The following is a 71,782-nucleotide window of genomic DNA, read 5'->3' on the forward strand; positions in this document are numbered from 1 at the left end:
GGCGTCGGTGGCCCGTAGGCACTACGTAGTACATAATTCTAGATTTGAAGCTTTCATGACTGCAAAGATTCATACTCTCAGGTTTTTTCGGTAAAGTCACGTGGGTGAAAAATACAATTAAAAGTTAATAAAAGTAATAATGGAAATAAAATAAAATAATAAATCACGACGTTTCGGAGGCAACACAAGTCTCCGTCATCAGGTGGGACCGTCACAGCTAAAATTACTGCATCACTTGATGCAGTGGGACCGTTACAGCTAAAATGACTGCATCACTTGATGCAGTAATTTTAGCTGTGACGGTCCCACCTGATGACGGAGACTTGTGTTGCCTCCGAAACGTCGTGATTTATTATTTTATTTTATTTCCATTATTACTTTTATTAACTTTTTCTTTTATTCTTTACCTACGTGACTTTACCGAAAAAACCTGAGAGTACTATGTAGTACAATTCGCGAATAGCCGAGTCCGGCGGGTGCCGTGCACAGGGAATCGGGATGCATTTTGCAACTTGCAGCATCTTCAGAAAATGCCACTTTGCTTGGTTGTTAACCAGAACACGTTCTTCACTTCACATTCTGCCCGTTGTTGGCCTCCCTGCACTGGTATCCAGTTTCACGTAGGACACAGTTTAAAAGCCTATTGTTAACTTACAAAGTGGTGAACCATCTTAACCCCTGCCTACACCATTGACCCGTGTGTCCCCCTCGAGGTCCCGAAGATCTGGGAGGGTGCAGATCTTCTCTCTGCCTTCTCAGGTGGAGGCTTCTTCGGTCTGTGGGTGACCGAGATGTTTTCCCGTGAAGCCCCCATGCTATGACCCTTGGGCTACACCCATTTAAAACCTTTTAAAACAGTCTGCCTCAGCAGCAGACCATGCTTTCCCACCTGATGACGGACGCTTGTGTTGTGCCCGAAACGTCGTGATTTATTTTATTTTATACCTAAATGAACATTTAATATTTCAAATTGTAAAAAAATAAAACAAACTACTGTTAATTTTTTTTTTTTAAGTTCAATATAGCTCTCAATATATGGTACATGTGTTGTGACATAGAATAGTAATGTAGTAGCATAGCGCTGGCTGAGGAGGGGAAGGGGATCTGCCGCTGACAGCAGCCCTGACGTCAGCAGACCACGTGATAGATACACCAGAGGGGATATCTGGGGAAAAGGTCACAGAAGGGGCACGTGGTGGAATCCCGGGAACCCGTTAGTAGGTTCTAGAGAGAAGGGGGAGTGGTCAGGGTGGAGTGAGGCCACGCTCGGAGCATAAAAGGGTGCCTTGAGCGAGAGCTCGTCGCCTTCATCGCTGTCGTCTTCACCCGATGTTGAGCTGCTAGAAAGCAGAGGTCGCAATCGGGTACCCGATACCCGTACCTTACCCGATACCTGGCTACCCGTACCCGGCTGGGGACGGGTACCCGTTTGCGACCCTGGTGCGGCCGGGTACGGGTACGGGTAGGCCGTGAGTCACTGGTGAGCAACCGTTTGTCACTCATTTCCCAACGTCTTGTCTCTTCTCACAATTCAAGTTCCTAGAATCAACCCACCCGCGCCTGCAACATGGCTTCATCCCAGAGGTCGCAATCGGGTACCCGATACTCGTACCCTACCCGATACCCGGCTACCCGATACCCGTTTGCGACCCTGGTGTGGCCGGGTACGGGTAAGGAATCAAAACCCGTTTGCGACCTCTGCTAGAAAGTAGTTGGCTGTCTCGGTTTAGCACCGTCAGTGTTAGACGACTAGTGCTGTGTATCGGCTAGCAACCCATGTAGAGTCGTGTATAAGCGAGCGACAGAAGAGCGTGTACCAGCGTAGGGTGTGTATTGTGCAAAGGGTGCTTGGTTAAATAAAAGAAGTGCCTCCAAGTCTTAGCGTCTACGAGTAAGTCACTACACATGTGTAACGACACCAACACACATTGTACTCAATAATCGACACAGCACCAACACTAGGCCCGGCTTCTTGGTTGTGGCTCGGAGCTCCCCGTGCCCTTTCCCGAACGTCCCCTCCCCTTGTGCTCTGCCCTTTTATCCTTCTCGAGTCCCTTCTCTCGAAACTTCTCTCACTGTCTTGCTTCCAGCCAATCCCCGTCCTTCTCCCTCGATGGTCGCCAACCGTCGCCTCAACTCCCAACCTCTGCTTCCCGTATTTTTCCGTTTCAACCTCTCCTCCAATCCTTTCAAACCACCCTTGCCTCCAGACCAATCACCCTGGAAGCCTCTCTGCACCAATAGTTTGCCGTGGCCTACTTCCTGATGGTGTGTTTACCTGTCCGTTTGCTTGGGGCGAGTGTTGCAGAATTACGGTAAATACACATGTGTGGTGTAATCACGCCGGCTGGTGGACATTGGCGGTAACTGTGGTGGACAGAGAGTACACACGCCGTTGAGGGTGTGTTGGCAGAGTGGAGAAACTAGGGCAAGGGTCACAGAGTACCTCATCTGGAGGCCCCTGGAACCCGATAGTGGGTTCAAGAAGGGAGGCGCGGTCAGGGCGGAGACAGGCCGCGCCGGGAGCATAAAAGGTTCTGGGAATGGACTCATCTAGTCGTTGCTGTCGTCTCTTCGCGGTCGTTGCTAAACGTTTCCGCTAGATATTGCGCTACAAGGTAGTATCTTCTTGGTTCTTTCGGTAAAGTCACGTAGAAGGGAATTAATAAAATGATAAAAAATAAAAATAAAACATAATAAAATAATTCTCACGACGTTTCGGCCACAACGCAAGCAGCCATCCTCAGGTAGAGACCAGGTATGTCGGGGAGACAGCATCTGACCTGGTCTTCACCTGAGGACGGCTGCTTGCGTTGTGGCCGAAACGTCGTGAGAATTATTTTATTATGTTTTATTTTTATGTTTTATTCTTTTATTACTTCCCTTCTACGTGACTTTACCGAAAGAACCAAGAAGATGAATCCCTGCAGTCACAAAAGCTTGAAATCGAAATACAAGGTAGTAGTTGGCTATCTCAGTCAGCGCCGTCAGTGTTAGACGGCTAGTGTTGTGTACAGGCTGGGCTGAGCAACTGTGGAGAGTGTGTGGACGATACCGTGGAAGTTGTTTAATAAAGAAGGTGCCTCCTACAAACTCTGTCTCCGAATCAGTGACACTGCGAATGCATACAATGCAATATAGACAGTACTCAGTGTCAGATTTATTTAGTGGAATGTTACGTAAACACTAAAAAAATTTATTTCAACATTTTTATACGAATCGTTATTGACTGAATTTTTTGCGATAACTAACTAAACTTAAAAAAATATATTTTTGAAACCGTTTGCCTGGCGAAGACAGGCTTTGTGGTACTAGTATACAATAATATGGAAGACTATAACTATATACAGCGCCGAGAAAAAGTTTGCAAACCCCAATGATAAACACATTCCTGCGGAGGGAGCTGGTAGGAACGTTGGGTTGCTCGGTCAATGGCCAGGGTCAACGGCGGCGTGGTATATTCCGCAAATATGCCCGACTGTGAGGGCGGGCACAAGCCGGCGTGAGTAGGTTAAACGTTGAGTTTTATAAGGGCACCACGGGGTGACCAGCCCCTCCCCACCCAGCCCCACCCCTCCCACCCCCCACCCAGCCCCACCCAGCCCCTCCCCACCCTCCCCACCCAACCCCACCCTCCCCACCCAGCCCCTCCCTCCCCACCCAGCCCCTCCCTGCACGACGGACGGACACAATAATCCCCTGTGGACTGATGGAACCAGTGTGTTCCTACCAGTATAATGGAAATGCCATAGTTTTACCAAGATAGCCTTCTTAAATCTACACCGGTCTTAAATATCCAATAGGATTTATATTAACTAATTCCATGTATTTTTGAAACTAAATGATGTATGAAGTAAATAATGAGTAACAAAGGTTCAGGGTATGTGGAAAATTAAGTCAATCCCTGATTTCATTAGCTCAATTAAGGGAGTAATTAAAATCGGGTGATTAAATAATTAGGTAGATCTTCTGGCGTGAGTTTTGGGGGCCCCTACTCTATATAAAGATCATAAAATTCGTGAGTTTAGTCTTCACCATACAGGTGTAGTGAGTTCTAAGGGAGACAGACGACGTAGTTGAGGCACACTCTTTTATTTAACCAAAAGGCGGTAACAATACTTGAAGGGGTAACGGCCCCTTCACCCGTACTCAATGGGAAACACCCCTGGCACTATTCCCTGACTGTCCTATTCCCAGTCCTCCGCTATGAGTGCTAGGGGAGGCTATCTGATCCGGCCCTGGTCAAGCACGGATCCCGGCACCCAGCTAACCAGGCCGTGCTCTTACAAGAGCAGCGCTCCTGGAGCTCTTGGGGCCGCGCCACTGGCTTGCCCTGCTCGGCCCTGACAAGGACAGCGAGCCAGGGGAGTCCCAGGGCCTATTCTGCCGGTCTTCAGTCTTCACTGGTAAGCTTCTAACACACTGGCCCCGAGCCCTCTGGCTCCCCGCCTTTTATAGGAATCCTCTCCGAGGGGTGGGGCTATGGGGGATCACAGCGCCCCCATGGCCCCCCAGGGTTAACCGATGCGGACGTGGATGTAGACACCCGTGTGTGGGTGCAGACACCCTTGTGTTTCTGTCCGCCTTTCTCCCCGTAACAAGCCCTACACAGGTGTGGGGAAGCAAGTCATGCCACAATCAAAATAAATCTCTGAGGACCTCAGAAAAATAGTTGTTGATGCTTATTAGTCCAGAAATGGTTACAAAACCACTCCTAACGATTTGGGGCTCAAACAATCCACTGTCAGAGAAATCGTCTACAAATGGAGAAAGTTCATGACCACTGTCACTCGAGTCAGGAGCAGTCATCCTACCAAAATCTCTCCGAGAACAAATCGGACAATTATCAAGGAAGTCACAAATAGCCCCATGCAGAGAAACATCCAAGGATCCGTAGGCCACTCTCGCCAATGTGAGTGTTCATGACTCAACTATCAAAAAAAGTTTAACACGTAGCAGGCTTTCGCGACCAATATTATTCATAATAAACGTTTTTGGGTTTAGATCGCGTTATTTATAAATGTGTTGTAACCCTCCACCACCCGACACACGGCCAATCAGCAAAAAAGTGTCAATTCGCCCGATGATTCTGGATGCAATTACCAGCGAAACGTCGTACTCAAAAATTGTAAATGTTGTGGATTCACGCTTCAACACAACGGTGGGCTAAAGTAGTGAACTATTTGTCTTTTGTCAACGTGACACCATATGGACCTAAACACTACATTTCCCTCTACAAGAATACGGGTAAACAGTATGGGTTGACAGCTATGTATTCCCCCCCCCCCCCCCCACCGGAACGAGATCTCTGAGTTCGCGAATTCTGCTGTTCGCAGAGCGCTTTCAAGAGAAGGGGTTAGTGTGTATACACACGACGAGATTACAGAAGGTGAACAAGATAATCGGAGTCACGCGGGCGTGGAATGCACGTGAGAGACCAGCCATTTGGTGGGGTGTCGAGTGAGTGAGTAGGTGAATGGGTGAGTGAGTAGGTGAATGGATGAGTGAGTAGGTGAATGGGTGAATGGGTGAGTAGGTGAATGGGTGAGTAGGTGAATGGGTGAGTAGATGAATTGCTGAGTGAGTAGATGAATGGGTGAGTGGGTGAATGGGTGAGTGTGAGTAGGTGAATGGATGAGTGAGTAGGTGAATGGGTGAATGGGTGTGTAGGTGAATGGGTGAGTAGGTGAATGGGTGAGTAGGTGAATTGCTGAGTGAGTAGATGAATGGGTGAGTGGGTGAATGGGTGAGTGTGAGTAGGTGAATGGATGAGTGAGTAGGTGAATGGGTGAATGGGTGTGTAGGTGAATGGGTGAGTAGGTAAATTGCTGAGTGAGTAGATGAATGGGTGAGGGGGTGAATGGGTGAGTGTGAGTAGGTGAATGGATGAGTGAGTAGGTGAATGGGTGAGTGTGAGTGGGTGAGTGAGTGAGTAGGTGAATGGGTGAATTGGTGAGTAGGTGAATGGGTGAGTAGGTGAATTGCTGAGTGAGTAGATGAATGGGTGAGTGGGTGAATGGGTGAGTGTGAGTGGGTGAGTGAGTGAGTGAGTAGGTGAATGGGTGAATGGGTGAGTAGGTGAATGGGTGAGTAGGTGAATTGCTGAGTGAGTAGATGAATGGGTGAGTGGGTGAATGGGTGAGTGTGAGTAGGTGAATGGATGAGTGAGTAGGTGAATGGGTGAGTGTGAGTGGGTGAGTGAGTGAGTAGGTGAATGGGTGAATTGGTGAGTAGGTGAATGGGTGAGTAGGTGAATTGCTGAGTGAGTAGATGAATGGGTGAGTGGGTGAATGGGTGAGTGTGAGTGGGTGAGTGAGTGAGTGAGTAGGTGAATGGGTGAATGGGTGAGTAGGTGAATGGGTGAGTAGGTGAATTGCTGAGTGAGTAGATGAATGGGTGAGTGGGTGAATGGGTGAGTGTGAGTAGGTGAATGGATGAGTGAGTAGGTGAATGGGTGAATGGGTGTGTAGGTGAATGGGTGAGTAGGTGAATTGCTGAGTGAGTAGATGAATGGGTGAGTGGGTGAATGGGTTAGTGTGAGTGAGTGAGTAGGTGAATGGGTGAATGGGTGAGTAGGTGAATGGGTGAGTAGGTGAATGGGTGAGTAGGTGAATGGGTGAGTAGGTAAATTGCTGAGTGAGTAGATGAATGGGTGAGGGGGTGAATGGGTGAGTGTGAGTAGGTGAATGGATGAGTGAGTAGGTGAATGGGTGAATGGGTGTGTAGGTGAATGGGTGAGTAGGTGAATGGGTGAGTAGGTGAATTGCTGAGTGAGTAGATGAATGGGTGAGTGGGTGAATGGGTGAGTGTGAGTGGGTGAGTGAGTGAGTAGGTGAATGGGTGAATGGGTGAGTAGGTGAATGGGTGAGTAGGTGAATTGCTGAGTGAGTAGATGAATGGGTGAGTGGGTGAATGGGTGAGTGTGAGTGGGTGAGTGAGTGAGTGAGTGAGTAGGTGAATCGGTGAATGGGTGAGTAGGTGAATGGGTGAGTAGGTAAATTGCTGAGTGAGTAGATGAATGGGTGTGTGGGTGAATGGGTGAGTGTGAGTGGGTGAGTGAGTGAGTGAGTAGGTGAATGGGTGAATGGGTGAGTAGGTGAATGGGTGAGTAGGTGAATGGGTGAGTAGGTGAATTGGTGAGTAGGTGAATGGGTGAGTAGGTGAATTGCTGAGTGAGTAGATGAATGGGTGAGTGGGTGAATGGGTGAGTGTGAGTGGGTGAGTGAGTGAGTGAGTAGGTGAATGGGTGAATGGGTGAGTAGGTGAATGGGTGAGTAGGTGAATTGCTGAGTGAGTAGATGAATGGGTGAGTGGGTGAATGGGTGAGTGTGAGTGGGTGAGTGAGTGAGTGAGTAGGTGAATCGGTGAATGGGTGAGTAGGTGAATGGGTGAGTAGGAAAATTGCTGAGTGAGTAGATGAATGGGTGTGTGGGTGAATGGGTGAGTGTGAGTGGGTGAGTGAGTAGATGAATGGGTGAGTGGGTGAATGGGTGAGTGTGAGTGGGTGAGTGAGTGAGTAGATGAATGGGTGAGTGGTTGAATGGGTGAGTAGGTAAATTGCTGAGTGAGTAGATGAATGAGCGAGTGGGTGAATGGGTGAGTGTGAGTGGGTGAGTGAGTGAGTAGGTGAATGGTTGAGTGAGTGGCTGGGTGAGTGAATGTAGATGAGGAGCGGTGGTGTCGGAGTTAGCGCTACGAACCCGGCAGCGATCCAGGTTCGATTCCCGCTCATGGCCATCAACACCAGTCGTGACGATGATTTGAACCCTTTCCGAGACCTCCTCCCCAAGGTAGACTCAGCCTCAAATGAGTACCTGGTGCAGTGTGTAAACAGCTCCACTAGGGAGACAAACCTGGCCGGGAGGGAGTGGTGCTGGCCACCTACCCCCTCGTGTGCCGTGCCATCCTTGATAGGCGCTGCTACTTGCTGCTAACAGCACTTGCCCCAGCAGTCTGTGAAGGCTACACAGGAGATCTTTGTCTATATCTGGGGACCTCCTTGTTTAGATGATGGACGGAGGCATTTGAAATGAATTATGCGATCGTGAAAAACACAAAACAAATCTAATTTTAATAGGTTCTGCTACCAATACCGATTCGTAGATTATTTTGGAGTTACATCATCGTGTTAGGTGTCATGTCAATTTTAGATTTTAAACTACAGGGTGGGCCATAAGTAACTTCCTGATTTTTTCTGCCTATAACTTTAAAAATTGTAAATAAAAACGCTAACTTTGAATGATACAACATTCTTTAATCAATGGAGATTCGATATAATTACGTATATAAAAAATATCTTGTGAATAATTGGCTGCGTTGCGTTGGCACATAAAGTACATAGACTCACACATAGACCCATAAACTCATACAGAGACCCATAGTTTGTTGTCCTTCAACTTACATACATTAACAGACAGGAAATGAACCCTGGTTCTCAGCAGTGCTGTCTGAGGGCTCTTTAGCGGGGGCATTGTGAACCCACCGAGAGAAAGAGACAAACACACTGGGGGCCAGTATTCGAACCCATGTATTCTTTCATGAAATGAATGTGAGGTCGGGTTTGGGGGTTCAGGGGGTCAAGGTAAAAAATTGATAATGGCTATGAGTTTACGCTGACGGTGCAGAATGAAATCGGAGGCACTCAGCAGGGAAGCAGATAACGATGCTGACCTTACGAGCGGCAGTGTAAGTGTATTTAGATGCTTTAGAATGAGTGTACCTATGTATGAGGATGTTGAAATTCTTTCGCAACGTACGTAGCCGACCACGCAAATTGGAGGTGCGATAGGGGGAACAACAAACTAAACACAATAACAAGAAGCAGTTCTACATAAATTAGTTTGCCAATCTAAATGATGATTTAAAAATGCATAGCTCCGGGTGGCTTCCTAATATCGGAAGGAAGAGCGTTCCAGACGGCCAAAGGAGCAGCACATCTGAAAGTGCCACATGATGATGCGGTGGCCATCTTTGTTCGATGACCGAGCTAAAAGCTGCTGCTGCTGTGAGGATGACCGGAGTTTGCATGATGGTTGCGGGGAGCGAAAGTGCAGCGGCTAGCCAAACGTCCCAATGCCGAAACATCAACCGCACATTTCTCAATTGGCATCGCTCATGGCAACTTAGGAACGTATGCATGTGTAGTGACATAGCGCCGCCTGCTGTCAAGCAGCAGAAACTGTGGTGGACAGTTAGCGCACTCACGCCGTTGAGCGTATATACGGCTGTGTGAACCGGCAGGGCGGAGGAAGTGTGGCAAGGGTCATGGAAGACCTCATCTGGAAGCTCCTGGAACCCTCTGGTGAGTTCGAGAAGGGAGGAGACGCAGCCAGGGCAGATCCAGGCCGTGCCGAGTAGGATAAAAGCAGCGGAGAGCGGGAGCTCCGGGCTGACAGTTCTGGGAGTGGACTCATCTCGCCATCGCCGCCGTCGTCAACGCCGCCTTTGTCGCTGCCGCCTTCCGCTAGATAATTGCGCGGCCGGACAGTTGTTGGCTGTCTTGGTCGACGCCATTGGTCTAACGCAGTTAGGGTTGTGTCTAGACCGGGCTGTACAGCAAAGAGAAGGAGGCGAGCCCTCTGTGTGTGAACTGCCAAAGAGTGTTACAATAAAGAGGGTGCCTCCTGCAACTACCTCGTCTCCAACTTGTGCTACACTACACACGTTGTTGGCTGTCTTGGTCGACGCCGTCGGTGTAACGCAGTTAGAGTTGTGTCTAGACTGGGCTGTTCTGCAAAGAGAAGGAGGCGAGCCCTCTGTGTGTGAACTGCCAAAGAGTGTTACAATAAAGAGGGTGCCTCCTGCAACTACCTCGTCTCCAACTTGTGCTACACTACACACGTTGTTGGCTGTCTTGGTCGACGCCGTCGGTGTAACGCAGTTAGAGTTGTGTCTAGACTGGGCTGTTCTGCAAAGAGAAGGAGGCGAGCCCTCTGTGTGTGAACTGCCAAAGAGTGTTACAATAAAGAAGGTGCCTCCTGCAACTACCTCGTCTCCAACTTGTGCTACACTACACACGTACGAATGTTGGAACCTATTTCGCGCTGTACGTTGCCGCACCGTGCTAACTGGAGGTGCCCGAGGTTTCGGTGGCGCTGCTCTGCAGCTTCTGTGGCCCGACTGCCTCATCGTCTCTCTCTCTTTGATCCACGTCACCGCAAGTCATTTGGTTGTCTGCTGCATTGACGGTGGGGTACAAGTGTAGTGGCATAGCGCTGGCTGCTGGCAGAAAAGGGGATCTGCTGCGTACAGCAGCCCTGCCATCAGCAGGCCAGGATATACACGAGAGGGTGATCTAGGGGAAAGGTTCCAGAAGGGACCCACCAGGAACTTGCTAGTAGGTTCCAGGGGTGTGGCCAGGGCAGAGAGAGGCCACGCTGAGAGTATAAGAGAGGCCCCTGTGGGGGACCCCAGGGCTGTTGTTGGAGTGGGATCTCCGTCGTGCTGTTGTAGTCTATCATTGCCATTCTTCTCGTTGTCTTCACCATTCTTATCGTCGTCTTCACCATTCTTATCATCATCTCCGTCTCTACCATCTCGGGGCGCCGCTAGTCAGACAGCCTACCAACTGTCCTGGCTGAGTAGCGTCGCCGATAACACTGGTCAACAAAACAAAAATGTTTTTCTGGCCTGGACTTTTGCAGCTGTTTTAGACTAATTTCAGGGTGCTGATTCCGAATCTCAGATTTGCTCCATCACATCTCATTTTTATGCTATCGGCATACCCCATTTTCATTGATTTTTCCCGAAATTAACTTTGTCACTTATGATTGCAAGTTGTTGCGAGTCAGTGACTGCTTTAGTGTTAAAATATGGTGCTGTATTTTTAGGATAGTGTGTTTATAATATCATTTTATGTAGATATCCACATTTATTTAATATTTTTCTTCTGCAGTTTTATTGAAAATGTAATATTTGATATCTCAAAAACCTGATGTGATAGACAAAAACTGATGCCAGATATGGAATTAGCACCCCACAATTACCTTAGAACCGTTGGAATACCTTATGCCAGAAAAAGTGTGACAAGTGTTAACAGAGACAGCTGCCACTGGGGGTGGGGGTCCACCTTAAAATCTTCACGGGTTCGTGTTCATCCACGCCCAGCTGAGCAGACAAGCGCGCAGACTTCTCTCTGTGTGGCAGTGCTGCTATACATGTCCAAAAGATGGTGATGATATCAGTCACTTCGTTGAGCTATTATTTGTGATCGCCAGATAGCTTCTGATAAGTAAGTTTATACGTCACGTGGGTTTTTCCTGGCAGGATGGGGATAGTTTAGTTTGCGTGTGTTTGGGTGATTTTTTTTCCTGTATTGTACTTTGTACTACTATCGCGTTTGTGTGTATTGCGTTCTTACCCCGTGCCCCCCTAGTGGACTTCTTAAAAAAAGAGCTTTATATCTGATCGGATTCCACATCCAGTGTAAACAAATATTCTGATCACGATTCTAAAACGCAGCGAGTTGGCACAGTATGGGGGGCACAGGTGGTGCATCTGCCGGTCATCTCAGTCGGTCAACCCATGCCACCTTACTGGGTTTGGTCCCTGTGACCTCCTGCCCAGCAGCAAGCGTCCGACACTTCATGTGGCACTTAAAAGTGCCCCTGGCCTGGCACCGGCACCGAGATGACGTCACCGTCACTTAGTGGCGATTGGCGGCTGTTGTTTTCTTCATATGGCTTTGGGGAGTGGTGGTGCAGCAGTTAGCGCGCTACGCTATGAACCCGGTGAGCCGAGTTCGTTTCCTGCTCACGGCCATATAGTGACGATTATCTTAACCGTGTCTGGGCCTCCCCTGGGTCAACTCGGCCTCAAACGAGTACCTGCTACAGCGTGTAAATATCGCCACTGGGGAAACAAATGCGAGCGGGCGTGGTGCTGACCACACAACCCCTCGTGTACCGCAGTGCCGGACTTCATAGGTGCTGTACTCGCTAACAGCACTTGCCCCAACAGTCTGTTGAGGCTATATGGGGGATCTTGGTATTTTTGTTGAGTGAGTAAGTGAGTGATGGAGTGGGTGAGTGGAATGAGTGAGTGTTTTGTTTTGACCTGCAGTATGCTGAGTGGGTGAAAGAGTGAGTGGGTGGGTGAGTGTGTGAGTGAGTCTGTGAGTGGGTGGATGAGTGTGTAATCGGATGAATGAGTGGGTAAATGAGTATTTAAGTGAGAATGTGGCTGAGTGGGTGATTCAGTAATCGGTGTCGTGAGTTACACGTGCAGCGGGTCAGAAGGTGGGCGAACTGGTGGGTGAGTTCGCGGGTGAATGGATGAGTGAGTGGGTCGGTGAGTTGGCGAGTGAGTGGGTTGATGAGTGTGTGAGCGGATGAATGAGTGGGTGAATGAGTGTATAAGTGAGCGTGTGGCTGAATGGGTGATTATGTTGAGTGAAACGCGGTCGAACAACTTTGAAATGAATCTTTATTCCTACGAGCATTAGTTTTGTTGCAACAACAAAACTAATTAAATTTAGTCTGAAAACATCTCCATATATATCAAGGCCGTAGCCATGGAGTCAACATTGGGGGAGACCAAATCTTCCAGGGGGTTTGGGGGTCCCAACCCAGACAAATATCTAAATTTGAAAACTAATTTCCTGCCATTTCCTGCCTAAAATATAAAACAATTCACTAACACATGAGATGGACTTTTTATTTATTTTTTCCAATAATGTCTAATAGTGTTTTGTATTACATTGCTCTATTTTTACTTTTTTGTTACCATTTTTTGTTTCATTGTATGCAATGTTTGAGATTAGGGATTAATAAAGTACAAGCATAACTACAATCATATTAACAGCAATCTATGCATTGATTTATATGAAGACAAGTCCAGATATTGTGGCCAAGGTTTTAGCAAATTGATGTTTTCATTTACATAGCATAGAAATTATTATTCTTTTTTTATATTTTTATAGCAATATATTGAGGGGGGGGAGCATTTTGAGCATATTTGAATATTACGGCCTTGATATATATAGGACTGCAGAAGCTTGGGCAATTGTTGATAGTCCCTGGTTGACTCCATCCCATTTGATTGCAGCTACTCGGCGTGTATTTGATGCAGTTCACCATGACCAGGTGCCGGGTAATCTGTGGCACTCCGGAGTCACACGCGGCCCTTTAAAGGCAATGGCTTCTGTGATGTTTTGTATCGATGAGCGCCCCCATCTCGTATTCACCAACGTTGCATTTGTGGCCTCTTGAAATATAGAGAGCGTTTTTGGTTGTTACCTAATTCGAAAAAAGGGCTTTTCTTGTTAATTTTGGTTGCCGAACTCCTGGTTATGGACGATGCAAATACATGGAGCTTTGTTTGATATCCTACCACCAGTACCTCCGATTAGCACGGCCGTCTCCGTAGGGTGCGAACGATGCCAATTATTTACGGTGCCACTTAGTTAACTCATTCAGCACTGATTTGTCGTTGCATTGGAGCGTTAACCCACTCCTATCGTGTTTGTGAGTATTGTATTTTGTTGCTGTGACGTTCTGACCCACGTGCCCCTGCTAGAGACATCCGTGAAAAAGAGCTGTATAGCTCATGGGATTCCTCCTGCAGTATAAATACAATATTCTGATTTACAATTTGAGTATATGGTGACGTTTGGCTAGTGATTACAACAAGAACAACAACAGACAGCTTCATCAGGCAACGAGCCAGAATTACGTAAAAAATGTTCCTCCTAGATTTGAAGCTTTCGTGACTGCAGGGATCCATACTCTGGTTCTTTCGGTAAAGTCACGTAGGTAGAAAAGAAATTAAATTAAATAACGACGTTTCGTGCAATTGTTTCTTGCTGTGGTTGTCCTACCTGATGACGAACGCTTGTGTTGCGTCCGAAACGTCGTGATTTAATTTAATTTATTTTATACCTACGTGAGTTTTAGACTAAGCCAGTCGTTAATAGGTACCGCATATTCTCAGATTAACATGCTCCATTGTAAATCAGATAAGCACATAAACTCGACCTCGGGTCATTGCAACCTGATAAGCTCAGAGTGATGGCATCATCTCCACTGCCCTCGATTTAAAAGCGAAGCAGGAGGAAACAATCTTGATTTGAAGCTTTCGTGACTGCAGGAATCCATACTCTTTGGTTCTTTCGATAAAGTCACGTAGGTATAAAATAAAATAAATAATATATATCACGACATTTCGATCGCAACACAAGCTGTTACAACTCTCTCGCTGGTTCAGCAGTTCCACTGCTGGATTGTTTTCCGCCTGAGGACGACCGCTTGTGTTGCGATCGAAACGTCGTGATTTATTTTATTTTTTGTTAAATTTTATACCTACGTGACTTTACGGACTTTACGGTCTGAAAATAGAGAGGGGAGTCTCGGCGATGTCATCACTGTGGGCCGATCAAGTGCGAAGACCGGAGGAGGATGTCGATATAATGATAACCTCCATTTTATAAAGCACCATTCGCATTGAAGTACAGGAGATCATCGATTATCCGGCGGCTTTAGTGGGAAGGGGGCGCCGGATTTTGAAAATGCCAGATAATCGCTTAATCATAATTATTTGAAATTGCTTATTTTTTGCACATTTGTGCATGACGTTATGTGTTTAGGTGTTGTGTATACGTAGTTTTTAGCGTTTATAATTTGTTTGCTATGTGTAAATGGCATAAAATGAAAATACAAATGGAGAAACAAATATATATCGTACTCTAAAAAGTGGCTGTATTTACTCTACCATACTTACCACTCTAATCTCGAAGGCTCTCCATGAGGTGGTCTACGTCCTTGTTTTAACAACACGATAGCGTTTGATGATCGCTGAACAAATGCGAAAGCCGAATTACACAACACACTTCTCACCGGATCGCAGTGTATATTTACAGTTTTTATTCCTGTAGTTATTCGTCATGAAAAATGTATACACGTGCAGCATTTTCATTTTTATAGTTGTTTTATGTAGTGTATAACATGCCGTATATAATGAGGTTTTACCCTTTATAGCAATAAAACAGGGCGTGTTAAGATATTCAAACAGTAAATAGATACGAGACTAGGCCATTAAGAAAGCTGTCCCTCGTGTAGGCCAATCCATTTAAAAGACAATGCGTCACCAAGTACTGTGTGTGGTGAGGGGCCGTCCATAAATGACGTCACGCACCTAGGGGTGGGGGTCAGACATTTGTGACGATGTGTGACAAGGGGGGGGGGGGGCTGAGAAATTTGACGTCACATCAAAATGCGCAACTTCAAATAAATATTGGCAACACGTTCTGTTTAATTAAATATACTTTTTAGTAAATGTTTTCTCCTACAATATCAGAGTGTAGCGGTACATTAAATACGCACTACAATGACAATAGTTTAAAGCGATTTGAAGCATGTTTTATTTTTTGAAGGAGTGGGGGCAGAGCTTTGTGACGTCATATTTGAGGGGGGGTCTGACTTTTCGTGACGCCGTGTGACGAAGGGGGGGGGGGGTCAAAAATTGTCAAAAATCGCGTGACGTCATTTATGGACGGCCCCTTAATGCAGACTTGATTCCTTGCAAAAGGTATATATTTGGTGTTTGAACATTACCAGAAAGGTTAAAACCGATTCTTATTTTTCATACTTTTATACTACCAAAAAAGGTCCCATGATACTGAATGTAACATTTGACACTAAAATCAAGCGTAGCTACTTTTTTTGTCACGCACACAGAGCGGTTTTGCCGGATTCGCCCGGGACCGCTGGATAATGTTGGAAGCAGCCGGATAATTGCGCGCCGGATAATCGATGATCTCCTGTTTTCCATAGCGCTGTGCATAAAAATAAAATATAGATAAAAATAACCTAAGATAAATATCAAGGCTGGTAATAATACTCTCGACATTCCAATCAAATGAAGAACTATGATAAAAAGCAAATTATTATAATTGCAGAGTAATCCAATAAAAAGGAAACACTGCATTTTTAAAATCTTAAGTTACCGGCAAAGCTTGCAGTACAAATAGGTAACATGTACCCGTGCGTGTGTGTGTGTTTAAAGCATCACACACATACACACTCCGGAGCATCGTCACGACTAAATGTATCTGCCGTTAGAGGCGGTATCCCGTGAAACAGCAATCGGTGAACTCGTCCACGTGGAGGCCATTGCTCGACGGCATTGCACGCAGCCACACTTGGTCTCCTTTCTTGAGCATGAGCACGGTCGAACCGCTCAGCGGGGTGGACAATGACGACGACGCTGATGACTCCGACAAAGACGACGACGACGACACCACCAACATCGGGCTTTCGTTCTTCACCAGTTTGACGCGCAGCGGCGGCATGGCGAGGCGGGGCAGCACGTGGAACGAGAAGAAGTAGGCGCCCTCCTCCACGCACGTGAAGTGGCCCTCCTCGGGGTCGTAGCTGTGCCTCGTGTTCGTGATCACCGAATCGAAGGCCAGCGACTGAGGCGGGTTGCCTGAGAGGTTGCTGTACAGCACAGCCACCTCGCGCGACATCTTCGCCGAGAAGGCGACGGTAAGCTGAGGATCCTTGGAGGTGCCCTTGGGTCCAGAGGGCCCAGGTTCCCCCCTCACCCCATCCTGGCCCTTCTGTCCCTTTTTAGCGTGAGCACCGTCAGCGCCCCTCTCTCCCCTGGCGCCCGTCTCTCCCTTCTCTCCCCTCGGACCCCTGGCGCCCGTTTCTCCCTTCTCTCCCCTCGGACCCCTGTCGCCGTCCACCCCTGGGTCTCCCATCGCTCCACTCTCCCCCGTGGGTCCCATCTCTCCCTGTTCTCCCCGCGGCCCGGTCTCTCCCTTCTTTCCGCTCGGCCCAATGTCCCCCTTCGCCCCTTTGTCTCCCCTCAACCCCGTCTCTCCCCTCGCCCCAGACTCTCCCTTCTCGCCACTCTCTCCCTTCTCCGTGCGCGAACTCTGCTCGGAATTGTCTTCTCTCGCCAACGCATTCCCCATTTCTCCCTTCTCCCCCTTCTCTCCTCTCACCCCCCTCGTCCCCGTCTCTCCCCTCGTCCCCCTCGCTCCCATTAATCCCATCTCTCCCATCTCTCCCTTCTCTCCCCTCTCTCCCTTCGCCATGTACGCACCGGTCCCTTCCCACTCTCCTGTCTCCAAATTTTCTGGTGGCTCCCCCCACTTCAACGCAGTCTCATTCCCCCATGCCGTCTCCTCCACGACGCTGATGTTGTGAGACGTCGCTGGGTCGCCCACCGAGCCAGGGTGATGGCAGTTGCCTGCGGTGGAGGCATAACTGCTCATTAAAGGGCCAGGAACCGCTTGGGGCAAATTTGGGACAACCGTACGACACGGCAAATCATCACCAGCGACGGTTGCCACTACGTTTCCTCATTGTAACAACAATTCATTGTCGCAAAGCCTGAACACTCGTTATTATTTTTATTTATCAGGTATGGCCCAACTGAGCTATGTAGCTCTTTTTCAGAAGGGACCAGGTTACCACAAATGATAACTCAGCCACAGTTATCCTCATCACTCGTGGAAATGTTCAAATTTTCTAAATGCCTGGCGTTGATTCTAAATGTAGAGGAAAAAAACTGGAGGACCCGGAGAAAAATCCACTCGACCACGTGGAAAAAGACACACAAACTTCAAATATACAGCAGCAGGCATCAGGGTCGGAATCGAACCCACGACCTCCTGTATACCAGGCGAAGTAGTTAACGTGACGCCAGAAAAATCATCAGGACAAGTCATAATTCGTTATAGTTACGTGCAATAACATATTCGTGTATTTCAATATGTGGAGGGCCAGAGAGCCCATATTAAGGAGACATCGTCTAGATTTGAAGCTTTCGTGACTGCAAAGATTCATATTCTTAGGTTTTTTCGGTAAAGTCACGTGGGTAATTTAATTTTTTTTTTACTTACGTGACTTTACCGAAAAAACCTAAGAATATGAGACATCGTCTGCTTATTCATTATGGGACTGGCAGAGAAGGGCACAGTCATGATGAATGAACGCTATGCAATTCAATAGATGCGCTGGTGATGCTGCTGTGTATGGCAGTGATCCACAAGCACAAATAACCAAAACATAAACCTAAACATAGTAATCAACAACACTTTTTGGCCTTAAACATGATTTATATGTGTAGTGCCTGAAAGTACGCGCCACACGCGAGAGTGGGTATACGCGCGAGTGGAGTACAGTGGGAGCAAACGAGGTTGAGGGGTTGTTGTTGCTAGGCGTAGGGAGGACAGAGACGAGTAGTGGGCAACTAAGGACACAGGGCGCTGATTGGCTGGGAGTTGTTGTTGTCCAAAGGAGGTGACGCGCTGTCTGAGGACGGTAGCAGGTGGTAAGCGGTAATTAAGGACGCAGGGCGCTGATTGGCCGAGGAGTTATTGTTGTCGCTAAGTGGCGCCGCATTGTCTGGGAAAACATGGCAGGTGCCAGCGGGGGCTGGGGGCGAGTGGCGTCGCGGGGGATGCCTCAGATTAATTGGAGATTAATTGGTTGGGGGATAAAGAGAGGGGGTTTTGGAGCAGACGGGAGTTCGCGCCTGGGAGGAGACAGAGGATGTTGGAGTCGAAGCAGCAGAGCTAATAGCAGTGAAGACGAGTAGGGTAGCAGTGGAGAAGTGTAGGGTAGCAGTGGAGAAGAGTAGGGTAGCAGTGGAGAAGTGTAGGGTAGCAGTGGAGAAGTGTAGGGTAGCAGTGGAGAAGTGTAGGGTAGCAGTGGAGAGGTGTAGGGTAGCAGTGGAGAAGAGTAGGGTAGCAGTGGAGAGGTGTAGGGTAGCAGTGGAGAGGTGTAGGGTAGCAGTGGAGAGGTGTAGGGTAGCAGTGGAGAGGTGTAGGGTAGCAGTGGAGAGGTGTAGGGTAGCAGTGGAGAGGTGTAGGGTAGCAGTGGAGAGGTGTAGGGTAGCAGTGGAGAGGTGTAGGGTAGCAGTGGAGAGGTGTAGGGTAGCAGTGGAGAGGTGTAGGGTAGCAGTGGAGAGGTGTAGGGTAGCAGTGGAGAGGTGTAGGGTAGCAGTGGAGAGGTGTAGGGTAGCAGTGGAGAGGTGTAGGGTAGCAGTGGAGAGGTGTAGGGTAGCAGTGGAGAGGTGTAGGGTAGCAGTGGAGAGGTGTAGGGTAGCAGTGGAGATGCCCGCAGAAGCGGCTGGAGTGTGGGAAGAGAGGCTGGTAGAGACACGGCTGAGTGGGACGGCGGAGCCGATAAAGAGCGGCTGAACTGTGACGGAGAGTGGAGAGGAGAGTCGATGGAGAGACGCGGAGCGAGCGAGGCCGGGGGAACGCAGCGAGCGAGCGGGGAGCGTGGAGGAGGAATGTTGATCGGTGTTAGCTGGAGGAATGTTGATCGGTGTTAGCTGGAGGAATGTTGATCGGTGTTAGCTGGAGGAATGTTGATCGGTGTTAGCTGGAGGAATGTTGATCGGTGTTAGCTGGAGGAATGTTGATCGGTGTTAGCTGGAGGAATGTTGATCGGTGTTAGCTGGAGGAATGTTGATCGGTGTTAGCTGGAGGAATGTTGATCGGTGTTAGCTGGAGGAATGTTGATCGGTGTTAGCTGGAGGAATGTTGATCGGTGTTAGCTGGAGGAATGTTGATCGGTGTTAGCTGGAGGAATGTTGATCGGTGTTAGCTGGAGGAATGTTGATCGGTGTTAGCTGGAGGAATGTTGATCGGTGTACGCAAAATAAAAGAGAGAAAAGCAAGAAGCTGTCGTGTCAAGTCGAGCACTACATGTGTATACATGGACTCCTCTACTTACGAACATTCGACTTAAGAACTTTCAAAAATACAAACAAACCTGTCCGTATGTCCAATTTTACATCTGCAGAACGTGAAGAACCAGTGCCATCTACATCTGCAGAACGTGAAGAACCAGTGCCATCTACATCTACAGAACGTGAAGAACCAGTGGCATCTACATCTGCAGGAGATTACACTAATTTTAACACCATTCCCCGTGTTTAGTGTACATGCCGTACAACATGTTTGTAATCAACAGGAGTCAAGTTGGACTTACGAACAAATTGACTTGCGAACAGAAACCTAACTTGTTCATAAGTAGAGGAGTACCTGTATATAATGACGCTTAGAGCTAACCTTAAACTCTTTTATGTGCGATGAAGAAGGGGCATTGTTGGCAGAGTGGTGAGTGTGGTGAGTGTCGTGAGTGCGGTGGGGGCGGTGAGTGTGGTGGGGGCGGTGGGTGCGGTGGGGGTGGTGAGCGTGGTGAGCGTGGTGAGCGTGGTGGGTGCGGTGAGCGTGGTGAGTGGTGAGTGTGGTGAGCGTGGTGAGTGTGGTGAGCGTGGTGAGTGTTGTGAGTGTGGTGAGTGTGGTGAGGGCGGTGGGTGTGGTGAGCGTGGTGGGGGTGGTGAGTGTGGTGAGCGTGGTGAGTGTGGTGAGTGTCGTGAGTGTGGTGAGTGCGGTGGGGGTGGTGGGTGTGGTGAGTGTGGTGAGAGTGGTGAGCGTGGTGAGTGTGGTGAGTGTGGTGAGTGTGGTGGGTGTCGTGAGTGTGGTGAGTGTGGTGAGCGTGGTAAGTGTGGTGAGTGTGGTGAGTGTGGTGGGTGTCGTGAGTGTGGTGAGTGTGGTGAGTGTGGTGGGTGTGGTGAGCGTGGTGAGTGTGGTGAGTGTGGTGAGTGTGGTGGGTGTGGCAAGTAAAGGATTCGTCTCTCACAGTCTGGAGTCTCAGGTTGACTTGTTGGTCTTGTCTCAAATTCTTCTCTTTGTGAAAACCCTGAGAAGATGAAACGTGGGTCACTCACAAGCATCTACTATCATGCACCCACCCACTCACTCATGAACTCACGACTACTAATTCACCCGCTTACTAACTCGTACTCACCCACTCACTCGTACTCACCCACCCACTCACTCAACAACTCTAGATGAAAAATAATTAAAAATCTAGATTGAAAATAATTTCTTTAAAACTGATTTTGTGTTTAGTTTGGTTGTCCTTCCTCCTGCCCCTCCGATTAGCGCGGTTGGCTCCGTACGGTGCGAAAGAACTTCAACACACATACACAAGTATTGATTTGAAGCTTTCGTGACTGCAGGAATACATACTCTTTGGTTCTTTCGGTAAAGTCACGTAGGTAGAAAATAAATTAAAGTAAATAACGACGTTTCGCCTCAAAGTAATTATGTATGTACTCTTTGGTTATTTCGGTGAAGTCATGTAGGTATAAAATAAAATAAATCACGACGTTTCGGGCACAACACAAGCGTCCATCATCAGGTGGGAAAGCTTTTAAATCGAGGGCAGTGGAGATGATGCCATCACTCTGAGCTTATCAGATTGCAATGACCCGAGGGCGAGTTTATGTGGTTATCTGATTTACAATGGAGCATGTTAATCTGAGAATATGCGGTACCTATTAACGGCTGGCTTAGTCTAAACTCACGTAGGAATAAAATCAAATAAATTAAATCACTACGTTTCGGGCGCAACACAAGCGTTCGTCATCAGGTGGTACAACCACAGCAAGAAACAATTGCTGAAGTGGGAAAAAGGGGTGCTTATATCAACAGGATACTGTATATACGTAAGAGGGGGGGGGCGAGTCAGAGAGGAGAGATAGAGAGGGTGGGGGGGGTCGGGCAGGGAGAATGGAGTGCTGCAAGTTCCGAAACGAGCATGGCAAAATGCCAGGGCTGGGAAGTAAGTAGGGCTGGGGGTAGGAGGCTAAAGAAAACTGGAGATGCTGATATGAAGGCAAATTATAAAGCAGTTAAGGCTTTACCTGGTTAATAACATCCTTCCAATGATTGCTCAATTTGTATCCATCTTCTCGGTTGAAGTTATGTCTATGTTTATATATCTGGATGGCTTCATGAATAAACCTTTGATAGTAACCCGAAGGGCTACTATCACATGCAATATCTATTATCACATGCAATATCCGAAGGGCTACTATCACATGCAATATCTATTATCACATGCAATATCCGGGAGTCTACAAACTAAGTTGCACCTGTGGTGATTGTTACATTGTGGAAACGAAACGGCATGTCTCGGACCATGTTCGCGAGCACAAGGTCTGAAACACGGAAGGACTAATACCTCCGCCGTGGCTGACCATTGCTATAACCCTGTGGGCTCTCATGATATTGTTTTTTCAGAGACCAAGGTGCTCTGCAAACCTCCGGGCTTGGACCTGGCATGCATTCATAATGTTGTGTCGATGCACCAATGCCGGTACAGCGTGTTTGTAATTAGAGGCCCATGGGCTGCACAGAAGTCTAGCAGCCACTTTCCATTGTTATTAATATGATCTGGACAAATGCCTACCAATCACTCCAGCCCAGGTGTCCGCGACATTAAAGTCACCCAACAGAATGACTCTATTCCGAGGACCCACTTTAGCTAGCACCTGTGACAGGAGGTCATAGAAGGCATCTGACTCATTGGCCTTGCCAGCATCCCTCCACTGATGTTCATCTTTGGTGGGGGTGTAAGCAACCACAACAATTCCTCACCTCCCTCTTAATGGGGAGGTGAGCCCAGAGTTACCTGGAGCTTACAGCTTCTCACACCTCACTGTCACTCTCCCATGCCCCCTTCATTATTTTGTTCAGAAGAATAGCCACTCCCTGTTGTTTGGCAGTAGAGTACTGTCCACCCCTCATAGTAACTGGAGCCAGCGCCGGTCTACCAGACCTCCGGAATGCCACAGAGATTCAGGCGGTACCGGTTCAGCTCCAGACAGAGGAGTGGCAGCCTCTCTTCCACAGTTAGGGTTTCAACATTCCACTTGGCCACTCGCAGTGGTTTTTTTCTGTTTCTGACCCCGCCAAATGGGGTTTGGTCAGGATCCGTCATAGATGCCTGTCTCCCCGGGGCCTCCAGCACAAGCTTAGATTTTTTCCATGTACTTTAGTGGTACTTGGGTTAAAGGTGGAGGGGTTACCAGCCCCTCAGACCCATCCAGAGATCCTATTGGCCGCTGTGGTGGCTACAAACACCATGAGGGGAATAGCCAATTGAAAATGTCTTGCCCCCCATGGCATTGCTCACCACAGCATTATTATTTGGCACAACAGTCAAGGAAGGGGGTTATTTTGCCAAAAACTCTCTAAACCACTCGCCGACCTACTCTCCCACTCAAACGCTCATTTATTCATTCACTCATCCACTTACTCTCCTACTCACCCATTCACTCACTCACCTTCCATCTCCCAGGCATTCTGCTTACCATCCTTCACGGCCAGAACGCCAGCACCAGGACCCTGGCCGCCTTCCATCACCGGGGCTTTAGAACGGTCTTGTTGATTGGTTGGGGTCGAGCCGTTGGTACTAGAATGGATGTCTTCATTTGCTCCAGTGGTGTTATAACTGCTCTGTGCAGCTGAGTCATTGGCGTTAGAACTGGTCTGTGTAGCTGAGTCAGTGGCGTTGGAACTGCTCTGCGTAGCTGATTGAGAGGTGTTAGAACTATTCTGTGGAGCGGAGTCAGTGTCGCTAGAACTTCTTTGTGGAGCGGAGTCATTGGTGTTAGAACTGCTCTGTAGAGCGGAGTCAGTGGCATCAGATCTATGATTGACGTTTGAGTCAGTCTGATTGCTTCGACCCACCCAGACATGGTGAGCGTTAGAATCTCTCTTGGTAGCCGAGCCAATAACACTTGAATGGATGCGTTCCCTTATGTCATCGGCGGTAGAATTGCCATGTGGAGTTGCATCACTGGTGTTAGAACCGCGATGTGGAGTTTCATTATGGGCGTTGGAACTGTTCTGTTTAGATGGGTCACTTGCGTTAGAATGGAAGTCTTTAATTTCCAAGCGAGTATTATAACCGGTGTATGTAGTTAAACCGCTGGCGTTAGAATTCCACCATTTATTCAAGTTAATTTCGTTAGAATAAGGGTGCTCTAACACCCCTATTTTCTGGGCTTTAGAACTGCCCTGTGTTACGTTGTGGTCGTCATAACGGATGCCACTGGCGTTAGAATTTCCGAGTGCAGTTACACTGATGGCATTCATAAGCAAGCCTTTTATCCCCACGGCATTAGAACTGCCCTGCGCAACAGTGTAATTGGCGTTATAACGCCGCTGTTCAGCAGAGTCGATGGCATTAGAGCCCAGATCGTTGGTGAGATTGCTTCTGGCCACCCAGACACGGTGAGCGTTAGAACCGCTCTTTTCTGCGGAGTCCGTTGCCTTATAACGGACGCCTTCTCTCTTGTCACTGGCGGTGACATGTGGAATGATCACACTCGCGTTAGAACTGGTGTGTGTAGTCAACGCACTGGTGTTAGAACTTCCCTGTGTCGCCAATCGACTGGCGTCAGAACTTTCCTTTGTAGCCAATTCACCAGTGTTAGAACTTCCCTTTGTAGCCAATTCACCAGTGTTAGAACTTCCCTTTGTAGCCAATTCACCAGTGTTAGAACTTTCCTTTGTAGCCAATTCACCAGTGTTAGAACTTCCCTTTGTAGCCAATTCACCAGTGTTAGAACTTTCCTTTGGAGCCAATTCACCAGTGTTAGAACTTCCCTTTGGAGCCAATTCACCAGTGTTAGAACTTCCCTTTGTGGCCACTCCACCAGTGTTAGAACTTCCCTTTTTAGCCACTTCAACAGCGTCAAAACTTCCCTTTGTAGCCAATTCACCAGTGTTAGAACTTCCCTTTGTAGCCAATTCACCAGTGTTAGTACTTCCCTTTGTAGCCAATTCACCAGTGTTAGAACTTCTCTTTGTAGCCACTCCACCAGTGTTAGAACTTCCCTTTGTAGCCACTCCACCAGCGTTAGAACTTCCCTTTGTAGCCACTTCACCAGTGTTAGAACTTCCCTTTGTAGCCACTCCACCAGTGTTAGAACTTCCCTTTATTGGCAATCCTTTGGTGTTAGAACTCTCCTGTGCAGGCAATGATTTGGAGCTCTGAATGCCCCTGGTTCTGCGGCTCGGTGCTCTGACCGCTCCTAGTGTTGGAAGGAGGAGCAGCAGCAGGAGGAGGTGGTGGAGGTGAGACATGCTCTCTAGAGAGAGAGGGTGGAGAGAGAGATGATGGAGAGAGATGGTGGAGGGGCGGGGGAGAGAGGGGGGAGCGAAGGGGTGCATAGAGAGAGGGTGGAGAGAGAAAGCAAAAGAGGGAGAAGATAGAGAGGAAAGGGGAGATGGGGGAGATGGGGGAGGGGAAATAAGGGGAAAGAGGAGAGGGTGGAGAAACGGGGTGAATAGAGAGATGTAAGAGAAAAGATAATTATGTTTATTAGTTTCTGAGCACAGTACCAAAGACAAACACCCCCATTCCTCCTGCAACAAACAGCACTGTTGAAGGTGTAACGGATAGCAGTTGACACGTTTCTTCATTTGAACGAGGTTACTATGATGATTATTATTTTTATTATTTTAAGAAACTTTGGGGAAGATCGAGGCTGTGGGAGGGAGTTCCAAAGTGGAGAGAAAAGAGTTAACGTCGATCGGTCGGTCAGGAACTGGTTCGTTCTAAATCGAAAGAGCAATGAATCGAAATCGTCAGCTGTACTTTGTTTTTTGCGATTTATCCGACGGTTTATCTGGTGAGCTTTAATTTACGAAACTCAATTTTCTTTACCTCAACATAATTGATACCATAATTTTTATTGGAAATGTCCACTACACGTCGCACACGCGTGTGCATAAACCGAACAAATATGTTGCTCCAGTTCATCCGAAATCTACGCAATCTCCACTACAATACAGTAGTTGCCTTATCGTTACGACAGTGGGGTGGAGTTTGATTGACGTTGATTGGCTGTGGCTCTGCTGTCATTCATTTAGTGGGCCGAGTCATCTGCTGCTGGGCGGGAACCAGGAAAGCGTAATCATCACTGAGCACGCACATCATCGACCGTTAAGTAATTCGTTCTAAATCGAAAGAGTAACAATCGATATCGTCACCTGTGCTTCGCTGCAAGCGATCTATCCGATAACACTGGTCAACAAAAAACCAAAATTCTGGCCTGAACTTTTGCAGCTGTTTTAGACTAATTTCAGGGTGCTGATTCCAAATCTGATCTCAGATTTGCTCTATAACATCTCGTTTTATGCTATCGGCATACCCCATTTTCATTGATTTTACCCGAAATTAACTCTTTCGCTTATGATTGCAAGTTGTTGCGAGTCAGTGACTGCTTTAGTGTTAAAATATGGTGCTGTATTTTTAGGATAGTGTGTTTATAATATCATTGTATGTAGATATCCACATTTATTTAATATTTTTCTTTTGCAGTTTTTATTGAAAATACAATATTTGATATCTCAAAAACCTGATGTGATAGACAAAAACTGATGCCAGATTTGGAATCAGCACCCCAAAATTACCTTAAACCCGTTGGAATACCTTATGCCAGAAAAAATATGTTGATCAGTGTAATTTATTTTGTGAGATTTAATTTACGAGTCTGTGCTATGGCAGAAAAACGTCAGCGTGTCGCTTTAACTTTAAATTAGAAACTGGATATTGTATACGTACATTGGAAGATGGCAGTTCCATAAAACATCTTTGCTGCAAGTCATGGCATTGATGTAACAACTGTCCGCAACATAAAAGTAACAAGGAACATATCATAAACGTCACCAGCAGCTCAGATTCTTCAAGTTAATTTAACTTAAACATCATTTACACCTAGATTAGTAGGTTTTTGACGTAGAGATCCGCTGGAAAATTGTTACATGTTTCAATTATCCATGATATTTGAATAATTCGCGGCCATCCTCCCTGTCACTCGCGCGGATAATTGAGACTTCTAACCGAAGTTACACGTTGACTTTGTGTCACCAAATGAGTCTCATTTGCAAGATGAATTTGAAAAACTAAGCCCAACTCATAAAAACGTTTCTATGGGTCAGATCGCGTGAATATAAATGCGTTGTTAAACCCGCCATCACCATCCAGCCAATCAGTAAAGATTTTCACCCAATCACAAAACATGCCAATTAGTTACTACACCGCTGCGTTGAAGAGTAAACCCAACTACAACATTTACATTTTGAGTATTGTGACGTTTCGCTGGTGATTACAAAAACCAGCTTTGTCAGGCAATTTGCTCGAATTGTTTGAAGCAGTCTCCTCCTGCTCTGTGGTTCTGTAGATAAAGTAACGTGGTATGAAAATAAAACAAAATATAATATTTAACACGACGTTTCGATCGCAACACAAGCGCTCGTCCTCAGGCGGAAACAATAATCCAGCAGTGGAACTGCTGAACCAGCGAGAGAGTTATAACAGCTTGTGTTGCGATCGAAACGTCGTGATACATATTATGTTTTGTTTTATTTTTCTACCTACGTGACTTTACCGAAAGAACCAAAGAGTATGGATCCCTGCATTCACGAAAACTTCAAATCTAGATTTTAGTCGAAACTATTTTTTTATTTTGCCAGGTAAGGCCCACTACAGAGCGATGTAGCCATTTTTCAGAATCTGGCTATCACAAAAAACCTGGCTATCACAAAGTGGGCTCATCATCATGTGGAAATTTCTCGCAGTAGCGAAATAATTCTAAACGCATAAATGTGGAGGGGAAACGGGAGGACTCGGAGAGTAATCCATGGGGAGAATGAGACAGACTCCAAATATACAACACGCATTGTCAGGGTCGGGATCGAATCCCGACCTCCTGTATACCAGGCGAGGTAGTTAATTGACATGGGTTACCAAAATTATTAGGGGGGGAAATTTACATTTAAAGCACAGCAGTGAAGAGAATTGAAATCAGAACAAAAATCAAGGAGAAATTATCACAAAGCCGAATAGAAAACAGAGCAAAACGTAACCAAATTGGAAATCAGCGAAAACAACCGTGTGTGTGTATCGGTGTGTACCTCAGAGTATCCCTCAGTGTCTGTATCTCAGAGCATCCCTGTGTGTATCTCTGTTTAATCTCAGAGCATCTCCGTGTGCGTTTGTCTCTCTGTGTGTATTGTATTGGGGAGTGGTAGTGTAGCGGTTAGTGCGCTGCGCTATGAACCTGGCGACCCAGGTTCGATTCCCGCTCACGACCAATACCAGTGACGATTATCTGAACCGGTCCTGGGGCTCCCCTAGGTCGACTCAGCCTCAAATGAGTACCTGGTGCGGTGTGTAGTAAACATCGCCACTGGGAAGACAAAGGCGGTCGGGCGTCGAGCTGGCCACCCACCCCTTCGTGTACCGTTTCGGCCTTCATAGGTGCTCGCTAACAGCACTTGCCCCTAGAGTCTGCTAAGGCTATACGGGGGATATTTGTCTTTGTATCTCAGCGTATACCTGTGTGTCTCCCCGTGTCTCTGCGTGTATATCAGTGTATCCCTGCGTGTCTCTACGTGTATGTCATTGTATACCTCTCTGTGTCTAGTGCGACCCGAGTTCGATTCCCATTCACGGTTACCAACACCGGTGACGATAATCTGAACCGGTCTTGGTCCTCCCCTAGGTTGACACCGCCTCAAAATGAGTACCTGGTGCAGTGTGTAAACATCGCCACTCGTGAGACAAAGGCGGCCGGGCGTTGTGCTGGCCACCCACCCCCTCGTGTGCCACAGTGCCGGTAGCCTTCACAGGTGCTCGCAAACAGCACTCCCCCTAAAAGTCTATCAACGCTATACGGGGAATCTTTATATTTTTCTTTGTATCTCTGTGTGGGTATATCCCTGTGTGTGCATCGCTATGTGTGGGGAAGGGTTAGTGCGCTGCGCTACTTACCCAGCAATCCGAGTTCGATTAACGCTCACGGTCAACACAAGTGACGATTTATTTTTTAACCAGGCATGGGCCTCCCCTAGGTCGACTCAGCCTCAAATGAGTACCTGGTGTGGTGTGTAGTAAACATCGCCACTGGGGAGACAAAGGCGGCCAGGCGTGATGCTGACCACCCACCCCTCGTGTGCCGGCCTTCATAGGTGCTCGCTAACAACACTTGCCCCAACAGTCTGTTAAGGCTATACGGGGGATCTTTGTCACAATGTATCTCTGTGTTTATATGTGTATCTGTCTGTAAATGTGTCTTTATATCTCTATGTGTGTATGTGTGAATCTCTCTGCGTGTGTATCAGTGTATCTGTCTGTGCGTGTCTCTGTGTGATGTATGTGCGTGTGTATCTGAGCATCTCGTTGTGTTTACCTGTGTCTGTGTGTGCATCTCTGTGTGTGTGTGTCTCTGTGTGTGTGCCTCTGTATGAACTCACAGTTGCTCTGTCCCTCTCTCTCGGTCTCTCTCTTCTCCAGCTGAAGGTGGTAACCACTGTGGTGAGGATAAGTCCCCGTTTATATAAGCACCCTGTGTGTGTGTGTACGTATGTACGTCTGTGTATATGTGTTTGGCAAGGCTGCGTTGGCTGGGTCATGTAGCCCGCATGTCCACCCACCGCATGCCCAAACAGCCTTTGTTCGGCCGGATAGAGAGGGCTAAACGGGCGTGGCATGCGCTACAGAATAGATGGAGTGATGTGGTACAAGAAGATTCGGAGCTGAGTGGATTTGACAATATCTGGTACCAGCGGTGTCAAGATCGGACTCTGTGGAGGAGGCTCGTGAAAGACGCTACTGGGCAGTTGGAGGCAGTCGCCCTCCAACAGCAGTGGAGGGAAGAGGAGCGACGCTCACAACAACGAGTGGAGCGCCGGGCGGTTAAAGCACAGCAAGTTGGCACAGTAGAGGGTACAGGTGGTGCATCGGCCACTCATCCCAGTCAGTCAAACCATGGCACCTGCTGGGTCTGCCCCGTGACCTACTGCCATTGGGCGTTTGACAATTCACGTGGCCTTAACGTGCACCTAGTCTGGCACAAGCGCCGTGGATACGTCACTGCCACTTAGTAGCGAATGGCGGTTTTGTTGCTGGTTGAGTGAATTATTGGCTGAAAACTTGGGTGAGTGGATGACTGAATGAGTGAGTGAATGGGAGAGTGAGTTGTTGAGTGAGTTATTGGGTGAGTAAGTGGGTGAGTGGATGAGAAACTGAGTGAGTTGTTGTTGTTTTTTGGGTGATTGGCAAAACAACCCTCACACATTTCGGTGGTTGCCAGTCGGTAGCACAGTTTCTTATTCAGTTTTCATTTTCATTTATTTGGAATAACCCTGTGAGCCATTCGGCTCTTGATTCGGGTGCAACCGCAACAAACAAAACAATTACCAGATACATTTTCAATTTATTGCACGCAAATTGAAACATCCCGTACAAAAACAATAAAATCTTCCTGAAAAATCACCATTTGTTAATGCTGCGTACAAAAATGTGCACAAATATCATTTTGATGTTAGATCACAATAACAATCATAATACAATTTAGATTAAAATTCTAAGTCTATACTACATCAAACAAATATGGTTAAACTAGACCTTTCTAGAAATCACTGAAAGAATGCTATAAAAACAATGTAACAGTGATCATAAGAAACGTGATTGAAAGTTAACAATAGCGACATACAAAACATAAATTACTAAACCTTAGCATCCTTAGCTAGCTGCATGAGTCAATCCATAATAGCAGGAGTATCAATAGTAGTGGTGGTGTGCTGTTGAGCAATGGCATTGTGGGAAGTCAAAACGACTGCCTCGATAGACACGACCACAGTCATTGGGGGCCCTGGATCGGTTTGCGAGGGAAGGGGGGAAAGTGAGGGGTGGGGGGTTGGTAACCCCCCTAAACCTTTCAATGGCCACAAGTTCCGACCGTGTCCATCCGGTGCTCGCAGAGGAGCCGCCATTGTCTTCTGGTTGCCAAACGAATGCATTTGGCGGGCAGTCCTTAACTTAGTAATACGTTGATAATTGTTTTTTTACCCTTCTATCTGGCAACAAAACTGACACCTTTTTTACAAGGAGTCATGTTTGCATAGACCACAATACCTGCAGTCATAATGCAAAAAAAAACATAACTCTGAAAATGTGCACTGTCCTTGAAGTTGATTGGTCCACACCCGAGACAGCTTTCCAAAAGGCGTCCAACCCATGTGAGACTAGGCTTTAAGGAAAGCTGTCTCTGGTGTGGACCAATCAACTTCAAGGACAGTGCACATTTTCAGAGTTATGTTTTTTGTTTGCATTATGACTGCAGGTATTCTGGTCTATGCAAACATGACTCCTTGTAAAAAAAGTTGTCAGTTTTGTTGCCAGATAGAAGGGTAAAAAAACAATTATCATATTTTTTACTGGCAAATGAGGTTCCAATGGTGTTAGTAATAGGTTTTCACCCTTTCAACTGGTACAAAAACTGACACCTTTATGCAAGGCATCATGTTTGCAATAACCACAACACAAGCAGTCAAAATGCAAACTAAAAGAAACGACTCTGATAATGATATGCACTGTCCTTGAAGTTGATTGGTCCACACCCGAGACAGCTCTTCTTAGAGCCTAGTCTCCATTGGTGTTGGACCAGATGACGCCAAAAGGCGTACAACTTAAAAACAGCGCACTATCAGAGTATTGAGAGCTCGGGGAAAGCATTTACACTATGAGACCTCCTTTACCAGTGGCAAAATATAGTAACAGGTTTTTACCCTTTCAACTGGTACAAAAACTGACACCTTTATACAAGGCATCATGTTTGCAATAACCACAACACAAGCAGTCAAAATGCAAACAAAAATAAACAACTCTGATAATGATATGCACTGTCCTTGAAGTTGATTGGTCCACACCCGAGACAACTTTTCTTAGAGCCTAGTCTCCATTGGTGTTGGACCAGATGATGCCAATGGTAAAGGAGGTCTCATAGTGTAAGTCTTTAACTCACTGACGTAAAGCGTCCCTGGGGCACGTTCGTAAGTCGAGCTGTTCGTAAGTCGGAACGCGGCAACGCAAACGTGTTTAAATGCTGCTCCACGCGGCAGCGTTATGCAATGTGTTACGATTCAACAAGAAAAAATGGAAGCGTTGTTGAACTCATTAATTCGACGAAATGTTGGACATTTGCATGTAACGCTGTAAAAAATAAACTGTCGAGTAATTTAAAAAGAATTAAGTAACATGAATAGAAACAAAATCTGTATTACTTGGAGGTCAGACGGTGGCTTGCTTGTCAGAGTCACTGCAATTGTACACCAACACAGGGGCCCGCACAGAGAAACACAAACACAATTACAAAGACCCCCCATATAGCCTTAACAGACTGTTGGGGCAAGTGCGGTTAGCGAGTAGCACCTATGAAGGCCGGCACGACACACGATGGGGTGGGTGGCCAACACCACGCCCGGCCGCCTATGTCTCCCTGGCGGCGATGTTTACACACTGAACCAGGTACTCATTTGAGGCTGAGTCGACCTAGGGGAGGCCCAGGACCGGTTCAGATAATCATCACCGGTGTTTGACCGTGAGTGGGAAAAGAAACCGGGTCGCCAGGTTCGTAGTGCAGAGCGCTAACCGCTACACTACCGCTCCCCACGCATACACACACACAACCACTCACTCCCAGTGCGAGGCTGACTCACACTCCAGGAGGATCACTCCGCTGAAGAAAATAGTTCCGTGGTTCAGTTTTCAAGTGAGAGTTTGCGTTTTAAGTTAACGTTAAAAACATTAACATTGCATGGAAGCTGGTTAGTAAAGTGCGAGTGTTCGTAAGTGGGGGTGTTCGCAAGTGGAGGTGTTCGTAAGTGGAAGTGTTCGTAAGTGGAGGTGTTCATAAGTGCGAGTGTTCGTAAGTGGGGGTGTTCGTAAGTGGGAGTGTTCGTAAGTGGGGGTGTTTGTAAGTGGGGGGTGTTCGTAAGTGCGAGTGTTCGTAAGTTGAGGACCGTAAGGTCGCCACTCATTACACACAAAGTGCTCGTCTCAAATGAATCACATTACCTTGCTGATTCCGTCAAGGAGCATAAACAATCATCTCACGAACTCTGGTCATCCTCGCAGCGGCGGATTTATGCTGGCCATCGAACAAAGACGGTCACAGCATTGCGTGCTTATGTGGCCGTCTGGAATGCTCTTCCTTCTGATATTAAGAATGTAAATGTTTCTTAAGAACTGCTTTTTGTGTTTAGTTTTGGATGTCCTTCCCCCGCACCTCCTATTAGCACAGTTGGCTGTGTAGTTTGCGAAATAAGTTCAACACACATACATAGACTCACACAGAGAACCATAGACTCATCACACAGAGAGACCCGTAGACTCATTACACAGAGACCCGTAGACTCACGCAGAGACCCGTAGACTCATCACACAGAGACCCATAGACTCATCACACAGAGACCCGTAGACTCACACACAGACCCATAGACTCATCACACAGAGACCCGTAGACTCACCACACAGAGACCCGTAGACTCATCACACAAATACCTTTAGACTCACACAGAGAACCAAAGACTCATCACACAGAGACCCATAGACTCGTAGTTTTTGTACTTCTCCCGTACCTCCGCTTAGCACGGCTGACTACGTACGGTGCTAAAGAAGTTCAACGTGCATACAAACCTGTCACAGGATAGAGGAAGGTGGCGGCGGCTGCCTAGGGAGGCCTACATCCAGCAGCGGATAGTCCCTGGCTGATGCTGATGATGGCAGTAGTGGCGTGGGTGAGACATCACACACAGGCGCGCGCGCGTGCGTGTTTTGGTTACAAATCGAGAAACGCAATTAGCGGACAGGGTCACACTAACTCCATCACGTGTGTGTCTGTGTGTCAGTGTGGGGAGCGGTGGTGCAGCGGTTAGCGCTACGCTGCGCTACAAACCTGGCGACCCGGGTTCGATTCCCGCTCACGGCCAACATCAGTGACGATTACCTGAACCGGTCCTGAGCCTCTCCTAGGTCGGCTCGGCCTCAAATGAGTACCTGGTGCGATGTGTAAACATCGCCACTGGGGAGACAAAGGCGGCCGGGCCTGGTGTTGGTCACCCACCTCCTTCGTGTGCCGTGCCGGCCTTTATAGGTGCTTGCTAACAGCACTAGCCCCTACAGTCTGTTAAGGCTATACGGGGGATCTTTTTCTTTGTATCTCAGTGTATTCCTGCGTGTCTCTACGTGTATATCAGTGTATACCTCTCTGTGTCTAGTGCGACCCGAGTTCGATTCCCATTCACGGTTACCAACACCGGTGACGATAATCTGAACCGGTCTTGGTCCTCCCCTAGGTCGACTCGGCCTCAAATGAGTACCTGGTGCGATGTGTAAACATCGCCACTGGGGAGACAAAGGCGTCCGGGCGTGGTGCTGGCCACCCACCCCCTCGTGTGCCGTGCCGGCCTTTAAAGGTGCTCGCTAACAGTACTTGCCCCTACAGTCTGTTAAGACTATACGGGGGATCTATGTCGTTTTCTTTGTGTGGGACATGGGGACCGGTAGTGGTCGCGGTTAGTGCCACGCTGCGCTCCGAACCCGGGCCACCCGAGTTCAATTATTCGCTCCTGGGCCTCCCTTAGATCGGCTCGGCCTTAAATGAGTGCCGATGTGTGAACATATCGCAACTGGTGCTGGCCACAGGCGCTGCTAAGCGTTAACAGCACTTTCCCCAACAGTCTGTTAAGGCGATTCGGGGGGGGTGACTTTGTCTCTGTGTGCCAGTCACAAACGTAAACGTCTCATTACCGAGGGGCCAACCGTGGCTCGGTCATTGTCATGTTGAACAAAAACAAAGAGCCCGTAGACAAAACCCGACTTCGCGAATCACAAGTTAGCTAAGGCGTTTACTGATAGGGGTTTTCCACTTTTTTTCTGGCAACAAAACTGACACCTTTTGCATTAACCACAATACTTGCAGTCAAATGCCAGAAAAAAAAGGAAAAGCCCTATTAGTGTATTTTGGTACTGGCAAAGGAGGTCTCATGATATAGCTAAGGGGTTGTTTGCATCGCTAGTTTATTTGTGCGTTACCGGTAACCGCACTGAAGGGAAGAAACCGGTATAAACCGGTTTCTTGGTTCTTTCCGTAAAGTTACGTAGAAGGTAAATAATAAAATAATAAAGATAAAACATAATAACATTTTTACGACGTTTCGGCCACAACGCAAGCAGCCGTCCTCAGGTGAATAACGGGGCTGTCGGAAAGACAGCGTCCTAATGAACACTGCTAAGCTTGGCAGCTATTTTTTAAGCACTCTCCTCCTCCGATCCAGCTTAAAAATACGCTGCCAAGCTTAGCGGTGTTCATTAGGACGCTGTCTTTCCGACAGCCCTGTTCTTCACCTGAGGACGGCTGCTTGCATTGTGGCCGAAACGTCGTGAAAATTTTATCTTATTATGTTTTTTTATTATTTCCCTTCGACGTGACTTTGCCGAAAAAACCAAGAATATGAATCCATGCAGTCACGAAAGCTTTAAACCGGTATAAACCGGTTTAGCGGTGTTTCGAGACGTCCAGCTCAGCGTGTTGACCAAATCCCCTCGCCACATGACCTTGTACACCGCCGATTACGATGGTGGTGATGGAGGTGATGCTGGTGGTAGTGAACATCTCGTCAAGATGGCTAGGGGATGTTAACTACCTCTCCTGGTGTATAAGAGATCGTGGGTTTGAACCTGACCTTGCTGCCTGATGTATATTTGGAATGTGCGTGTCTCTATCTCTTTCGCATCACCACGGTGGCTAGGAGATGTTAACTACCTCGCCTGGTATACAGAATGTCGTGGGTTCGATCCCGACACTGACGCCTGCTTCTGTATATTTGGAGTTTGCGTCTCTCTATCTTTCTCTCCCCGTGGAGATGTTAACGACGTCACATGGTCCACAGGAGGTCGTCGGTTCGATCCCGACCTTTACGATGCCTGCTGCTGTACATTTGGAGTTTGTGTCTCTCTCTCTCATCATCACCACGGTGGCTAGGAGATGTAAACTACCTCGCCTGGTACACAGGAGGTTGTGGGTTCGATCCCGACCCTTACGATGCCTGCTGCTGTACATTTGGAGTTTGTGGGTCTCTCTCTCCCCGTGGTAGTTTAGAATCAACATCACGGCGTTGATGAGAGTTATTTGGCTACTTCAAATATCCAACTTGATGATGATGATATCAGCCACTTTAATTCAGATATCATTTGTGATAGCCAGGTGGGGCTTATCTGGTAAACATTTCTTTTTTAATATTCTATGGTTCTTTCGGTAAAGTCACGTAGATAAAAAAACATAAAGTGATTAAAAATATCACGACGCTTCGATCGAAACGTCATCAGGATGACGATAGTTTTGTGTTGTGATCTAAACGTCGTGATATTTTTAAAAAACTTTATTTTTCTATCTACGTGACTTTACCGAAAGAACCATAGAATGTGAATTCCTTCAGTCACGAAAGTTTAAAGTCAAAATTTAGTTTTCAATAGTTTAGTTTAAACATGATATTATGATATCAACAACAACAGCAGTGTCAAACAACAACTACGCATTTAAAATGCGATTTTAAATGTATTTCTCATGAAAACTCGTTGTAACATTTACGTTGCGCCTTTTGTATTAATCTTATTTAGAGCCGTCACGTAAAAAGTATTTTTAAACATTCATCTTTATATGTTATGTTTCGGCTTGGGTCTAATTGTCCACGCTCAACTGACGTTGGCTGTAAATCACCACGGTCCCTTACGTTTTTCTGGACTCGTGGAGTTCCACGATTACTCGTACGGTACATTCCATGAAAGCGTGTTTTTAAAAAAGTATTTTTAAATATTACTTATTTCATAATGCTGCTCCCGGGTTTTCGCGGTTTGAGTTTGGTAAATTGGATACTGGCTGCTGTGGTGGATGGGATGATGTTGCTGCTCATGCTGCTGCTGATGATGATGATGCTAATTGCCATTAGCTTTTGCTAATTTCCCTGATGAGTAACAATTAGACGTTCTGTTATTTTAACCCTGGGTCTGTGAGTCTGGGTCAAGTCGACCTTGAGATCAGGGATGATGTCACGGGCGCGGGATATATGGTGAAGTGAGTGGTGGCTAGGAGATGTTAACTACCTTGCCTTGTATGCACGAGGTCGTTTGGTCGATCCTGACTCTTACTGTGTATTTGGAGTTTGCGGCTCTCTTTCTCCCCATCTTCGCCTGCGCGCAGGCCTGCTTAAGGCGCGGCTCCGGCTGGAGCACGCGTACCACACACATGTTGATGATGTGCACGTCTTCTTCGAACGCTGGGAAGCCGGAAAAGCCCTTTGTACCAGCGTGGACGGCACCCTCATTTTCACCTTCTGAAGCGCTCGCTCGTCACCGTGGCGTGCGCGATGACACCCAAACCATGTGACTTTTCTTTAGTATTGTGCACGGTGCTTTTAGCGCCACAGCGTGTCGATTTGTAGCGTTTATTTTCATTTATTTGCTGGTGACTTTGTGTGTTTCATATTGAAATCGCCTCCACTGCTCCGCGCTTGGAATCAACATCACGTGTTTAGAATATTTGGCTGCTAAAATGAATGTCCACGCGATTAACCACTTCATTGAGCTATCATTTGTGGCCAGGTCGCTTCTGTAAAATAGCGAAAAAGCTCAGTTGCTCTTACCTGGTTAAATAAAAGATAGTTTACCTTGTAGTCATTCTACTCTCCTCCACGCACTCTCCTACCTCTCATCTCTCATCTCACTCCACTCCGCTCCACGAACTCTCCTGCCTCTCTCTTCTCACTCCACTCCCCTCCACGCACTCTCCCACCTCTCTCATCTCACTCCACTCACTTCCACGCACCCTCCTGATAACTCATCTCACTCCACTCCACTCCACGTACTCTCCTGCCTCTCTCATCTCACTCCACTCCCCTCCACGCACTCTCCTACCTCTCTCACCTAACTCCACTCCCCTCCACGTATTCTCCTACCTCTCATCTCACTCCACTCCTCTCCACGCATTCTCCTGCCTCTCATCTCACTCCACTCCCCTCCACGCACTCTCCTACCTCTCATCTCTCATCTCACTCCACTCCCCTCCACGCACTCTTCTACCTCTCTCATCTCATTCCACTCCACTCCACGCACTCTCATGCCTCTCTCATCTCACTCCACTCCACTCCACGCACTCTCATGCCTCTCCCATCTCACTCCACTCCTCTCCACGCACTCTCCTGCCTCTCATCTTACCCGACACACACTCTCCTGTGTTGCTGAGGAGATGGAAACTTCATCAGCAGCTTCGCTATAACAAATCACTTTTTAACTCCATCAACAGCCTATGGGTCTTTGGGTGAGTCTATTGGCCTCTGTGTGAGTCTATATGTCTCTTTGTGAGTATATAGGTCTCTGTGTAAATATATATGGGTCTCTGTGTGAGTCTATGGGTCTCTGTGTGAGTCTATTGGTCTCTGCGTGAGTCTATGGGTCTTTGGGTGAGTCTATGGGTCTCTGTGTGTGTGTATGGGTCTCTGTGAGTCTATGGGTCTCTGTGTGAGTCTATTGGTCTCTGTGTGAGTCTATTGGTCTCTGTATGAGTCTATTGGTCTCTGTGTGAGTCTATGCGTCTCTGTGTGAGTCTCTGACACTCTGTGTAAATACGTTGAACTTTTGTCCCACCGTACGCAGCCAAACGTGCTAATCGGAAGTGCGAGAGGAAGGACAACAAACTAAACACAAGATGCAGTTCTAAAGAAACTAGTTTTTTTTCAATCAGGATGATTTAAAAGTGCACAGCTCCAGTGGCTTCCTAACATCGGAAGGGAAGAGCGTTCCAGACGGCCGCAGAAGCTCATCTGATGAATGTGGTGACCACCATCTTTGTTCGATGGCTAACTTGCAGTACCACCCCTATAACCATCGCCGAGTGAGTGGGCGAGTGAGTGAGTCGGAGAATCAGTCAATCTATGGCACCAGGGTCTGTCCCGTGACCATCTCCTACACCGAGCCTGGCACAGCAGTACAAGCCATAGCACCTGCTGGATCTGTCCTTTGACCACCTGTAACTAGCCTGGCACAGCAGTCAACCCATGTCACCTGCTGGGTCTGTCCCGTCACCGCCTCCTGCACCTAGCCTGGCACTGCAGTCAACTCATAACACCTGGATCTGCCCCATGAGCCACCTCCTGCACCTAGCCTGGCACAGCAGTACAATCCTTACCACCTGAATATGTCCGATGACCCCTGGCCAGCAGCAAGCCTTCGACACTTGACCTGGCCTTAGAGTGTACATAGCCTGGCACAAGCGCCATGGTGACGTCACCGCCACTTAGTGGACACACGTGATGGTTGCTCGTTGTTGTCACCTGCACAGTAAGCGCATGGATGAGTGAGTCGGTGAAGTAAGTGTCGCGGTGCAATTCACGACTCCGAGGCAGGTTGCTGTTAGGGGCTCACGCCACGTTTATTTCAGGGCTTACGCCGAAGCAACACCCCCCTAGCCAATAACTCCCCAGGGGACAGGGTACTGGGACCCCTACACCCCGGCTAGCTCGGCTCTCCACCCTGCCCCGGTCCGGGAACACCCCCAACCTCGGCCGGTCGGGCGGAGTAGCCTCCCCTCTAGCCTCGTGTGAGGACCAACTACCCGAGTCACCACTCCTACCCCCTTTAAATACCCCCCTGGGGGCATGACGTCACCGTCCTCCACGGCCCGCCTGACGTCACTCTCTCCGAGGGCGCGCGTGACGTGATGTCACCCACTACACCTCTACATAAGTATGCCAGTGGATGGATTGGTGAGGATTGGGTGAGTGTAGGCCTCGGCAAGGTAAGGTAAAAGTGTAAAAACAACGAGCCTACCTTTACACTACCTTTTACTTTACCACAATACAATCACTCTACCCTACCTTTTACCCTTTAGCAGGTAAGGTAAAAGGTAAAAAGCAACGAGCCTACCTTTACCCTACCCTTTACCCTTACCCCTTAGCATGTCGACACTTTACCTTTACCCTTTTACCCGGTAAAAAGGGTAAATTACCTTACCTTGCCAAGGCGTAGGTGAGTGTGTGAGTGAGTGGGTGAGTGAGTCGGTGATCTCGGAGGAGGGGAAGTATGGAGGCCCCACCTCTGAATTCTTGGCTGACTCGCCGTCCCGATGCAGAGCCTGAGAGCGGGTGGACATGGAGATCATTCAGATGGACATGTGGCTGCTGCTCTACAGGTAAAGTCACGTAGGTATAAAAGAAAATAAATTAAATCGCGACTTTTAGATTGCAACACAAGCAATCATCATCATCATCAGGTGGGAAAACCACAGCAAGTGACGTCACGCACCTAGGGGGGGCTGGGGGGGGGGGGGGTCAGACATTTGTGACGATATGTGACGAGGAGGGGGGGGTGAGAAATGTGACGTCACATCAAAATGCGCAACTTTAAATAAATATAGACAACACGTTCTACTTAATTAAATATACTTTTTATGAAAGGTTTTCTCCTACAACATCAGAGTGCAGCGCCACATTAAATACGCACTACAATGACAATAGTTTAAAGAGATTTGAAGCATGTTTTATTTTCAAAATGGAAAGATGGTTTTGGGGGGGGGGGGGGCAGAGCTTTGTGACGTCATATTTGAGGGGGTTTCTGACTTTTTGTGACGCCGTGTGACGAGGGGGGGCGGGGGTCAAAAATCGTCAAAAATCGCGTGACGTCATTTATGGACGGCCCCTTACTCCACAGACTACAGCGGTTTTTTCTCTACATGGTCACATTTGCACTGCGGCTCATTCATTAGTTTTACATTCATGAAGGCAGGGACGCAACTATGGAGGCGTGGGCGGGTGGGTGGGGATATGAATGTGTGTGTGGCAGCGTTAGGCGACGCATAGTGGGGAAAGTGCTCAGTCGGCCAGAAGGGGGACCCCTGAATCAACAGATTAAACACATTGATTTCTCCAAGACAGAGGTTCTTTGCAAGCCATCTGGCTACCATGAGAGGTTCGTTCATGAGGCTATTCACATATACATATACAAACACAGAGACAATTTCAACCGAAAGGATGCATTCTGGCTTAGCAATCATTGGAAGGATTTAATAAACCTTTTCGGGTCTTAATTGATTGTGTTCACGCTTACGGTGACTTTCAGACCGCATTCAATTTTCTGCTCCCCCCCCCCCCCTCCTCTTTTCCGCAGTCACGAAAGCTTTAAATTGAAATTTATCCGCCACTACGGGGTGGGATTCCATAAAACTTTAAGATCCTTCAACAAGCTCCGTGATAAAAATGTAATGCGGGCGTAAGCGACCTTCCGGATGTGACGTCACGGGGGGTGGAGCCATGTGACGTGGGTGGAAGGTTCGGGTCCTTAAGCGGGTAAACCGGAAGGGGAAGTCAGTCGGGGTGTGAACGGAAAAGAGTGAGGCCACGCGGGCGAGTGAGAAGAGGGGGGGCACCGACGGCCATCGGGAGCCAACCCCGAAGACAGGAGGAAGCTACGGAGTGGTGTGCAGCTGCGGAGAAGACAGCCCGAAGGGCTGCGTGTTAGAGGCAACGGTGTGGCTGCCAGGTGTGGCGGGAGAGAAGAGGGAGAGACAGCACGAGGCTGTCAGAGCTGCAGAGAGGACGAAGGAGAGAGGAGTTGCAGCGAGTACAGCCAAGGGGGGCTGTGTGAGAGTAACAGCAGCGGGGCTGCTGTTGTGGATCGGGCCGACATCGGAGTCAGCACCGTGGAGAAGCTACAGAGTAGAGACAGCCGTGTGGGAATACAGTACGAACCGAATAAAGGACACTGAGCCAGACATCGTGGTCCAGTCGTTTATTACAAAAAGGCTCAGCTAATCGAGTCTCTCACCTTTCTGAAGAGATGCCGCGACTCTAAGACCTGTTTCTTCACCTGAGGACGGCTGCTTGCGTTGAGGCCGAAAGGTCTTGAGAATTATTTTATTATGTTTTATTTTTATTATTTTATTACTTCCCTTCTACGTGACTTTACCGAAAGAGCTAAGAAGATAGAAAGGACTCGTCCTTCTGGCAAACTGCCAAATCGCTGTCCGTGGTGCTGACGTTAGGAAACCCCGCTACTTTTTTCAAATTTTTTCTAATTCTTTCTTTGGATTTCACACCTAATGATGATTGCTTGTGTTGCAGTCGAAACGTCGTGAGAATTTTTATTGTTTTATATTAATATTATTTTATTATTTCCCTTCTACGTGACTTTACCGAAAGAACCAAGAATATGAATAAGTAGAAATCATGTTAAGAATGTTTTTTTATTCATAACAAAAATAGATGCGGTCTACCATGGAGAAAGCCCGGATTAACGCATCTGGCTATCATCATATCAACAGAGCAGCATACAGTTGCGGTGATCCATCCAACCCCCTTTGAAGAAGTCCTGGACCGATGGGGAACCGGCATGAAAGCAAAAGAGGCACAATGACTTAATTAAATTTCGATTTAAAGCTTTCGTGACTCAGGTGAAGAACAGGTCTTTCGGAAAGACAGCGTCTGAATGACACTGTCTTTCTGACAGACCTGTTCTTCACCTGAGGACGGCCGCTTGCGTTGTGGCCGAAACGTCGTGAGAATTGTATTATGCTTAATTGTTATTATTGTATTATTTCCCTTCTACGTGACTTTACCGAATTGTTGAGTATTGTAACCTTTGCATCTGTTTTCATTATTAATAACACTGTCACCATGAGACTCTCTCCTTATAAACCCAAATACACGGTGCAACTAAGGTATTATATAGGCGATATGGCTATACACTACCAACAAGCACGCGTGGTTAAATGCAGACTTGATGATGCCTTGCACTAATAGTTGCCTGTTTATTTGCTCTCTGAATGTCTTAAAACCTATTGTGCTATTGCTGGACTAGGGTAAAGTCGATTCCAATTTTATATATTCCAGTTGTTCGCTCTACCTCATGGGCGTCGGCAATCAACATAACAAGAAGATACGTGTTTTTTTTCTTCTCTTTTTTCGAATTTGGTAAAACGAGAATTGGCACGTTACGTCACGAAGCAGTCTGCAGAGAAGCCGCATGCGGTTCGGGAGCTGCAGGTTGCAATGATTGTCTACGTGTATAATGTTAGTCTATGGGCACTGGTAGTCTAAGTGAAATGTTAGTCTATGGGCAATGTTAGTCTACGTGTATAATGTTAGTCTATGGGCACTGGTAGTCTATGAGCAATGTTAGTTTATGGGCACTGATAGTTTACGAGAAATGTTAGTCTACGGGCAATGTTAGTCTATGGACACTGATAGTCTATGAGCAATGTTAGTCTATGGGCAATGTTGGTCTATTGGGCACTGATAGCCTATCTGCAATGTTAGTCTACGGGCAATGTTAGTCTATGGGCAATGTTGGTCTATGCGACACTGATAGTCTATCGGCAACGTTAGTCTATGGGTAATGGTAATGAAGCAGTAACGTAAACAGCCGCAATGCATGTGAATACACAATATATTACATCACGAGGCAGTAACGCAAAGAGCCGCCTACAACTCCAGAGCCGCAGCTTGGCGACACCTTGCGCTACATCTACACCCACCGTACGAAGAAGAAGAAGAATTCGCTCGTGGAACACGATTTTGAAACCGAGGCTTAAAACATCTCACAATCCGACTTAGTAGAGCAGGAACCCGGTGAATGAGCTGTCAGGGAAGACCTTGACGCTGGGGCTGGTGAAGGAGGCGCCCTGCGCCGTCAGCCACACCTCATCGCCGACCTCCAACGGCAGCACGAAGTCCCCACTGACCACAACCCAGCCGGGGCTCCGGGCCAACGCCCAGTCCGAGTAGCGCAGCGCCCTCTCTGAGTTGCGCATAACGTCGACGCGCGATGCTGACGCCTCGAGGGCCACGTGGAAGGAGAAGTGAAAGTGGCCCGCGTGGTGGGCCATGAACTTGGCCGTTTGGACGTTGAAGTGGTCCTGCTCGTTGACGATGGCGCCATCAAACGGGATCTGCGGGTGGGAGGTGGACCGGCCAGATGTTACATCATAGTGGTCCTGCTCATTGATGATCGCACCGGCAAATGGAATCTGTGGGTGGGTGGGCGGTGAACCGGCCTGACCTGAAGTCATCGTGGCCCTCTTCTACTTCACTTTACCGAAAGAACCAAGAAGTCGGTAATTGTTTTTTTTACCCTTCTATCTGGCAACAAAACTGACACCTTTTTACAAGGAGTCATGTTTGCATAGACCACAATACCTGCAGTCGTAATGCAAACAACAAACATAACTCTGATAATGTGCACTGTCCCTGAAGTTGATTGGTTTATACAGTACGGTACTGTAAATTTCTCCGTTTTGATAAATTATCACCATTCTTTAAGACTCCTGGGTAGGCTAGGCCATCTTCGACTTACGATATTTTTGACTTACGATGGGGTCGTCGTAACGCATCTCCATCGTAAATAGAGGACTGCCTGTATTTGATGGTTGCATTAGTCTCTCTCTTCCATGGTGGTGTGGGTGTTTTGCTCCGGATTCTCCGATTTTCCCTCCATATTTAGAAACATGCATTACATTTCTGTAGATTATTTTGATGCTATAAATGTCCTAATGATGGGCGAATTTGTTGAGCTATCATTTATGGCCAGATCGCTTCTGAAAAATGTTAGTCCCTCAGTGGGATTTGCCTGGTAGAATGGGGATGGTTTAGTTTTATGAGTGTTTGGGTGATTTCATATTCTTTGGTTCTTTCGGTAAAGTCATGTAGACATAAATTTATGAAAAATAAAATGTATAAAAATAATAATAATAAAAATTTTGATTTAAAGATAAATTTTGATTTAAAGATTAATTTTGATTTTATTATTTTATTATTTCTTTTCTACGTGACTTTACCAAAAGAACCAAGAATAATAATAATAATAAAATATTTTAAACATAAAAACCAAAAACTCACAACGTTTCGATCGCAACACATGCGGTCGTAATCGGAAGCTTGTGTTGCGATAGAAGCGTCATGATTTTTTAAATAATTTATTTCATTTGTATTATTTTCTATCTACGTGACTTTGCAGAAAGAACCAAAGAATATGTATTCCTGCAGTCACGAAAGTTTTAAGTCAAAATTTGGGTGATTCGTTTACCTTTCTTGTACTTTGCGCTACTATCATATTTTTGTATTGTTTGTTGTTGTAGCGTTCTGACGCCGTGCCCCTAACTGGACATCTGTGAACAAAAAACTGCTTCATAGCTCATCGGATTCCTCCTGCAGTATAAATACTGATTCTGATTCAAATGTTGCCCAACATCAACTGCTACGCTTTATATGACTTCACATTTGAACACCACCGCCATTTTTCTTATGCTAACCGAGTGCACATGAGCACCACGCTCGCCCTCTCATTATTGAAGTGGTCGCGACGATCATTTGCGACAAAGCCCGTGCCCATCGACAAAGCGAGCACTCGTAGCTACGCACGACGCACGAGAGAGAACATGATGGGACCGAAAAGGATGGCGGCGCATGTAGAGATTACGAGTTGTTACAGTACGTTTAGTTAATTGTAGAGATAACGAGTTGTTGCAGTACGATCTTGACTTGAAGCTTTCGTGACTGCAGGAATCCATACTCTTTGGTTCTTTCGGTAAAGTCACGTAGGTAGAAAGTAAAATAAATCACGACGTTTCGGGCGCAACACAAGCGTCCATCATCAGGTGGGAAAGCAGTCCAGTTTATGAGTTGTACAGTACGAAAACACCATAACGACGCATGTCTGATTTCGATGTAAAGCTTTCGTGACTGCAGGGATTCACCTCCTATGCATTCCACAAGTAGTGACTAATCCCATATCTGCATTTCCCATAAACATGCAAAATCCTCTTGATATGCAAATTCCTTTGTCAAGGCGCTCTTCCCCCTCCAACCCAGCTTAAATATTCGCTGCCAAGCTTGGTGGTGTTCATTCAGACGCTGTCTTTACGACAGACCTGTTCTTCAACTGAGGACGGCTGCTTGCGTTGTGGCCGAAACGTCGTGAGAATTATTTTATTATGTTTTATTTTTATTATTTCCCTTCTACGTGACTTTACCGAAAGAACCAAGAAGACGCATGTCTGAGTGGGGAAAAGTTAACGTCGGGTTCCTCAAAAGAGTCAGCGACATGAGCGCAAAACGACGTCTCGGAAATCCCTGTACTTGCATTGCCTTTTGTATCATTAGCCCTTTTCGGCGAATGGTAGTTCGGTTTGACCGACGTTTCAGGCGCACACCCAGACCCCCCCCCCCCCACCAACTCACCGGGACCTTGGACAGCGCCTGCGCGTTGGAGGCCGTGACCTTGACGCTGAAGACTGACCGTGGAGCTTCCGTCCCCTCTCCCCTCGACCCTTTTTGTCCCGGGGGCCCCTCCGGACCCATGGGCCCTGTGAGGCCCAGCGGCCCCATCTTACCCGGCTGGCCTGTACAGGGTGGGGGGAAGTGTGGGTAGAGGGTATGGTGCGATATGTCGTTGTTGTCGCATCGCTGCGGCACTTTCAGATTGCGCTGCTTCTGCGGTCCGTGTGGAACGCTCTCCCCGTTCCGATGTTATTAAGCAAGTGGGGAGCAATGCCACTTTTAAATCACAATCTAGATTTTTGTCGTTCTTACCTCCCGCACCTCCAATTCGCACGGTTGGCTACATACATTGTGAAAGAGGTTCAATATACGTGCATAGACTCACACAGAGTCCCATAGACTCACACCGAGACCCATAGACTCCCACAGGGACCCATAGACTCACACAAAGACCCATAGACTCACACAGAGACCCATAAACACAGAGATCCATAGACTTACACAGAGACCCATAGACTCACACAGAGACCCATAGACTCACACAGAGACCCATAGACTCACACAGAGACCCATAGACTCACACAGAGACCCATAGACTCACATAGAGACCCATAGACTCACACAGAGACCCATAGACTCACACAGAGACCCATAGACTCCCACAGGGACCCATAGACTCACACAAAGACCCATAGACTCACACAGAGACCCATAAACACAGAGATCCATAGACTCACACAGAGACCCATAGACTCACACAGAGACCCATAGCCTCACATAGAGACCCATAGACTCACACAGAGACCCATAGACTCACACAGCGACCCATAGACTCACACAGAGACCCATAGACTCACACAGAGACCCATAGACTCACACGGAGACCCATAGACTCACACTGAGACCCATAGACTCACACAGAGACCAATATACTCACACAAAAGCCCATAGACTCACACCGAGACCCATAGACTCACACAGAGACCCATAGACTCACACAAAGACCCATAGACTCACACAAAGACGCGTAGACTCAAACAACGACCCATCGACTCATATAGAAATCCATAGACTCACAGAGACACGATATACTCACATGGACACTACTCTGCTATACACTATACTGCTACTTCTTTAGAACTGCTCATTGTGTTTAGTTTGCTGTCCTCCCGCTCCTCCAATTAGCATGGTTAGATACGTATGGTGCAAAAGAAGATTAGCATAAGTATTTACATACGTCCTCTCTCATGAAGTTGAGATGTATGGAAAAGTGATTGAAATTTTGTTTATTTTGTATTATAATTATTACGAGGCGCGGTTACCCAGCAAAATCTCGACATCATGGGACCTCCTGCATACTATATATATTTTTTTATTTTAGCATGTACGGCCGCACTGAGCTGCTATGGAGCTATTTCAAAAGCGACCACCTGGCAATCACAAATAACAGCCCAGCGAAGTGGCCTATCGTCAGCCAAATACACGAAGCGCGTGCTGTTTCTAAATGTGGGAGGGAAAACCCAGATGACCCGGAGAAAAAATAAACGGGGAGAAAGAAAGAGAGGTCGTAATCTCCAAATCTACAGCAGGCATTGTCAGGGTCAGGATCGAAGCCACGACTTCTTGTATACCAGGGGAGGTAGTTAATATCTCCTTGCCAGCATTGCGTCATGGTCAGGATTGAACCCACGACCTCCTGTATACCAGGCGAGGTAGTTGACATCGAGTCACCGTGATGTCAGGGTCGGGATCGAACCTACAACCTCCTGCATACCTGGCGAGGCAGTTAACATATCCTAGCCACCAGGGGATCGAACCCACGACCTCCTGTGTAACAGGCGAGGCAGTTAACATTTCACCATCGTGCGGCCATCCCGAACATCTCGCAACTGGTTGTTGGGGCCAGGCTTTGTTGCCGAGAGCCTTTGATACTCCGACTGATGCTCCTACTGTTGTGGAGTGACTCATGTAGCCAGCTATGGCTGCAGAGTGTGGTAGTACAATGTTGTTTACGTCGTTTATTGTGAAAATTCGGTCACAGTTCCTATGACCACTGTTTCATTGCTTTTATGGCTTTATTTTGGTGATTTTCGAAAAGTTTTTTGGTTTGGCCATGTTTGTTTGTTGTAGTACAGAGTTAGACTGATGGCCTTAATCTAAGTTGTCTTGTGGTTTTTGTTGTTTGACTTGCATCCCACTGGGATATTTGCACAGGGTTGATGTACGGTGCTTTTTCTGCAATATTTTGCTGTCTTTTCTTGGATTTTATGTTTGCACTCAGTCACATATTCACCTTATGATGTTTTCTTGTTCATGTTTTAGTTTTTTGTTTGTTGCGGTTGCACCCGATTCAAGAGCCGAATAGCTCACAGGGCTATACCTAATACATGAACTTTGAACTTTTAAGGCCGGCATAGCGCACGAAGGAGTGGCACAAAGACAAAAACAAAGGTAAATATCCCCCATATAGCCTTTAACAGGCTGTTCAAGAAACTGCTATTAGCAAGCACCTATGACGGCTGGGACGGTGCATGAGGGAAGGCAGTGGTGTGGCCAACGCCACGCCCGGCCACCTTTGTCTCCCCAGTGCTGATGTTTACACACCACAACACGTACTAATTTGAGGCTGAGTCGACCTAATGAAGGCCCAGGACCGGTTCAAATAAAATCGTCACTGTTGTTGGCCATGAGCGGGAATCGAACTCGGAGAGCAGGGTTCGTAGCGCAGCGTAGCGCTAACCCGCTACACTGCCGCTCGCCACACACGCGCACTCGCGTGCGAACACGCAGACACGTGCCCGACACGAGCGCGTATAGTGCACGGGGCGGACACGCAAGGCAAGGCACCACCCTTCTGTCAAGCAACAGGGACAATCGGACAGCGGAATGACTCGCCGCTTGACAGTGAGTTCAGCATCATCGGGGCGGTGACCTGGCCTCCCCGGTAGCGCAGGCGTTCGCGGTTCGATACCCTTAGACCGCCCTGGTCACAACTGCACGAGTATTTACCGTAGAATAACCATGCTCCACCATTGAAACCTCATTTGTCAGTAGCTAAATATGATAATTGATTTTTTACCCTTTTATCTGGCAACAAACCTGACACCTTTTCTGAGGTTCCAATGGTGTAAATGCTTACCCCGAGCTCTCATACTCTGATGGTGCATTGTCTTTGAGTTGTGCGCCTTTTGGCGTCATCTGGTCCAACACCATGTGAGACTAGGCTCTAAGGAAAGCTGTCTCGGGTGTGGACCAATCAACTTCAAGGACAGTGCATACACTATCAGAGTTATGTTTTTTGTTTGCATTCCGACTGCAGGTATTGTTGTCAATGCAAACATGACTCCTTGTAGAAAAGGTGTCAGTTTTGTTGCCAGATAATAGGGTAAAAAACCAATTATAATAACCATGCTCCGTCTGCTGCACAGTTGATGTGAGGAATCGACGTGTGTGCCAGTCGGTTACGAGTAGGCCCATTGTGTGCCGGTGTCATAGTCCATATTTGCTATACAGACCTGTATTAAAAACAATAAAAGTCCCTGCAAATCACTCGATTGTGTTGACACTCAGCAGCGTCGTCCCCTGCTGAGTAACGACTGCAGGCTCTGTGGCTGTGAATCAAAGCAGCAGCGATTTCCTTCGTCAGCATCCCTGTGACATCAGATTTCGACTGGACATCCGTGTAAAAAAAGCTTCATAGCCAATCGGATTTCTCCAGGACAAATATAGATTTTGAGATTGGCGTGAATACCACATTATTATTTTTCGATTTAAAGCTTTCGTGACTGCAGGGATTCATCTTCTTGGTTCTTTCGGTAAAGTCACGTAGAACGGGAATAATAAAATAATAAAATAAAACTTAATTAAATACAATTCTAACGACGTTTTGGCCACAACGTAAAATACAATTCTCACGACGTTTCGGCCACAACGCTGCTTGCGTTGTGGCCGAAACGTCGTGAGAATTGTATTTTATTATGTTTTATTTTTATTATTTTATTATTTCCCTTCTACGTGACTTTACCGAAAGAACCAAGAAGACACATTATTATTATTATTAAATTAGCGTTTTATTTTGTATTATTTTATTATTTCCCTTCTACGTGACTTTACCGAAAGAACCAAGAAGACACATTATTATTAAAGTATCGTTAACGGGGCGACACTCGTGTCTTCTGGTGGCCCCCAAGATAAGAGTGGAATTATCCACGTGCTCATGACGGGGCCAGTCTGCTCCAGTAAAGACAGGTCACGGGGAAGGGGCAAGTACAGGGTGGTCTGGATGTTTTGTGACCCCCATTTAATTCTCTCAAACTTTATATTTTTAAACCAAGGTTTATTTAAAACAGAAATGAATATGCAAAGAGAAAACATTTTAGGGATCAATTAATTGGAGGTAAGAGGACATCTGGACCACCCTGTACAGCATCTTTTCCCCGAAGGCAAAAACATCGGGCTCTTGCTCCGATGGCAACCACTGCTGCCTCGCCACAATTCGGTACTTGTTTTCACGACCCTGGATTGATGATTGGTTGAGATTACCGCCGACCCATTGAACTTAAAAGCCAAATATTCAAAGTCAGCACCACGGCGCTTGATCATCTCCTGTTCACAGCCCTGAGCCAGTGGTGGGCATTCCACATTCATATGGCAGGGTGGGGAGGATCACTGTTGACTCGCCCCTAAAGTAGTTACTATTTTTATCGACCCCGGTGGGCTGATGGGTCGAGTGATTCCCCGACCGCGATTTGAATTGGTGACTCTCCGATTGCGAGCCAATCGCTCAACCCGCTGCGTTGATGATGGACGTCTGAGAAACACGGCCCAGTGAAACGAAGGCAGCACAGTCCAGTACAGAGTGGTCCAGATGTCTTGTGCCCCCCCCCCCCCCAATTAATTGAGCCCAGAACAGACCGTACAACATATAACGCCGCAATGCCGGTTCAGGATCGAACCCACGACCCCCCTGTATACCAGGCCAGGTAGTTAACACATTCCTGCGGAGGGAGCTGGTAGGAACGTTGGGTTGCTCGGTCAATGGCCAGGGTCAACGGCGGCGTGGTGTATTCCGCAAATATGCCCGACTGTGAGGGCGGGCACAAGCCAGCGTGAGTAGGTTAAACGTTGAGTTTTATAAGGGCACCACGGGGTGACCAGCCCCTCACCACCAAGCCCCACCCCTCTCAACCCCCACCCAGCCTCACTCTCCCCACCCTCCCCACCCAGCTCCTCCCCACCCTCCCCTCGCCACCCAGCCCCACCCCTCCCACCCCCCACCCAGCCCCACCCTCCCCACCCAGCCCCTCCCCACCCTCCTCACCCAGCTCCTCCCCACCCTCCCCTCCCCACCCAGCCCCACCCTCCCCACCCAGCCCCTCCCCACCCTCCCCTCCCCATCCAGCCACACCCTCCCCACCCAGCCCCTCCCTGCACGACGGACGGACTGACACAATAATCCCCTGTGGGCTGGTGGAACCAGTGGGTTCCTACCAGTAACATATCTCTGTATCGTTCCGAATATACGTACCTAGGAATCCTCGTTCACCTTTCACACCTTGGGTTCCCATATCTCCCTTTTGACCGGGTTCACCTGAATCACACAGAGACATCGACGCATGGCCTGTCAACTGCTGGATTAAGGCACCCTGCAATCTGTCACCATCTTTCACAGCACACACACACACGGATACGTACACACACCTCCAATTAGCATGGTTGGCTACATCCGGTGTGAAATAAGTTCAACATACGTACAGACTTATACACACAAAGACGACGACAAACATCCCCCCCCGTAGAGCCAGCTCCTATGAAGGCCGGCACGGCACACGAGGGGGTGGGTGAGTCCATTGGTCTCTGTGTGTGAGTCCATGGGTCTCTGTGTGAGTTTATGTGTCTTTGTATGAGTCAATGGGCCTCTGTGTGAGTCCATTGGTGTCTGTGTGTGAGTCCATGGGTCTCTGTGTGTGAGTCCATGGGTCTCTGTGTGTGAGTCCATGGGTGTCTGTATGTGAGCCCATGGGTCTCTGTCTGATGAATTTATGGGTTTTTTGTGTGAGTCTATGGGTCTCTATGTATGTATGTTGAACTTTCTTCGCATCGTACGTTGCCAACTGCGCCAATGAGAGGTCCGGGGAAAGGACAATCAACTAAACACACAAAAAACAGTCCTATAGAAATGAGTTTGTCAATCTAGACGATGATTTCAAAGTGGCTTTGCTCCCCAGTGGCTTTGCGGAATGTCGGGAAGAAGAGTGCAGAACCGCATCCAAAAGCGCCATCTTTGTTCGATGGCTGAGCCAAAAGCTACCACCCGCCACCGCCGCTACCGCGAGGAAACCCCGGAGCTCGCGCGGCCTATTGAGAAGACTTCACCCAGCAGTGGGTAGACCATGGCGGTGATGACGATCACCGTGGCGACCTTGCAAAGGCTTACCCTTCGTCCCAGGAATTCCACTGCCACCTGCAAGAGACAACATGGACGAAAGTTCGTAGCGATATGGATCCCGTCACAGTAACGTCGAGTGTTCAGTGCTCAGTATCCACCTTGTTTTTTTTCCGGATGGATACGTGCAACATCAGGTGATCACGATGCACTTTCTTCTTCAGGCACAAGGGTCTCTACATTAAAATAGAATGTAATACGTTGAACACGTAGGCTTTCGCGACCAATATCATCCATGATATTGATGACGATCGCTTGTGCTGTGATCGAAACGTAGTAGTTTTTTGTTTAATTTATTTGTATTAATTTGAACCTATCTACGTGACTTTACCGAAAGACCCAAAGAATATAAATGTGTGCATGTAGCTGGAACTTCTTCTTTCGCGCCGTAGGTTTTCCAACCGTGCTAAGTGGAGTTGCGGGGGAAGGACAACAAATGATGCGTCTCTGTGTGAGTCTATGGGTCTCTGTGTGAGTAGTCTAAGGGTCTCTGTGTGAGTCTATGGTGCTCTGTGTGAGTCTATGGGTCTCTGTGTCAGTCTATGTGTCTCTGTGTGAGTCTATGGAGTTCTGGGTGAGTCTATGGGTCTCTGTTTGAGGCTATGGGCCTCTGGGTGAGTCTATGGGTCGCTGTTTGAGTCTCTGCGTCTCTGTGTGAGTCTATGGGTCTCTGTGTGAGTCTCTGGGTCTCTGTGTGATGAGTCTATGGGTCTCTGTGTGAGTCTATTGGTCTCTGAGTGAGTCTATGGGTCTCTGTGTGAGTCTATGGGTCTTTGTGTGAGTCTATGGAGTTCTGGGTGAGTCTATGGGTCTCTGTGTGAGTCTCTGGGTCTCTGTGTGATGAGTCTATGGGTCTCTGTGTGAGTCTATTGGTCTCTGAGTGAGTCTATGGGTCTCTGTGTGAGTCTATGGGTCTCTGTGTGAGTTTATGTGGCTCTGTGTGAGTCTATTGGTCTACGTGTGAGTTTATGGGTCTCTGTGTGAGTCTATGGGTCTCTGTATAAGTTTATGGGTATCTGTGTGAGTCTATGGGTCTCTGTATGAGTCTATGGTGCTCTGTGTGAGTCTATGGGTCTTTGTGTTAGTCTATGGGTCTCTGTGTGAGTCTATGGGTCTCTGTGTGAGTCTATGCATCCCGGTGTGAGTCTATGGGTTTCTGCGTGAGTCTATGCGTCCCTGTGTGAGTCTATGCGTCTCTGTGTGAGTCTCTGGGTCTCTGTTTGAGTTTACGTGTCTCTGTGTGAGTCTATGGGCCTCTGGGTGAGTCTATGGTTGTTTGTGTGAGTCTATGGGTCGCTGTTTGAGTCTATGCGTCTCTGTGTGAGTCTATGGATCTCTGTGTGAGTCTCCTGGTCTCTGTGTGATGCGTTTATGGGTCTCTGTGTGAGTCTATTGGTCTCTGAGTGAGTCTATGGATCTCTGTGTGAGTCTATGGGTCTCTGTGTGAGTCTATGGGTCTCTGTGTTAGTCTATGGGTCTCTGTGTGAGTCTATGGTGCTCTGTGTGAGTCTGTGGGGCTCTGTGTGAGTCTATAGGTCTCTGCGTGAGTCTATCGGTCTATGTGTGAGTTTATGGGTCTCTGTGCGAGTCTATGTGTCTCTGTATGAGTTTATGGGTCGCTGTTTGAGTCTATGAGTCTCTGTTTGAGTCGATGGGTCTTCGTGTGATCATTTGGGTCGCTGTTTGAGTCTTTACGTCTCTGTGTGAGTCTGTGGGTCCCTGCGAGTCATCCAGCAGAGGATAGACCAAGGCTGTCGAGATGTTGACCACCTCGCCTGATGGACAGGAGATTGTGGGGTTCGATGCTGATGCTGACGCCTGTTGTATATTTGCAGTTTGCATCTTTTTCTCTCCCCGTGGTCGCGTGGATTTTTCTGCTGGTCCTCCATTTTTTTTCCTCTCCACATTTAGAATCGACGTTTAAAGTAATGTGGCTCCTGCTACCCATTCCCGCGTGATGATAATGAACCGCCAATTCGTTGAGCTGATATCATGTTTCACAGCCTAGGCCGCTTCTGAAAAAGAGCTATATAGCTGGTTAAATAAAATGAAAAAATAGTTTAGCTGTAATTTTGATGATGACTCACCTGGTTCTCCATGGCTACCTTTGATTCCCGGGTTCCCGATGTCTCCTTTGAGGGCCTGCACTCCCGGATTCCCTGCGGAGAGGATCAACTCATCTCTTTTTTACGCCTCAATGGATAGGCTCAGCTCAGCTCTGCCTGTGCGTTCTGTCCGTCCGTCCGTCTGTCTGTCCGACCGTCCGTCCGTCCGTCCATCTGACCAACTGACTGACCGACTGACTGACCGTCCATCCATGTGACCGACTGACCAACCGACTGACTGACCGTCCATGCATCTGACCCTCCGACCGACCGACCAATCGTCCATCTCACTGACCGACCCTCCATACATCTGACCAACTGACTAACCGACTGACTGACTGTCCATGCATCTGACCATCTGACCAACCAACCAACCAACCAACCGTCCATCTGACCGACGGACCGTTCATCCATCTGACTGACTGACTGATCGACTGACTGACCGTTCATGCATCTGACCGACTGACCGACCGTCCGTTTGTGTGTAATGCCGGGTCACGGTGACACTTTAAGTTGTGTCACCGTTCGCTGACACGCCCCGGAAAAAAACGGCCACCTTCATCAAAGGGTAACCACGTGTAGTTTTATCCGATTTGCAGATTAACCTCGCCACCTGAGATTTCGACGTGAATTAATAATCTCTCATATCTCTCTCTCAATCTCACTCTCTACTCTATCACTCCGCTCCCATCTCTCCCTTCTCTCTCTTTCCTCTTCCTACTCTTCTCTGTCCTCGCTCTTCCCTCTCTCCTCCCACTCACGCCCCACTTTATCACCCCTCCCCTCTCCACCTCCCTCTCCTCTCTCCTCTATCCTCACTTTCTTTGACCATCTCCTTCCCTCCTCTCTCACAGTGTCTTCCACTCTCTTTGGTTCTTACGGTAAAGTCCCGTAGGTATAAAAGAAAAAAAAGAAAATATTTGTATTTATTCATCTCTCTCAAATCTCACTCATAAAAAATACAAATATAATTATTTGATATTTTATTTTATACCTACGTGACTTTACCGAAAAAACCAAAGAGTATGGATACCTGCAGAGACGAAAACTTCAAATCAAGATTGTCTTCCATCTCATGCCCCCCTCTCTCTTTCATATCTCATCTCTCTCCCCACCCGGCTCCCTTCTCTCTCCCATCTTTCCTCTCATGTTCCCCCTCTGTCTCCATCTCTCTCTCGCCTCTCTTTCTCTCACCATCTCTCCCCCCCCCCCCCCCCACCTCTTTTTCTCACCATTTCTCCCCTCTCTCGCTGTCTCTCTCACCATTCTCCATCTCTCTCTCTATTAATCTCTCAAATCTCACTCTCCCCACCTCTCCTCTCTCTCACTTTCTCTCCATCTCCCCTCTCTGCTCTCCCTCACTATCTCTCCCCATCTCTCCTCTCTCTCGCCTCTCTCACCATCTGTTACATATTTCCATATCTCTCTCTCCATCGCTCTCAATCTAACTTTCCCCATCTCTCTCCTCGCTCTTTCTCTCACCATCTCTCCCATTTTTCCATCTCTCACCATCTCTCATTCTCTCCTCTCTCTCTCCATCTCTATAATCCTCTCTCTCCACTCTCCTACAATCTCTCCCATCTCTCCTCTCTCTCGCCTCTCTCACCATCTCTCCCATTTTTCCATCTCTCACCATCTCTCATTCTCTCCTCTCTCTCTCTCTCCATCTCTATAACCCTCTCTCTCCACTCTCCTACAATCTCTCCCATCTCTCCTCTCTCTCGCCTCTCTCACCATCTCTCCCATTTTTCCATCTCTCACCATCTCTCATTCTCTCCTCTCTCTCTCTCTCTCCATCTCTATAACCCTCTCTCTCCACTCTCCTACAATCTCTCCCATCTCTCCTCTCTCTCGCCTCTCTCACCATCTCTCCCATTTTTCCATCTCTCACCATCTCTCACTCTCTCCTCTCTCTCTCCATCTCTATAACCCTCTCTCTCCACTCTCCACTCTCCTACCATCTCTCCCATCTCTCCCGGGCGATCCTGGCGTCCCAGGGACCCCGGGAAGGCCGTTAACCCCGGCTACACAGCGACTCTCCGATCCATCTCCTAAAACCTGCCCCTTGGAGGCCACGGGTGTCCTCAGCAACAGCAGGAGGAGCCACGCGTGGTGACACGGGGACACCTGTCACACAGAGAGGGGGAGACGGGGACATTTGTCTCTGAGAGGGAGACACGGGGACACCAATTTCACAGAGAGTAGCACGTACACACACACTGACACGTACACACACACTGACACGCACACTGACACGCACACACACACTGACACCTACACGCACACTGACAACAACAACTGCCATTCAACACCGCCGTGTCGAACGCCCGCTGGCATGAGGTCGACTGACTGAGATGACTGGCTGATGCACCACCTGTGCCCCCTACTGTGCCAACTTGCTGTGTTTAGCCACCCGGCGCTCCGCTCGTTGTTGTGAGCGTCGCTCTTCCGCCCTCCGTAGTTGTTGGAGGGCGACTGCCTCCAACTGCCCAGTAGCAGCGTCCTTCACGAGCCTCCACCACAGAGGCCGATCTTGACACCGCTGGTACCAGGCATCGGCACGTCCACTCAGCTCCACATTCTATTTTACCACATCACTCATTTCCTATCTAGACCATGCCGCGCCCGTTTAGCCGAACAAAAGCTGTTTTAGGCATGCGGTGGTTGGGCATGCGGGCTACATGAGCCAGCCAACGCAACCTTGCCTGCCGGAGGAGCTCACACATAGGACTTTGTCCAGAACTATCAAGGATTTGTGAGCTCCTCACACAATCGAGCCTGGTTAAACACACACACACAGACACTGAACACACACGTACACACACTCTGACACACACACGCGCGCGCACACTGATATGCAGAACACACAAGCGTGTGCGCGTGACACCGCTCGTTACGTACCGACATTGTCCTGAACAGCGCTGAACCACCACCACCAACTCGATGTCACCGGCTTCAGTTGCCGCGCAGGTTTGATCATCTGGGTATTTATGAGGTATGCTGGATGTAAAAAAAGACTTCGAGCACAAGCAAACTCTAAAATCAACCAGGCGAACGTCTCTCCCATTCCACGTCGTATCTCAAAATAAACAAAAACGCCCCCGAGGAATTACTTTTCATTGAAAAATTGCTCCCACGTGTAGTTTCAAGTTTCAAGTTTCATTTATTAGGTATAGCCATGTGAGCCATTCGGCTCTTGAATCGGGTGCAACCGCAACAAACAAAAAAAAAACAAAAACAACAAAAAGATGAACAAGAAAACATCTTAAAGTGACTATGTGCAAACAGAAATCCAAGAAAAGACAGCAAAATATTGCAGAAAAAGCACCGTACACCAACACTGTGTGCAAAAATCCCAGTGGGATGCAAGTCAAACAACAACAACAACCACAAGACAACTTAGATTAAGGCCATCAGTCTAACTCTGTACTACAACAAACAAACATGGCCAAACCGAAAAACTTTTCAAAAATCACCAAAATAAAAGCCATAAAAGCAATGAAACAGTGGTCATAGGAACTGTGACCGAATTTTCACAATAAACGACGTAAACAACATGTACTACCAAACTCTGCAGCCATAGATGGCTGCATGAGTCACTCCACAACAGCAGGAGCCCAGACTGTTCGTTTGTTTTTAGGCATGAGCGGTAGGGATTTTCGCGAACCAACATTTATTATTTTGGGTAAGATAAAGGGAGTAATTATCTCCACAACTCTGGGCTGTCGGCTGAGGAGGTTGGGTTGTGGTTGTTGCAATCACCGGCGAAACGCCACCAGGCTACTCGAATGTGTAAATCTTTTCTAGGATTATATTGGCGCTTTAATCAATGCGCTGGGCAACAATTACAAAATGGTCCATTAGTTATTGGCTGATGGGGGGGGGAAGTGATGCGATTTGATTATTGGGGAGGGGGGAAGGGATGGGAAAGAGGTTGATAGGAAAAGGGGAGGGTGGTGAGGTTAGTGAGGGGAAGGGTGAGGATGGTGAGTGATGGTAGGGAGAGGGAGGGTGGTGAGGTTAGTGAGGGGAAGGGGAGGATGGTGAGGGAGGGTGATGGCAGTGAGATGGAGGGTGGTGAGGTTAGTAAGGGGAAGGGTGAGGATGGTGAGTGATGGTAGGGAGAGGGAGGGTGGTGAGGTTAGTGAGGGGAAGGGGAGGATGGTGAGGGAGGGTGGTGGTAGTGAGAGGGAGGGGTGGTGAGGTTAATAAGGGTAAGGGTGAGGATGGTGAGGGAGGGTGATGGTAGTGAGAGGGAGGGTGGTGAGGTTAGTAAGGGAAGGGTGAGGATGGTGAGGGAGGGTGATGGCAGTGAGGGTAGTGAGGTTAGTGAGGGGAAGGGGAGGATGGTGAGGGAGGGTGATGGTAGCGAGAGGGAGGTGGTGAGGTTAGTAAGGGGATGGGTGAGGATTGTGAGGGAGGGTGGTGGTAGTGACAGGGAGGTGGTGAGGTTAGTAAGGGGATGGGTGAGGATGGTGAGGGAGGGTGGTAGTAGTGAGAGGGAGGGTGGTGAGGTTAGTAAGGGAAGGGTGAGGATGGTGAGGGAGGGTGGTGGTAGTGAGAGGGAGGTGGTGAGGTTAGTAAGGGGATGGGTGAGGATGGTGAGGGAGGGTGGTGGTAGGGAGAGGGAGGGGTGGTGAGGTTAGTAAGGGTGAGGGTGAGGATGGTGAGGGAGGGTGGTGGTAGGGAGAGGGAGGGGTGGTGAGGTTAGTAAGGGGAAGGGTGAGGATGGTGAGGGAGGGTGATGGTAGGGAGAGTGGTGAGGTTAGTAAGGGTGAGGGTGAGGATGGTGAGGGAGGGTGATGGTAGGGAGAGTGGTGAGGTTAGTAAGGGGAAGGGTGAGGGTGGTGAGGGAGGGTGATGGTAGTGAGAGGGAGGGTGATGAGGGAGGGTGATGGTAGTGAGAGGGAGGGTGGTGAGGGTAGTAAGGGGAAGAGGAGGATGATGAGGGAGGGTGATGGTAGCGAGAGGGAGGGGTGGTGAGGTTAGTAAGGGGAAGGGTGAGGGTGGTGAGGGAGGGTGATGGTAGTGAGAGGGAGGGTGGTGAGGGAGGATGATGGTAGCGAGAGGGAGGTGTTGAGGTTAGTAAGGGGATGGGTGAGGGTGGTGAGGTAGGGTGATGGTAGCGAGAGGGAGGTGGTGAGGTTAGTAAGGGGAAGGGTGAGGGTGGTGAGGGAGGGTGATGGTAGCGAGAGGGAGGTGGTGAGGTTAGTGAGGGGAAGGGGAGGGTGGTGAGGGAGGGTGATGGTAGTGAGAGGGAGGGGTGGTGAGGTTAGTGAGGGGAAGAGTTAGGATGGTGAGGGAGGGTGATGGTAGCGAGAGGGAGAGTGGTGAGGTTAGTAAGGGGAAGAGGAGGATGGTGAGGTAGGGTGATGGTAGCGAGAGGGAGGGGTGGTGAGGTTAGTAAGGGGAAGGGTGAGGATGGTGAGGGAGGGTGATGGTAGTGAGAGGGAGGTGGTGAGGTTTGTAAGGTGAGGGTGGTGAGGGAGGGTGATGGTAGTGAGAGAGGTGAGGTTAGGAAGGGGGAGAATGGTTAAGAGGTTTGAAGGACGAGGATAGGAAGTAGTAGAGTGATGCGCTTTTTAAAAAAATATATGAGTCTTAAGCGAGGAACAAAAAATGGTGAGTGAAATGTCGTGAGTTTAACTCTCAAACACGCAGCAACTGGTTAATGCTGAACTTGTCACTAATTGATGCACGTTTTGTGTGCTGAGTGGTGATGGGGAGTTTAACGACACTTCTATATTTACGAGATCTAACACACGTTTTGGAGATTGTTTTATTTTTGCAATTTGCTTCAGCGACTTTGTAATGATAACTAACACTAAAAACTAAACTATTGCTTTTTATAGTCATAGGTTTTTACCCTTTCAACTTGTACAAAAACTGACACCTTTATACAAGGGATCATGTTTGCAATAACCACAACACAAGCAGTCAAAATGCAAACAAAAAAGGCGTACTTTTGGCGTCATCTGGTCCAACACCAATGGAGACTAGGCTCTAAGAAAAGCTGTCTTGGGTGTGGACCAATCAACTTCAAGGACGGTGCATATCATTATCATTATCAGAGTTGTTTCTTTTTGTTTGCATTTTGACTGCTTGTGTTGTGGTTATTGCAAACATGATCCCATGTATAAAGGTGTCAATTTTTGTACCAGTTGAAAGGGTAAAAACCTATTACTATAGTTTGCCACTGGCAAAGAAGATGTCTCATAGTGTATTGCTTTTTATTTCAACCAGGTAAGGCCCACTTAGCTCTGTAGCTCTTTTTCAGAAGCGACCTGGCCATCACAGATGATGGCTGAACGAAATTGGCTTATCATCGTGGGGAAATGTACAGCAGCAGCCCAAACACTCTTAAGGCGTGTTGTTGAGTACTGAATATTTAGGGGGAAATCGGAGGACCCGGAGAAAATCCACACGACCACAGGGAGAGAGAGATAGAGAGACACGCCAACTCCAAATATACAGCAGGCATCATCAGGGTTGGGATCGAACCCACGAACCCTCTGTATACAAGGGGAGGCAGATAACATCTCAACACTAGGTTGACTCAGCCTCAAATGGGTACCTGGTGTGGTGTGTAAACACCGCCTTTGGGGAGACAAAGGCGGTTTCACCTGAAGACGGAGGCTTGTGTTGCCTCCGAAACGTCGTGATTTTTTTTTTATTTCATTTTTTACCTACGTGACTTTACCGAAAGAACTAAGAGTATGAGACAAGGGCGGTCAGGCGTGGTGCTGGCCACGCACCCCCTCAGCGAGCCTTCGATACGTCACGTGACCTCAAAGTTCACCTGGCCTGGCACAGGCGCCGTGGTGACGTCACCACCACTTAGTGACAAATGGTGGTTGTTGTCGATGGTGATGGCACATCGGAGAAGCTTGAAACCGATTCATGGCCTTGTATGGCAATTGTTAGAATAGCAAGAAACAGGGGTAGGGTGGGTGCAACTTATGACCTCAAAGTTCCATTTTCGCCTCATTTGAGACGATTTTCTTTCCGCAAATTCCCACGGCGATAAGCGTGATACTGTTTTGACACGTGTTTCAAATCATCGTTGGTGTTTTGCGTATGTGCGGCGTGAGCGCAGGAGGTAGATTGCACATTCGCAGGCCACTCGAATGTATGTTGAACTTGTTTGGTGTCGTACATAGACAACCATGCTAATCGGATGTGCGGGGGAAGGACAACAATCTATGGGTCTCTGAGTCTATGGGTCTCTGTGCGAGTCTATGGGTCTCTGTGTGAGTCTATGGGTCTATGTGTGAGTCTATAGGTCTCTGTGTGATTATATGGGTCTCTGTGTGAGTCTATGGGTCTATGTGTGAGTCTATGGGTCTATGTGTGAGTCTATGGGTCTCTGTGTGAGTCTATGGGTCTTTGTGTGAGTCTATGGGTCTCTGTGTGAGTCTATGGGTCTCTGTGTGAGGGTATGGGTCTATGTGTGAGTCTGTGGGTCTCTGTGTGAGTATATGGGTCTCTGTGTGAGTCTGTGGGTCTCTGTATGGGTCTATAGGTCTCTGTGTGAGTCTGTGGGTCTCTGTGTGGGTCTATGGGTCTCTGTGTGAGTCTGGGTTTCTGTATGAGTCTATGGGTCTCTGTGTGGGTCTGTGGGTCTCTGTGTGAGTCTCTGGGTCTTTATGTGAGTCTAGGGGTCTCTGTGTGAGTCTATGGGCCTTTGTGTGAGTCTATGGGCCTTTGTGTGAGTCTGTGGGTCTTTGTGTGAGTCTATGGGCCTCTGTGTGAGTCTATGGGTCTCTGTGTGAGTCTATGGGTATCTGTGTGTTCCTATTGGGCGACCCATAGACCCACACAGAGACCCATAGTCTCACACAGAGACCCATAGTTTATTGTCCTTCCCCTACACCTCCGTTGAGCAAGAGTGCAAAAGAAGTTCACTCGAACAACATTGGCCCCTACTGGGAGACTCATGCAGATAGACTTCTGCCGCTCGTTAACAGCACTTGCCCCAACCGTCTGTGAAGGCTTATTGCGTTTCTCGATTTGTAATCAAAACACGCACCCGCTCGTGTGTGTGTGATATCTCATCCTCGCCACTACTGCCATCATCATCACCATCAGCCAGGGACTATCCACTGTTTGATGAAGGCCTCCGTAAGCAGCCGCCGCCATCTCTTGCTGTGACACTTGTGTATGCACATTGAACTTCTTTTGCACCATACATAGTCATATGTTATAATAGAAGGTGCGGGAGAAGGACACTATCACACACACACTTGCTTGCGTGTGCACAACAACATCCGACATTCGCCACTAAGTGGCGGTGACGTCACCACAGTGATTGTGCCAGGCTATGTGCACGTTGAGACCACGGGAAGTTTCGAACGTCCACTGGCAGGAGGTCATGCGGCAGACCCAGCAGGTACCATGGGTCGACTGACTGAGATGACTGGCCGATGCACCACCTGTGCCCTCTTCTGTACACACTTCTTGCATTTTATCCACCCGGCGCTCCGCTCGTTGTTCTAAGCATCGCTCCTTCGCCCTCCGTTGTTGCTGGAGGGCGACTGCCTCCAACTGCCCAATAGCGTTCTTAACAAGCCTCATCCACCGAGGCCCATCTTGACACCTCTGGTACAGCCATTGGCAAGTCCACTCAGCTCCGCATCCTCTTGGACAACATGATTCCATCTCGTCTCTAGCCCGTGCCATGCCCGTTTAGCCCCCTCAATCCGGCCGAACAAAAGCTGTTTAGGCATGCGGTGGCTTGGAATGCGGGCTACACAGAGGCGTAGCTAGGATATTTTGCGCCCGGCGACGAACTATAAAATTGGCGCCCCCCCCCCCCCCCCCCCCGTTTAATCACATTTTCCTATTATATCGAATAAGGAATAACAATTTAAATTTTAATGAAACATTGTATTTAAAGAAGCAAATTTATAGAAATTATATTACATGGCTCACTCAGTCACTGTCGCAAACTGGTCCATCACGTGATCAACATCTGTTTTTTTCCAATGTTTCTCTTTCAACGCTAAGAAGAGCAAGATCGCTGAGACGATCTTGTCCCATTGAAGCATGCAAATACGACTAAATAAGTTTCAATTTGCTGAACGACCGCTCACAGCTTGCAATTGAAACTGCTATTGTTATTAACATTTGCAGTGAAATTTGCAAATTCGGAAATATGTCGTCTCCATGAAACACAATAAAACCAAGAAGATCCAAAGGAGCTTCTGGTAGAACTTCATTCCGGTTACTGAGCAGCATTTTGCAATCTCCAATTTCTGTGAAAAGTTTGTGGCTATTGATGTCGGTGTCATAGAAATTTCCAAAATCTTTGCAATTTCGATGAATTGCATCGACATCTGTGTTGGATAGAAGAGTTTTGACGTCCAGCAGAAATCAAAATTTTGTGTTCAGGTCTTTTAGTCGTAAAAACCGTGTTGACATCTCCTGTTGAAGTCGATAAAATACGCTCTTAATAACGCGCACAATTTCTTCTTCTGCTGAAAGTCCTGCATCTCTTGCCAGTTCTCCTGGCATCTTCCGACGTCGCCTATTCTTCTGTCCACATCGATCCCCCAGGCTGTGCATCTTGTTTTGGCGTTTTCTACAGCAACTTGGCTCAAATCATCACGAAGCTTGACAAATTCATGCTCCAAAGATTCAAGATCAGTTGCTGCTTCCTTGAAATTCATAGTAGGATCCTGTAAGCGCTTCTGAACACGATCAATTTTTCCAAGAATGACATTCCAGAAATGTAATAAAACTATGAAGTTAAAATGTAATACGCATGCCTGTAACTGTTCTGCATCACTTCTGGTTTCAGGCGTCATAGTTACGTCCTCCGATAATTTGTCTAGCAGCCCTACTAGTTCATCCAGTCCTTCAAGATAGCTTTAACAGCTTCTGATCGTGCACTCCAGCGTGTTTCAGGCTCCAGCTTTACTGTGATGGGCACAGCTTTTTTAACTCTTCCCAACGAATTGTTAAACGAGAGAAAAACAAATATATACTTTCAACTGTTCCAAAAATGTGACAAGTGGATCCTGTTTAGCTGAGTGTACTCCTGCTAAGTTTAAGCTGTGGTTGTCACAGTTGACAAACAATGCTCTGTGATTTTTGTCACATATTCGTTGTTGAAGGCCGGATATATGCCCAGTCATCACAGCAGCATTGTCATAACATTGTGCCCGACAGTCGGCTAGAGGTATGTTGTCAGATTTCAGTCTCTCGACGATGACTCTTTCATGGCTTGCTGCATCTTTTGCATGTATCTCGATATAACCTAAAAATGATTCTTTGATAGTTACTTTTTTAGTTTGAAAATTCACATCCACAAATCTTATGACCTGAGAAAGCTGTTCCCTATGTCCTAGATCAGGAGTTGAGTCAAGTAAGATACCGTAGTACTTGTTTTTCCTGATATCACTCAACAATTCGTTCTTTACAGTCGACGCAAGTATGTGGATAAATTCATTCTGGATTTCCGGTGACAAATAAGAAACTTATCCCCGATTTTCTCCTGCGTGCTGTACGTGTTTTGCTAACAATGGGTCATACTGCGCAACGAGTTTGATCAGCGCGAGAAAGTTTCCAACATTTTTTTTCATCCGCATTCAAATTTTCCTCATGGCCATGTAGTGCCAAATTTTGTGAAACCAGAAACTTAATACAGGTGAGTTTTCTTTGCAATATATCTCGCCAACGTTGTTTTTCCAAATGAATCTGAGCTTGAACCACTGCGTCAATTCCAGCACCATCAATCATCCTTTGTTCGGCTTCCTTCCATGTAATAAAAGCTGTGTGCGGTGGCTAGGATTGTTTTTATGAGAATTTAGTTTTTCTGGCTTCCTCCACTTGTTGAAACCGTTTGTTAACTCAAACGAAGCTCGTGAGTTTGTACTCGATTATGTAAATAATAGACAACAGAAACAGTAAACAGCATTATTGATTGGTGAATAACGAACGAGTCACTTCCTCTCCGTTCGCTAGTCGGCGTTTAAACCATGATGATGTAATTGAACGTGCGTGGGCTGCTGCGGCTGCTGCAGCCGCCTGGAGCGTGGTGGTGTCACTAATAAGAACTAATAAGTATAACCCGTAAAAACAAAGTTTTTCACTATAAATCCATTATATGCGTGGCAGCGAACTTAATATAAAGGATTTAAAAATATATTCGCCTGTGGAGGACGCGGGGATCGATCCCGCGACCTTTGGCATGGGAAGCGAGGGCGTTACCAACTGCGCTACTCCGCCACGGCCTGTGGAGGGGTTACGCTCTGGGCTCTTATACTGTGACGTTCAGCCAAAGACATGAATGAGTTATATTTGAATATATGTAAAATAAAATTTGTATGCCTAAAAAGTGTAAAATTTTGGGATTTTTTTTCACGAACATTAATTGTCTAGCACAACGAGTCTGTGTGGAAAATGTCAGCTCGATTGGATCACGGGAAGTGGGTTAAAAAACGACCGAAAGATTTGCACGGTCGTAAGCAAGCAAGCAAGCACGCAAGCAAGCACGCAAGCAAGCAAGCGAACTTAATATAAAGGATTTAAAAATAGGCCGTTGTAGTTTCCGCCACCAAAAAACAGGCCAGTGACTAAGGTTGAAAGACTGCGCCTGTCTGTTGTTTGGGACGTTCTTCCATGTAAGTTCTTAATAGGCGCGCGTACCAAAATGTAATTACATGACATGTAGGCTGTGTGTGGCGGGATATATAAACTTTTAGGTTGAGGTGTAGATTTGTGCAGTAGTTTCAGGCTGCCGCGCCCGCCGCAATAAGTTATAATGTAACGTTGAAAGCCTCATTTTGGCGCATCTTTACCTTGGCGCCCGGGGACACGTGTACCCCCCTGCCCCCCCCCTAGCTACGCCTCTGGGGCTACATGACCCAGCCAACGCAGCCTTGCCTGCCGGAGGAGCTCACCGATGGGATTTTGCCCAGATTTTTCAAGGATTTGTGAGCTCCTCACACAATCCAGCCTGGTTAAACCCAGGATGGATCATAGGCAGGCCAGCCTAAATGTTTCCAACCGGCGAAGATGCTCCATTAGGGGGGTCCACGTTTCGCAAGCGTAGAGAAGGGAGGGAATGACTGTGGCCGAGAATACCTGAAGCTTCGTGCAGAGCGACAGACCAGGTAGCTTCCACACAGCGTTACGCAACTGATGAAAAGATATTGCCGCTCGACTGATTCGGAGTGAGACCTCTGCTGTTAAACTGGAGCAGGTCATAAGCACACTGCCCAGGTATGGGAAACTCTCCACTCTCTCCACTACTGCCCCATCACCGATTGGGAGTTGTGGGGGTGGAGTGTCCGATGGTATAAAATACCCTGGCAGGTACTTAGTTTTGGTGGGGCTGATGGTAAGGCCCCACCTCTTAGTAGCATGCTCCAGTCTCAGCAGCAGCGTCTCCAACTCCTCCTCTGAATGAGCAGCTATTACCAAACCATCGGCATACATAACGTGGTTGACCAATATGGAGCCATCCCTTGAGCGCACCCGGGCATCGATCAGCCTCCCATTATATCTGTACCAAATGGAAATTCCCCCGGTACAGCTATTGAAGGCTTCACAAACTACGTGGTTAAAATAGATGTTAAATAATGTGGGAGCCAGAGGACATCCCTGTCACACCCCAAGGTGTACAGGCAAAGGCTCTGACTCCCGGCCACGTACTTTTACCCGGGCCCGCTCACCGTCATGAAGGTCCTTAATGATCGTGAGCAGAGGGCCAGGGACTCCGAAAGCACAAAGAACAACCCAGAGCCCAGGCCTACTGATAGTATATCATAGGCCTTGACCAGGTCAATAAAGCAGACATGTAGGTCTTGTTGAAATTCCCTACACCTCTGCTGTAGCAGACGGACAGAAAATATGGCATCTGTGCAGGACCGCCCTTTCCTGAAACCGCATTGGGGCTAAGCAAGCCTCTCCTCTGCGTGCCTAGCAAGGCGATGTTGAATTATCCTTGCCAGGACCTTTCCCGGCACACTGAAGAGTGAGATGCCCGTGTAGTTGTTACAGTCTGTGTGGTCTCCTTTCTTAAAGAGGGGGACCACCAGGGCATCCTTCCAATCCTGCGGAACCCGTCCAGCGGTCCAGACTGTTGTTATGATGTCATATAGGGCAGTCTGTGCACAAACGCCACCCTCCCTCAGCATTTCGCTTGGGAGATCATCTCTGCCCAGTGCCTTTCCTGGTCTCAGACTCCGGATCGCCTTCAGTACTTCCTCATCAGATTGCACCTCAGCCAGCCACTCACAAGGGGTGACCTCTTCCAATATTTTAGGCACCGTAGCCTCAGCAGTGTCATCCCCACTTTGTGCCATGATGTTTTCCTGGCTGAGAGATTTCCCCTCCCCCAGGACCTCACAAAAATGCTCAGCAAATCTTAAAACTTGTTCCTGAGGGTCGGAGATTGGATCACCGTTTTTTCCCATAATGATGGTAATAGGTGTGGCGCTGCAGGTTACTTTTTTGATGGAGTTAAATAGTTTAACACGTAGGCTTTCGCGACCAATATTATTCATAATTAACGTTTTTGGGTTTAGATCGCGTTATTTATAAATGTGTCGTAACCCTCCACCACCCGACACGGCCAATCAGTAAAAAAGTGTCACGTTGACAAAAGACAAATAGTTCACTGCTTTAGCCCACCGGTGTGTTGAAGCGTGAAACCACAACATTTACAATTTTTGAGTACGACGTTTCGCTGGTAATTGCATCCAGCATCATCGGGCAATTCGCAAGAATTCTGACGAATTGCCCGATGATGCTAAAGCAGTGAACTATTTGTCTTTTGTCAACGTTACACTTTTTTACTGATTGGCTGTGTCGGGTGGTGGAGGGTTACGACACATTTATAAATAACGCGATCTAAACCCAAAAACGTTGATTATGGTGTTAAATAGTGATTTGTGATCGCGGGCCACTGAGGCAGACTCCATCTCCTCAGCAACCCGCGACCACCATCCATCCTTGCAGCGCCTTATGGCTCTCCGAACCTCCGAGCGAAGGCTGTGGAAAGCCTCCTCATTCTCTGACGTGGGATGCTGTAGCCGATGAGAGTGGGCCTGTCGCTTTTTCTCAACTATCCTGAACACCTCCTCTGTCAGCCAGGGTTTCTGGGGAGGTCTGTACCGCGTACCCAAAACAGCCATTGCAGCTGCATGAGTCACAGTCCTAAACCTCGCCCATTTACCCTCGACATCAGGAGGAGTGGTAGACGAAGCCAAACCCAGCTGCAAGCGAAGATGAAATTCTCGTTTGCAACTTTCATCAGCTAACTGAGACCAGGCCACTTTAGGTTGGTATGGGGTCCTGGTGTACACCCACCACCGGAGTTGAAGAATGGCAGGCGCATCTTACAGATGACTAGTCGATGATCAGAGGGCAGATCAGCTCAACAGTAGGTCCTGGTGTCAAGGACATGGGCTCGCATCCGCTGGTCCGTCACTATGTTGTGTGGATGCGCCGATGCCAGAAGAGCGTGTTGGTAATTACAAGCCCATGGGCTGCACAAAAATCTAGCATTCTCCTACCGTTGTTATTGAGCTGATCTGGCCCATGCCTTCCAATCACTCCAGACCAGGTGCCAGCATCATGACCAACAAGGGTATTGAAGTCACCCAACAAGATGACTCTGTCCCGTGTGGCCACTTTAGCCAGCACCTGTGACAGGAGGTCATAAAAAGCATCTGACTCATTGGCTTTGCCTGCATCCCTCCACGGATGTTCGTCTTCGATGGGGGCATAAGTAACCACGACCACCACTCCTCGCCTCCGGTTGATGGGAAGGCGAGCCCAAAGTAGCCTGGGGCTTACAGCTTCCCACACCTCACCGCCACGCTCCCACGCCCCCTTCATTCTTTTGTTCAGAAGAAGAGCCACACCCTGTTGTTTGGCAGTCTCCTGCCCCGAGTAGATGACTGTCCAGGCGGTACCGGTCCAGCTCCCGACAAAGGAGTGGCAGCCTCTCCTATGCAGTGAGCGTTCGAACATTCCACGTGGCCATCCGTAGTGGCTTTTCGTTGTTTCTGGAGGAGCCCCGAGGGTGAAGATTCAATCTCCTGGCTCCGCCAATTGGGGTTTGGCCAGGAGACGTCATAGACGACTGTCCCCCCGGGGCCTCCGGCACAAGCTTATTTGTTACATATTTATGTTTAAGTCGTAGTTTCGTAGTGATGAATTGAAGGTGGAGCGGTTACCAGCCCCTCGCACCCGTCCAGAGCCCCCGTTTAGCCACTGTGGTGGTCACAGACGCCATGAAGGGAGAGGCCAATGGGCATTGGCCCTCCCCCCACAGGACTGTCCACGACAGAGTTGCCCGTCCGGCACCGTGAACACATACACATGTGAACAAAGAAACACCATACAGTTGCATACACATGAACATATACATATAGATACACACACAACACATGAACATGTACACACAAATATGAACATTCACATATATACACATGAACACGCACACACAGATACTCACACATGAACAGACACACAAAATGACAAACTAGTCTAAGCAGTTCACCCCCCTCCCCCACCGGTGGCTCTGATGTCAGAAGAGGAAATTCATTCCACGTGTGCTGTTGTTGCTGCTGGTGATTGAGTGAATCCCCAAACAGGATTGGATATGTTTAGAAAGTAAGAGATTCTAGGCCGATAAAACAAAAATACACACGGAGGTCATAAATCATTCTGAGTCAGGAGCTGCTGCTGCAGCTACTCCCCTGCGTGGCGTATAAGGCAACGTGATGCGACACATGGGAGAGAGTGGAGAGGTTTCATACACACACATATACCCATAAACAGAGAGACCTATAGACTCACACAGAGACTCAAAGACCCACACAGAGACCCATAGACTCACGCAGATATCCATATACTCACACAGATACCCATATATTCACACAGAGACCCATATACTCACACAGAGACCCATAAACTCACCACAAAGAGACCCCTAGACTCATCACACAGAGACCCATAGTCTCACACAGAGACCCATAGACTCACACAGAGACTGTAGACTCACACATAGACCCATAGACTCACACATAGACCCATAGACTCACACAGAGACCGATAGACTCACACAGAGACCCATACACTCACACAGAGACCCATAGACTCACGCAATGACCCATAGACTCACACAATGACCCATAGACTCACACAGAAATCCATAGACTCACTCAGACGCATAGTTTGCCTTACATCTCCGGCACCTTCAATTACCACGGTTGGCTACATACGGTGCGAAAGAAGTTCAACATAAATACATAAACTCACACAGAGACCCATAAACTCACACAGAGACCTATAGACTCACATAGAGACCCATAGACTCACGCAGACACTCAAAGACTCACATAGAAACACAAACTCACATAGAGACCCATATAATCACACAGAGAACCAGAGATTCACAGAGATGCAAACACTCACACAATGACCTATAGAATCACGCAGAGACTCATAGGCTCACACAGACTCAAAGACTGACATAGAAGCCCCTAAACTAACATAGAGACCAATAGACTCAAACAAAGACACGGAAACTCACACAGAGATACATAGTTTATTGTCCTCCCGCACCTCCGGTTATATATGTAGTTATAGCATACATATTGCATATACGGGGGTTAAAAAAGCATGCGTAGCTATTTGAGTAAAAGTGAGTCGTAACTTGCAAAGCAATCCCACCAACGTTGAAATAGCGAATCGGTAGTTGCGCCTCCTGGGAGCGTGTTGCATGCGCTGGGACTTAGTGCAGCTGTCTTGAACTCACGATACGAGAGAGAGAGCGTCTCTATCTCCAGTGCTCCTGTATTTAAGATCCCGTGGGCTGAACACAACATCCGGCTGTAGTGGTTCACCGGGCTGTAATGCAGACTTGGATTCTGACGCCTAAACGCTCAACTCCGGTCCTTTAACTGGACGGTGTCCTGTGCTTTATGAATGTCAATTTAACCCAAAGTAGCAGTAGGCTGTCGCCACCAATATTATTGATTTACACTATGAGATCTCTTTTACCAGTGGCAAAATATAATAGTAGGTTTTTACCCTTTTAACTGGTACAAAACTGACACCTTTATTCAAGGCATCATGTTTGCAATGACCACAACACAAGTAGTCAAAAAAGCTAACAAAAAGAAGCAACTCTGATAATGATGATAATATGCACTGTCCTTGAAGTTGATTGGCCCACACCCGAGACGGCTTTCTTTAGAGCCTAGTCCCCATTTTGACTACTTGTGTTGTGGTCATTGCAAACATGATGCCTTGAATAAAGGTGTCAGTTTTGTACCAGTTAAA

The 71,782-nt window shown here is 47.7% G+C and overlaps 3 protein-coding genes and 1 long non-coding RNA gene across 5 annotated transcripts in view; all 4 read right to left on the minus strand.

The window, feature by feature from the left end:
• Nucleotides 1-15,173: 15,173 nt before the first annotated feature.
• On the minus strand, nt 15,174-16,915 carry LOC144735466 (uncharacterized). Its single transcript, XM_078617867.1, has one exon. The coding sequence runs from the start codon at nt 16,913-16,915 to the stop codon at nt 16,052-16,054; it is 864 nt and encodes a 287-aa protein (XP_078473993.1). The 3' UTR covers nt 15,174-16,051.
• Nucleotides 16,916-17,021: 106 nt separating this feature from the next.
• On the minus strand, nt 17,022-29,224 carry LOC144735427 (uncharacterized). The gene is made up of 4 exons (XR_013588608.1): nt 29,081-29,224; nt 23,125-24,909; nt 20,604-20,663; nt 17,022-17,193 (listed from the first exon to the last, which is right to left on the minus strand). It is a non-coding gene; the product is annotated as an uncharacterized LOC144735427 (long non-coding RNA).
• Nucleotides 29,225-41,506: 12,282 nt separating this feature from the next.
• Nucleotides 41,507-58,077, minus strand: LOC144735426 (uncharacterized). Its single transcript, XM_078617827.1, has 7 exons — nt 57,383-58,077; nt 56,440-56,608; nt 54,464-54,535; nt 52,368-52,394; nt 51,459-51,521; nt 45,893-46,053; nt 41,507-43,605 (listed from the first exon to the last, which is right to left on the minus strand). Exons 1-7 carry the CDS (start codon nt 57,386-57,388, stop codon nt 43,267-43,269), a joined length of 837 nt encoding a protein of 278 aa, XP_078473953.1. The 5' UTR covers nt 57,389-58,077; the 3' UTR covers nt 41,507-43,266.
• Nucleotides 58,078-71,031: 12,954 nt separating this feature from the next.
• LOC144735441 (complement C1q tumor necrosis factor-related protein 5-like) overlaps nt 71,032-71,782 on the minus strand; it is a 10,621-nt gene continuing 9,870 nt past the window's right edge. For both annotated transcript variants that reach the window (XM_078617843.1, XM_078617844.1), the window contains exon 4: nt 71,032-71,782. This exon is cut by the window's right edge and continues 3,062 nt beyond it. The gene's annotated coding sequence lies outside the window, so the exon portion shown is untranslated.

The sequence above is a fragment of the Lampetra planeri genome, chromosome 55 (assembly GCF_965212315.1).
Source record: "Lampetra planeri chromosome 55, kcLamPlan1.2.h2, whole genome shotgun sequence".
Lineage (NCBI taxonomy): Eukaryota > Metazoa > Chordata > Hyperoartia > Petromyzontiformes > Petromyzontidae > Lampetra > Lampetra planeri.

Bases quoted from the DNA above. Each gene is read 5' to 3' on its own strand.
- LOC144735426 (XM_078617827.1), bottom strand. The intron at 52,395-54,463 runs GTGAGTCATCAT...TGTCTCTTGCAG, and splicing joins AGGTAGCCATGGAGAACCAG to GTGGCAGTGGAATTCCTGGG. The intron at 43,606-45,892 runs GTGAGTTGGTGG...TCCCACCCGCAG, and splicing joins AGGCGCTGTCCAAGGTCCCG to ATCCCGTTTGATGGCGCCAT.
- LOC144735466 (XM_078617867.1), bottom strand. From the start codon at position 16,915: ATGGGGAATGCGTTGGCGAGAGAAGACAATTCCGAGCAGAGTTCGCGC.